At 36.1% G+C, this 64,179-nt stretch overlaps 2 protein-coding genes across 2 annotated transcripts; one reads left to right on the forward strand and one right to left on the reverse strand.

Moving 5' to 3' along the window:
* Positions 1–14,006: 14,006 nt before the first annotated feature.
* Positions 14,007–29,056, reverse strand: rasa1b (RAS p21 protein activator (GTPase activating protein) 1b). The gene is made up of 26 exons (XM_079407433.1): positions 28,965–29,056; positions 27,918–28,582; positions 26,891–27,043; positions 26,576–26,711; positions 26,409–26,479; positions 24,491–24,608; positions 24,344–24,375; positions 23,745–23,797; positions 23,515–23,665; positions 23,339–23,417; positions 23,135–23,252; positions 22,892–23,048; positions 22,718–22,805; positions 20,153–20,233; positions 19,923–20,080; positions 19,768–19,844; positions 19,517–19,689; positions 17,936–18,095; positions 17,717–17,859; positions 16,887–17,002; positions 16,693–16,779; positions 16,481–16,548; positions 16,286–16,374; positions 16,109–16,186; positions 14,974–15,108; positions 14,007–14,886 (listed from the first exon to the last, which is right to left on the reverse strand). The coding sequence occupies exons 2-26, from the start codon at positions 28,409–28,411 to the stop codon at positions 14,803–14,805; spliced, it is 3,099 nt and encodes a 1,032-aa protein (XP_079263559.1). The 5' UTR covers positions 28,412–28,582; positions 28,965–29,056; the 3' UTR covers positions 14,007–14,802.
* Positions 29,057–29,067: 11 nt separating this feature from the next.
* edil3b (EGF-like repeats and discoidin I-like domains 3b) lies at positions 29,068–59,716 on the forward strand. Its single transcript, XM_079407434.1, has 11 exons — positions 29,068–30,213; positions 32,148–32,222; positions 33,743–33,772; positions 34,216–34,344; positions 45,131–45,244; positions 50,181–50,362; positions 51,166–51,321; positions 52,534–52,678; positions 52,763–52,947; positions 57,073–57,228; positions 59,220–59,716. Exons 1-11 carry the CDS (start codon positions 30,147–30,149, stop codon positions 59,367–59,369), a joined length of 1,389 nt encoding a protein of 462 aa, XP_079263560.1. The 5' UTR covers positions 29,068–30,146; the 3' UTR covers positions 59,370–59,716.
* Positions 59,717–64,179: the final 4,463 nt, after the last annotated feature.

Consider the following 64,179-nt stretch of genomic DNA (forward strand, 5'->3'; position numbering starts at 1 on the left):
GTTCCGAGAGAAAGGACCTGATCTTCTTAATATTGTATAATGCAAATCTGCAGGACCGGGCAGTTTTAGCAATGTGGTCTGAGAAATTCAGCTTATCATCAATCACAACTCCAAGGTTTCTGGCTGTTTTTGAAGGAGTTATGGTAGATGAGCCTAACTGGAAGGTGAGATTGTGATGAAGCGATGGGTTAGCTGAAACCACAAGCAGTTCTGTCTTAGCTAGGTTGAGTTGAAGGTGATGGTCCATCATCCAGCAAGAAATGTCTGTTAGACACGCTGAGATGCGAGCAGCTATCGTAGGATCATCAGGATGGAATGAGAGGTAGAGTTGAGTGTCATCAGCATAGCAGTGATATGAAAAGCCATGTTTCTGAATGACAGAACCTAGTGATGCCATGTAGACAGAAAAGAGAATTGGTCCAAGAACTGAGCCCTGAGGCACCCCAGTAGTTAGATGTTGCGGCTTGGATACCTCACCTCTCCAAAATACTTTGAAGGACCTATCAGAGAGGTAAGACTCAAACCACTGGAGTGCGGTTCCTGAGATGCCCTTTCTCAATAGGGTTGACAAGAGGATCTGATGGTTGACCGTATCAAATGCAGCAATAATATGTTTTAATATGTAAAACAATTTCAGAAAGAAAAAAAAAGATAAACAATTCAGAAATTATATCTCACAATTCTGAGTTTAAATTTCAGAAAAACAGGTTTCCATGTCTTGTCCATAAAGTCTTTAACTTCTGATATTTTTGATTCAAACTAACAGATTTCACTGTTTCCTCTTTGTTATATTAGGTCACATTAAAACTGTTTAGGAAACTTTTTGCCTTCATCTTTTAATTTTGCTACTTTTCAAGTACATTTTATAGAGAGATTTTATTGTTTTACTCTTGTCACAAACCAAGTTTGTTTGAAGATTCAGAAAATCCATCATAAACATTTTAAAATGATTTATGCTTTCACTTCATTTTGATGGTCCCTTTAACACATTCTTTTTTGTTAGTAGAGTATTTGCAGACTGCTAGGCTTAGATTAAGTTGACATGTGCTTGCAAAGTTGCTTAGTCAGGAGAATATCTGTAGAGAGATCATCACGATAAAGAGTTAGCAGATATTAAGATATAATCTTTACAAAGAGTGATATTATCATAAATCATTCCATCAATGTCAACAGTTTTACTGCTTAACAAGTAAACAACATAAGTGAACAGCATGCTTGAGATCAAAATCAAGGTAAATATCGCTTGTCATATTCTATTCAAGCTGAGGTTTTGTCAAATTATGCAAAAATCATTAACGTATTGTTCAATTGTGTGTATTTAGGATGCACAAAATGCAAGCCATGAAATTAGCCTTAGCAAGGAAAAGGTGTTTTATCTAATTTCTACCACAGAATGCTATTAAACACAACCCATAATAGAGATATGGTGAAAATGTTTAAGACAAAATTACAAAAATTTGATTTTTCTCCTGTGGGGCATGTATAGCCCACAAATACACACAGTTGGACATTGTTAGTAGACAAAATAAGCTATGAAGAGTATGAAAATTGTGTTTTAAAAGAGGCCCAGAGTGCCCATAGTTGAAGAAACACCCACAAATTATGGTTATAATTTGATTTAAGAGCATACAGATGTCATTTTAATGCTGAATGTCCACTGGGAGCTGCTTCGTGTCCTTAGGGAGCAATAGAGCCGCTCCACACTACAAGTAACTGATGGGTCAACCATTGTTTAAATCCAGGTCAACATGACTCGCCCTCATAGGTCACATTCAGTGATAATCAATGACCCTCTATGATGTGCAGTGGATTATGTCTCTTGGGTCTCATTTGTGAGACATTCATTGATAGCACAAGGTGAATGTCAGTGTCAGTTATGGATCATGGAGATGGACATCTACTATATTCTGATATTTCAGAAGTCAGTCTGAAAACTGAATCATTTTTAGAATAGGTCTTGTAAATGCTATTTTAGAATAGTGCTTTTAAGATTAGGATTTAATCACATGATTAAAGGAATAGCTCAACTCAATATGAACATTTACTCTTTATCAGGCTGTCCAAGAGGTAGATGAGTTTGTTTCTTCATCAGAACAGATTTGGAAAAATTTAGCACTTGCTCACCATGGATGCTCTGCAGTGAATGGGTGCCGTCAGAATGAGAGTCCAAACAGCTGATAAAAACATCACAATAATCCACAAGTAATCCACACCACTCCAGTCCATCAGTTAATGTCTTGTGAAGCAAAAAAACTGCATGATTGAAAGAAACGAATCCATCATTAGGATGTTTTTAATATTAAATGAGTCCTGTATCCATAATATTATTCCTCCAGTGAAAAAGTCATCTCGTCTGAATCAGGAGAGAAATATGCACAGATCATTCACAGTTTACAAGCTAAATTGTATAAAACAGTTCAAAACAAATATGTGGGGAAGGGACAGGCAATGGATGCTTTCACCAGAGGAAAAGTTATTATGGACTCATATTTTATAGATTTAAAGTTAAAATGTCTTGATGATGGATTTGCTTTAACAAACATGCAGCTTTTTACTTCTCAAGACATTAACTGATGGACTGGAGTAGTGTGGATTACTTGTGTATTATTGTGATGTTTTTATCAGCTGTTTGGACTCTCATTCTGACGGCACCCATTCACTGCAGAGCATTCATTGATGAGACACTGATGTAATGCTAAATTTCTCCAAATCTGTTCTGATGAAGAAACAAACTCATCCACATCTTGGATAGCCTGATAGTGAGTAAATGTTCAAAAGACTTTCATATTTAGCTGAGCTATTCCTTTAGTGATGTGATTAAGTTGTTGCACTTTGCTAAAATAGCACTTATTGTCCATTGATGAACAAAATGCAAAATATCTCCAAATCTGTTCTAACGAAGAAACAAACTCATCTACATCTTGGATGGCCCGAGGATGGGTACAATGTCATTTTTGGGTAAACTATTCCTATATTTGTTTAGAAAAATGATTTAAATCAGCAGGTTAGTGACATTTTGATGTAACTGGCAATTGTCATTTTAAAATATACTAAACTTAAAATATACAGAATATACTAAACTCTTAATAACAGGAATGTCTTAGTTTGTACTATTCGCTCGCTCTCAGTGTAGACAGGGTTTTATAGTTACCCCCCTATTTCTTTTTACTTTCTCCTCTCTCTCTCTTTTTTGGGATAATTGCCAGAGAAAATTGCGCAGCAATTTCAGATTTATGTAGCACTTTGAATACATCCTCCCCCTCTCAAGTCTGATTGGTATCCAACCGCCTGTTACCATGGTAATGACAAGATCATTTTCCTGTGGCTCTTTGTGAGGTGGCCTTTCTCAGATGACAGGTTAAGCAGACGTGCTTGACCTGTGGGGGCAGATCTATTGCCACCCTTACATTATTTTATCTCGCCAAGGAGACGAAATAAGGAGAACAAAATTACATCAAAAGTTCAAGAATTTCCTCATGATTCTGATGAAATTAAACAAGCAGCGAGGCGTCCTCTTACATGTACAGTACCAGTACCATGGTGCAGTAATGGCCTGAAATACCGTGGTATATATTCTGATATGTATACACTGCTATTGTACTCCAAGGCACTTCAAAAATACCATGGTACATGCCTAAAAACATGGTACTACCATAAGCCCATGGTACATTTGTGGTATTATTTTTTGTTAGTGTTGTGTGCAATTTATTTTAATATTATTTCTATGCTATTATATTATTTATTCATATTATTAATTACCTATTTATTTATTTTAATTTTAGTTTCAATTTGAGCAATTTTAGTACCTCAGCGTAAACTTTTTTTATTTATTTATTTAGATGATGTTTTGGTTTTAGTTAAAAATATCATCTCTGGTTTTGAGTGATACATTTACCATGGTAATTTCTGTAATGGAGAATAGAATTCTGCATAAATAATAAAATTCTACACTTACTGTTACCGCATAGTAAATTAAATAATTTTTAATGGCTAATCTCAAGACAGTTTTACTGTGGTATTTTAATGGAAACTAGGAGTATCATGGATGTACACTAACAATTGATCCTGGCTTTTTGCAATCTATTGGTTGTTTACTTTGTAAATTATGTTTTTATTGGTTTTCATGTTACATAACAAAGCGGGTAATGATGGTTACCATGGTAAAATGGTTTTCAATAGTACATTACCATAAATAAACAACATCATAAATAAGGATGATCTTGCTTTAATAAGACGTGTGTTCGGTTTAGCCATGCATAAGGAAAGTCACAGCCGTACATCGTTTACAATCTCCGTAGCAACAACTGGATCTCTTACTGTTTAAAAGGGGCCCTTGGGCCCCCGCTGACTTAAACCCAAGCCTGGGGCCAACATAATGAGCCTGTGATCGGCTTGTCAAACAAGAGCTTCATACCCCATGAGCTCAAGAACACTGCAGCGACTCTACAGCCGCAACACAATTAGAGCACATGCACCAGAGGTTTTACACGGCTTGGTTTAGCTGAAGCCGAACCAGTTGGTGACACATTAAAGAAAGAAAAAGCAGCCTATTTGTACTTGTGTTTAGTGTGATTTCAGTGAAGAATAACTTTCATGGAAGTCCACTGTATTCCTGCCAACAGTGCTGATTACATGTAATCTGGACTGCGTAAACAGATTCAGATTTAGTACTTGTAATTATAATACATTATAAGATTAGAATATATTACTAAACACTGCTGATGTATCACTGCTAAGAATATTTCAAACTTGGTAGGTGTTTGTTCATGTTATTGCTATTTTTATGTTTATTGTTTGTTCATGTGATGCAGGGATTCCCAAATCTTTAACCCCTTTGACCTAAAATAGTTATCTAAGATTTAATATTTCAATAATTTAGCAACACATTTGCATGTTCTCTGATGTCGGGTAATGGTCAAATTGACATGCAGGTAAACAAATAAAAGAATCCCATTTCACAAACATGTTGAGTCAAAAGTAATCTAAAAGTAATCCAAAAATAGTCAGAATGCATTTCCTAAAATTAGATAACATTTAACAAAGATAACAACTACTACTGAGATAACAAATCTAGATAACATTAATGTAATTTGTAATCAGTAACAGACAGTTTGTAGGTAATCTATGCAGCACTAGCTGGTTTGGAACAAAGTAATCACTTAATATCGGCACTCTTGTTATGTCTCTAGTCCTGTCAAAGATAGATCTACATGGTATGTTGGCACAGGTCCTGTCGCGAGCGCTCGAAGAGGTGAGAGGTGACGTGTCTAAGAAATTTGCAGCCTTCAATTAGCCGTGAGTAGAGTCAAGTCACTTAACTCCCCTGATGTATCGAGACGTGGCCATTACCTCTGCGATCTAGATCACATCTAATGGACACTCAAGCATCTGAGGGTGCTTGACCCCCGGCGGAAGTGACATGAGAGATGACGGCCTATTTTGGAGGAGAATGTGAAGACCAAGAGATTTGGGTGGGGAAAATTAGCTAAAATTTATGTCGTCTGCTCTAGCACTCAAATCTCATTTGCATATTAAAATCTGGTGTTTCTCAAGCCAATTAGTAAATTAGATTGTGCCTACAGTGGAAGTTTTTTCTAAGCAAATAATGGCTTAAGCTTCTTTCATTTTTGGGTGAACTATCCCTTTAAAGGGGTCATCGGATGCCCATTTTACACAAGTTGATATGATTCTTTGGTAGTGTTCTTCAATGGTAGTGTAAAATACACCTTCTTTACCCTGTCAAAATCAGCTGTTTTCAGCACGCTGATCTACATTTACATTTATTCATTTAGCTAACGCTTTTATCTAAAGTGACTTACAATTGCTATATATGTCAGAGGTCGCACGCCTCTGGAGCAACTAGGGGTTAAGTGTCTTGCTCAGGGACACATTGGTGTCTCACAGTGGATTCGAACGTGGGTCTCTCACACCAAAGGCATGTGTCTTATCCACTGCGCCATCACCACCCCATCTAGTTCATGTTTCTTTAAATCCTAGTGAGCTCTGCTGACTCCGCCCCTCTCTTCCGTGGAGTGACGAGCAGACCATAGATATGTGTAGATTCCCTATTCGACCGCTCCAGATACGAATTCACCATAATAATCAATGAATATTCAAAGATGTACAAGTGTTTAACTTGCTGTTGTAGATGCACACAGTCAATACACTCAAAGATTTGCAGACCATTCTAAAAATGGCGGATGACTTAAGTATTGCGGCCCATAGAAAATATATAATAATGAGGAATCTAGGTATATATATCTATGGAGCATACTAAACTACAGCCACGAAACTGGCTTACTAGCACATTAATAGGAAAGGTGATTTGCAAAGATTCATAAAAACCCTTTCACTTCTTCTGTAGATGAAGCTGGATCACGAATGATAGATAGATAGATGCAGTTATGCAGATTGGGGATCGGCACATTCCCTTCAAAGTGAACGTTAATCCTCTGTATCTTCAGCGGCTCAGATGTCTTGAGTAAATGACGACTGCTATATTCATTATTACATCCAACAACTAAAGACATTCTTGTCTTCCCCTGCACCGGAGTCAGCACAATGGCGGACAGCTCTCAGCTCACTCAGGGCGGGTCTAAAGTAAGACAGGCTTGTCAATCAACTCTCGTGGGAGTGGTCTGTGCAGAACTACATCATTCTGACAGGAACCTCAGAACAGCCTGATTTGAGAAAGGGGGATTTTAAAATAGGGATTTAAAAAAAACACTGGGTGGATTTTTATCCTTATAGGATGGATGTGTACACACACTTCCAACACACATTTATGTTCAAACAACTTGTAAAGTGAATTTTGCATCCGATGACTCCTTTAAAATAAAGTGTTACTGACACAACTTTCACAAACGTAAATCCAACCAGTTTGAAACAACAACTGCATTTAAAGCATGGCTAAACAACTATTCTGTATTTTACCAATGGATAAATGCATCTACACACTGCAACCCTTACCAAAAAGTAGTATACTTCAGTATACTTCAGTAAAGTTCAAGTATATTTTTAAGTATGTAGTAAGTATACAAATATCAGTGTACTAGTAGTCTACTTTTAAGTGTACTATTTCATTACTCCTTGGGACTAAATTGGTCCACTTTCCAGTGTATAAATGTATACTTTTAAGTATACTTTGTGTATAACAGTAGTAAACTTTGAGTACACAACTAGTTTACATCAGTGTTTTTAGCTTATACTACAATTATACTAAAAGTCAACTTATAGGTATACTGATACTAATTAAATACTTGTAGTAGCATTTTTAGTTCACTTTGAAGTATAGTCTCAGTAAACTACTAGTTTAGTAGTTTTTTACTGAAAATATACTCGTAAATTTAAATAAAGTGAACTTTACATCATACTTTAAGTATACTACCATGTCCGTATTTAGGTATTCACTTGACACTTGAATGTGGGTAAGTTTCTTAATTAAAAAACATAAAGAAATAAACAACATTTTGAACAAAAAGCTGAAAAAGACTATGAATTGGATTCAGAATGATAATCAAAATGTAGATGGAGTATTACCTCTTCATTGGTCGACATTATATTCCATAACGTTACACAGTTTTGATGCTGTTTTATGTCTGATGATCGTGTTCGATTACACGTGGAAGCATCTGTTGTTTCGGTTTTTTCTTCACTTGTGTTTTTTGGAAATTCTGTAAGGAAGATGTGTACTAGCGCCTCCTACCATATAACAATAAAATCACGGATTCTAGGAGCACAAGTATAGCTCAAATATATTTAGATTTTTTCTAAGTATGTCAAGTATACTTAAATGTCATTTTAAGTATATTTCTGAGAAGTACATAAAAGTAGACTACAAGTATACTGTACTTTCCTATTTTTAGTTTAAAAGAAGTATACTAATAGCACACTTGAATAAACTTCTTTGTCGTAAGGGAAGTTATTCTTTATTTTGCTAACTTTGATTTCAGGTATGAATTTGGAGCCCTATCCCAGAAATCTGTGTGCCACTGATCTCCCCGCGGGAGGTAATAGGCCAGGATCTGAAGGGAGGTTTCTGACAGCTTGTGCACATTCACTCAAAGTGCTGCTTCACAAAAGACATCCGCAGCAGCTCTACAGACCTAATTGTTCAGAGCAGCCAGTCCTGAGAGTCGAGCCAACCCTCTCCGGCACCCAGTAATCACTTCTGTAGATTTTGCTGCAGTGATTACTGGGTGCCGGAGAGGGTCGGCTCGACTCTGTACAAAAGTGTGCAAATGTCATTCAAGTCAAATATTGGCATTTATTAATATTAGTATGAAATCTACAGGCCTGATTAATAGTTTCATGCTCTGAGTGGTCGATAACTCACTTCACGATTCACAATGTTTGGAGTGTTGCATGTGAACCCATGTTTAACGCAGTCTGTGTTGAAATTTCTTTTGCTTTGCGTACTTTTCTTCTTTGTTTTTGTACCAAGTGACTGCTGCAAAATGTTGGAGAGTTTATATGAACACAAAGCCTGTGGTGAGAGGTGTCGACAACAAAAGATGTAGAAAGCATTCTCTTCTCCCTTTTAAAAGGAATAAACATACCACTACTACTATTTTGATAGTATAGTTAGTTAGTACTTTCCAAATTTTTTCTGCTGTCCAGTTGAGAACCATTCTTTGAAATCATATACACATTCAAAAGTTTGGAGTCTTTTAAATGCTTTTAGAAGTCTACTGAGGATGCATTTATTGTATTTATTCATAATTTTTATTTATTATTTATTTTATCATTAATATATTATATAAATAATACTGTAAAATTGTAAAATATTTTTTTATTTAATCAGCTGTTTTCTATTTGAATATAGTTTAAAATGTAATTTATTCTTGTGATGAAATGCAGAATTTTCAGCATCATTACTCCAGTCTTCAGTGTCATATGATCCTTCAGAAATCATTCCAATATGCTGATTTAAAGTAAAGTAAAGTAAAGTCGTGACGTATTGTCAAGTATGGTGACCCATACTCGAAATTGGTGCTCTGCGTTTAACCCATCCAAGTGCACACACACAGCAGTGAGTAGTGAACAAATGCACACACACACACACACACACACACCGTGAACACACACACCGTGAACACACACCCGGAGCAGTGGGCAGCCATGCTGCAGCGCCCGGGGAGCAGTTGGGGGTTCGGTGCCTTGCTCAAGGGCACCTCAGTCGTGGTATTGAGGGTGGAGAGAGCGCTGGACATTCACTCCCCCCACCTACAATCCCTGCCGGCCGGGGACTCGAACCCGCAACCTTTCGATTACGAGTCCGACTCTCTAACCATTAGGCCACGACTTCTTATAATAAAAGAAACATTTATTATATCATCAAGGTTGAAATTTGTGCTGTTTAATTTTTTTTTTTTTTTAATAAGTCTTTGATAAGTATATAAAGTTTAAAAAAACAGCATTTATTTGAAATATAAATATTTTGTAACAATTTTAAAGTCTTGACTGTCTTTAAAGTCTTTACTGTTTTGGTCAGTTTGCATCCTTGCTGAATAACAGTATTAATTTCTTTCTTTCAAAATAAATAAATAAATTAATTAATAAATTACTGACCCCAAACTTTTGAATGGTTGTGTAACATGACTCATGTGCAAAAAAAAAAATCCCAACATAAATCCATAGAATCTGCTGATCTTACTGCATTAGTATTTAAAAAAAGCTGAAGAAAAAATGACCTCACATCCATCCAGCTGTGCAAAACCTAAAAGTTTTTAGTGTGTTCGAGACGGCATTTATAATACTTCAGCCTGAGTGTTTTTCATCGAACACAATGCATGATTGTAAATTATGACGTCAGCAGCCATGCTGCTACATGGTGCAACTGTCATGATATATAACGGCAGAGACAGATGAAAACCAGGCTGGGCCTTTGCTAGAAAAGCCTGTCAGATTTATTTCAAACATCAAGGGCCTGCTTATTTCAGCCAGGCCTCATTCATCAGAGGCCCGTCTGGGCTCCAGCATGGCCTCGGCCCGGGAAAGGAGAGTCTGTAGCCGTCGACCCGCTGTCTCTGAGGACAGTTGCCAGGGTACGAGGGCCAAAACTATCTTTTCCCGTCTGGCATCCCACAGCATGACTCCTGGCATGATCTAGACAAGGTACGGTTGGAGGTATAAAGACTGTCTTTGGAAATGAATGTGGCCGGCGAGGAGGACAAAGAGGCAGGAAAAAGCTCGCACGGCGGTATAACTGTACTAATGTGTGTACAAGAGCAGACGTTACGCAGATCTCTAATGCATTAGCCAAATGTAAAGAGGCTTTAAAAAGGCTGAGGCTTTGCACATTACACATTCACATCACACCGTGATTCACAGCCCCCGCCCCGGCGCGCTTGCTAATTAGCACTCGGCTAACGAGCTAGGTCCTCCATTAGCACCTTGAGTCTGAGGGTGATTAGCATTATGGGGGTTTGTATGGCAGCGTCCGGCTTTCTCTCGCTCAGTCGCTGATTAAAAGGCAGTGTGTTTCCTGTCTGAGCGACTCGACTTCCGCCATTATGTTCTGCTATCTATCTATCTATCTATCTATCTATCTATCTATCTATCTATCTATCTATCTATCTATCTATCTATCTATCTATCCCTCGTTTTCCCCCCAAACTCTCGCTCTGAACTCCGTTTGTCATTCCCTCTCACACAAACACTCCATTGAAAACTCCTCGGCTCCAGTCGTGTGTTCCAGAAAAACCCCTTACAGACTCAGCAGGCCGGAAAATTGGCCCACGCTGTCTCAGTTAGCTTAGCTGATCCTTATTATCCACGTTTCCAAGGGAGCTATTGGTGGGTTGGTATCTAACGTACCGGGGAGACGCCCTGCGACCCAGTGGCCGACTGCAGCAGCCCAAAAGGGAAGGTTCAAACGTTAATGGCAGCTCTCTGCATGGGACAAAGAGCTTTATAACGCGTGGGAAAAAGTGGTCCGTCAGCTTCCTGGTACTGGGAGAGTTCACACTGACCCAAAAGGTCAGCCAGCGACAATGCTTCATCCCAACAGGGCCGGTTTGAGACAAAGCCTTTCTTTTACAACTATATTCATCACTCAGGGGCAGTTTCTGTTGCTGTCTGGTGCACAGTCGCTAACACACAAACATACACACACATACACACTCTATGAGCATTTTTAGAATTACTTATTTTTTTGTGATGAACATTTAAATGGACTTGTAATGTTTTAAAGACATTTAAAAATGTCTTTGAGTCGCAGTTCAATGTTCAAATCCAAGTAAATTCACGTCACCCTTTTAGAGTTCAAATACCAATCATTTAATGTCATATAAGTCTACAGGGGCCTATAAATATGTGTCGTCCACTTCCCCTCTGACCCCAGGACAACATGCTTTTGGCATGTCCATATGGACAGACAATGAAGCAGGTCAAGTGAGGTCTGGTGAGTGTCTTCATTTTACAGGTCCAGGGCACCAGTGGACCACAAAATTGAAGTGACCACAGCTCACAGAGAGTCATTGAAGTCTACTTGGTCAAATATTGGTTTGACCTGCTGACCAGCTGGCCTTGTTCATGACCACGACACACGTCAGTGACAATGACAATGGTAAAATAAACATTTTGCGACTAGTTTTATATATTAGTCAAAGATATATTCTGTAATAATCTAAAAGTTTAATCCATTCCAAATCTGACATAAAAAAAGTTGTGCACATTTATTTTCAAATATTTTCAATGCTTAGTTTTTTTCAAAGTCCAGTTAACAAAATAAAAAATAAATAGGCGATATAAACAAACAAATAAATAATTTACTTTGCCAAATAGTATTTGTTAAATAAAAAAATATTATTTTTAAAATAATAATTCAAAATATGAGCTTTTTTTTTAATAAATACATTTTTCATGCAGAATTGAATGCATGATTGATTAATCGAAAAATTAAGCTAAGATTACAAATTTTTAATTTAATGATTTTCTAAATAATATAAAAAATTGTTTAATGTCAGGAAGAATTAGAGACAATAAATGAGTGACTCTGTGAGAAACGAGTGTCCCCCATGGCTGTCTCCCTAAAATGCTAATTTTAACATATTGTTAAAACCATCTGTGAGCAATAATTATGTATTGAATGGCAATTGAATGGCTGACCACAGTGTCACCATTATGTTCCCAGAGTCCTAAAATCCTGCTTGTTCTAATTCCAGCTCTTGTGGGAAGTGTGCTCTCAAAATTAACCACAATGCACTGCTTTACCTAGAATCCATCCATTTTGCAGTGTTAAATTGCCCACACCAAATATTAGGCTACTTAAAAATAGTTTGCATGTATTCACCAATCTGAAGTGTCAATATACTATAATAAAATTGTATGTGTTTTCCGTAATAGAACAAACAGTTCATTAATAAGTCAGTTCTGCATAGCCAGCGGGACGTTGTAAACTCAGAAAGGGTTCAATAACTAGTCCCCTGAAGTGGAGGGCAGGTCTGTTGGTTTTGACTTCAATGGATTAGGCAGGTTGTTAGTGCGTGGAGTGAGAGGGCAGCTGCTCGCGGTACTTTGGTCATTCAGAGCGTATGCATTACAAGGTGCCAGTAACGCTCGGCCCAGCGGTAGGCAGTCCGGCTGCCCTAAGGGAGGTCAGGGGTTAAATGGTTTGTGTCAGAGGGGCTGAAACCCATAATTGAAAATAGACCTTGTCCTCCTTTAGTTCACAAAACCAGTAGAGTGGTTAAGGGCACGGGGTCTGACATATGAAGTCCACTGGGCACGAGGTCATGGGCTAAAGATATTTATAGACGTTGCATTTCCACATTCCATCAATCATTAGAGTTATTGATCACATTTTCTTCGCTGCAGTTTTCATACTCTGCATCTACATTTATCATCTACATTATCAACTTGCATATCCACTGGAAATGTAAGATTTTCCATTTTGAAATGGATAACGTCTTCTCAATTGTGCTTTATATTGGCAGTATCATTTTCTGCTCTTTTCATTTGATCTTGTGTGGATTTTAGTTGTGCTGACATTGATTTAATCATTGCTTGGAAAAAATTTTAATAGTCTGTTCCCTGGCTGAAATATTAGGCCTAGTAGGACGACGTTCATTCAGGTCTCTTTACTCGAACCTGCTGGGCTCTGTTTGGGCCCTTTGAAGAGGAACATAAAGAGAAAACTGAGGCAGGAATACGAAGCATATAGAGTCCCTTCTGCTGACCAACTGTGCTGTCGGTGGGTGCTTGTAATCTCGTCACAGGACAATTAAATCACTCCGCCGGGGTCAGGGCCTGTGGGGCTGAGAAAAATAAGGTCATAGAAGTGTGTGTGAATAAACGCGCTTATCTACAGCTAACAATGTTTTTCAAACAGATAGTTACAGTTCAGTCACGTTAAAACACCTAGTCGAAAAAAAACCTTTCGTATAGTTATATAACGTATATAGTATATTAACGTTAATGTCCGAGACTATATCTTCTAGCGGAAGGATTGAACAATTTGCGTTTTTTAAAAGATGTTTGTATTTCAATGATGCAATTATGTTTTATTGTGAACGCTTGATAAAACCAGAATTAACAGCACTTGTTAGGCACAGAGGACTCGTTTTCTGGTCATTGATTCGGTGAATGAAGTACAATGATGCCATCTAGAGGTAAAAATCTGAACATTATTATTATTTTTAATACATTAAAGAGAATTCTGTTTCTTATATGTAATCTAAAAATATATATTAATTTTGTGATCTTAAGGCTGGAGTACACTACTCAAGTTTTGCCAAAATTCGAGGGACAGTCTGCAGATTAAAAAAATAAATAAAAATTGTCTGTTTTAACCATTTATGTTGTGCATCTTATATATATGTGTGTGTATGTATGTAACTATATATATATATATATATATATATATATATATATATATATATATATATATAAAAATAAAGATGTACTTTAATCTGAATATTCAGATTTATTCCTGGATCCTGCAAGATAGTCACCTTAAATACAACATATTAAAAGTTCACAGAATAAACACCAAAAATGGTAAGAAATTCATAGAAATGACAAAATTCCTTTTATTTGCATATATATTAGAAAACATAATCACTGTATTTTTACAAGAACATTAAATGAGTGCATGCATACCTGATAGTGTAATCTCACTCACATCTTTATGCATATTGTCCGGAAATCATTTTAGAAAAATTCAAAAGCAAAAAGCATTATTTTCAATTTCATGATTCCAAATATGAAAATAGTTTTGATACAAAATACCTTGTTCTGTATTTCTGGGTAGCTCCTATATCGGACATATATATATATATATATAAAATCAGATATGATGTTTTCTCTTGATCGCCTGCTCAAGCACAACATTTATAAAGAAAACAAACCAGTCAGAGTGTAAATTCATAAAGCATATTTGGTCTTCTAAGGCATGATTTTCGCAGCATCAGTTAGTTTACATGCGTTTTTCCTTCTCCACTTGTCAAGCATTACAGATTTTTAGGTAAAATGTGGTTTTAGTTTGTTTTCAGAGGAAAAACTGTAATAGTGTTCGACACTGCAGAATGCAAACAGTAGTTATGAATCTGGACAACATCACTTCTGTCACCTGGAAAACATCAGCGTCCTTTTCATGACAACTGTGGAACGTTTCTTCTGCTTCATATTTTTTTTCTCTCTTTATGAAAACATCCTGTAAATATGGGAGTGCAGGTAAACAAACATTCACTCACTGCCTTGTCTGTCTAATGTGACGTCTATGATCAAAAGTGGTTTATAATGTCATAGAACAGACACATGAAAGCTTTTAAAGTGTGCAGCACAATGAAACCCTGCAGTCTATCGGCTGCTGTTGGTCACTGCATACTGAGTTTGGGTCTGCTGCAGAAGTTCAGTGACTGCCAAGAGTTTTTTCAAGATGTGCTGTGAGAAAAACAGAACAATTTTACTCAACATGAGACCACAAGTACTGGTTATTATCATAAAAGATTTCAGAAGTTATAATGGTACCTGCTGCGCGCCCCTCTCATTACTGAGTATCCTCAGCTCATCTAAGTGTGTGACACAGAGCTGGTGGAGGGCAGCGAGGTCACGGGCCAGGTCAGTGTTAAAGTGCTCTGTGGGTTCAGGCAGCTCTGGGACATTCTGAAAAGAGCAAATGCATGCAAATAGTAAAAACACACTAGATATATGGCACAGGGCATATGAATATGACTTAATCATTGCAGTTATCTGGAAAATAAATAAATACATGTTTCACATGTTTTTTATAAAGGTAATGAGTGTTTCGTGTGTTTTAGAGATATGCAAGTATGTATATGTGACCCTGGAGCACGGGTATATTTGTAGCAATAGCCAAAAATACACTGTATGGGTCAAATTTATCGATTTTTCTTTTATGGCAAAAATCATTAGGATATTAAGTAAAGATCATGTTCCATGAAGATGTTTATTGAATTTCCTCCCGTAAATATATCAAAACTTCATTTTTGATTAGTAATATGCATTGCTAAGAACTTCATTTGAACAACTTTAAAGGAGATTTTCTCAATATTTTGATTTTTTTTGCACCCTCAGATTCCAGATTTTCAAATAGTTGCATCTCAGACAAATATTGTCCTTTCATAACAAACCATACATCAATGGAAAGCGCATTTATTCAGCTTTCAGATGATGTAGAAATCTCAATTTTAAAAAATTGACACTTAAGACTGGTTTTGTGGTCCAGGGTCACATACTGTTTATTGTATGTTTTATGCCAGTGTCAAATATGAATTTATGTCCAGAACCTCTGCACAGACAATAAAGTAAAGTACATTTGACGATAATTCCATTTTAACTCATAGCTGAGTATTTCTGTGTTGAAAAATGTGGATAATAAAGCATTTGCGCCCCCTGGAGGATGTGTAATTTCTTTCTTATAAGAATGAGTTGCACTATAAAAATAATTTTTTGAAGTTGTAAAAAAAAAAAAAATGTATTATTCAAAAGAAGAAAATACCATTTGATTCTTTCGACTTGTTTAAAATAAATAAATAAAACTTGTTTATTTCAATGTGTTACTAGCTGTTTCTTTGTAATTATTACTACACCACATTTTTCAGCTATATTTGCAGTAAAACGAGTTTTAGAGAAGTTGACAAACCCCAAGCTCATCCAAAAATTTGATCATTCTGTGTTTGTTGCTCTTGATGAATGGATTTACTCCTTCCATGTATGGCTCCTGAGAGGGGACAAAATGAAATATTTAAAGAAAGCAACAATTATAGAACCAGAGAAGTCTTTAAAACCTATTAAAATCCATTTAAAGTGTTTATTTTACTTTGGCACCAAATTCCACCAGGTTGGCCAGATTTTGGACTGCTTTGGCCACTAAGGTGAGAGTCCGGGATGCGATAGGGCAAGGTGGATCTGCAGAAATAGACCAAGTATTTGATGTATACATTTCTATATTTAAATGTTGCTGATGCCTGTATAATAAAAACTGAACAAATTGAATTACCCAATCACAGCTCACCTGCAATGATGTTAAAAATTCTGGGGTTGACTATAGCAGGACAGATCAATCTGAGGAAGACAAATCCACTGGAAAAGAAAAAAATACTTTTGTAAAACATTTTATTACATAGCTGTCGATACATTTATACTAATTAATATAATGTTTTATTTTAATTGTATTAAATCTATTATAAATCAAATTTTGTCCTCCGACAAAACATATTTCCATACCTTATAACTCTAGTTCTCATGGTTGTGTTTCTGGGCCACTTCTGCTGTACAGCTTTCTGTAAACATCCATATATGAACCTGAGAGTCCTGCAAAAAAGGCATCAACATGTATAAACCTCCATACTCTCACATTATATCCTTGTTGGGTCACAGAGTATATTTGCAGAAGTATATTTATATATAAAGTGACTCACGGAGGGAGGATTTCAGCAGCCATGAATATTTTCTCCACCAGCTCAGACACAATACTCAGGAGATGAGCGAGATTCACGTTCACATCCTCATTCTTCTCCAGTTTAGATGGATTGAGCTAATTTACAGTGGAAACAACATATGTTTAGCAGGCAAATGATTGATCTACAAGATTGAACTAAGATGCATCAGCTTCAAAGGGTTCATTCATTTTTGAAGCTTTTTGATAACATAATTTGACATGCAAACATGTTAGCCAGTCATAAATCATAATAGCTAATTTAGATTTTTAAATATTAAAGATTCTGTTTAGTTCGAAGTGTTAAAGAGAGGATGTTAATATCTAATTAATAATTAAATGTAATATTGTAATATAACATGCTAATCAATGATGATAATTACATTTTTAGTTATAATTTATTTATAAGTTTTTTAAATTTTTTTATGGAAGACTGTTTCCACCACAGAATTTTAAAAAAATGAAATAGGTTTTTTTTTTTTATCTCACAGTTCAGACTTTTTAACCCCTGAGTTCACAGTATAAACTATTATTTTTATTTCAGTATTTTTTTTTATCTCACAATTCAGATTTTTTTCCTTGCAATTCAGAATTCTGACTTCCTTTCTCTTAATTCCGAGTTTCCATATCATCTTTTTTCTCTTATTTCTGACTTTATGTCTCAATTCTGTTTTTGCTTCTGCCACGAAATAAAAAATAAAGGTAATTGAGACAATTGAGATCAGAGGAAAAAAATAAAGTGCTACAAAAGGAGGATATGGATATTTAAGCATGATGATCTCTATGCGATTTTGGTTAACATATAAGCAATACCTCACAGGACTGTCTAGACTCCATGATCTTGAGGATGGTGTCTTTAAGAGCGTGATGAACAAATGGAGTGGCCGTGGCTTTCATGTACTGCTCCATCAGAGTACTGGCCAGAGTGGTAGCACGAAAGAGAGTCGTCGCTTCATCTGGAAAAACAAGCAACTCTGTGAATAATTCTGATTAATTCAGTCATGCAGCATAAGAAGAGGAATAAAAAAGTACCTTCAGCGCTGATCTCACGGTCATTGAGCTCTCTGAGCAGCTGGGCCTCCAGGTTCTCGTGTCTGAATATCCTGAGCAGAACGCTGGCCAGGAGAGTGCGGTTCTGTCCACACACGTGGGCCAGAGCACTGATCACATGCAACTCTTTCAGCAGAACCAGCTGAAAAACATCAAATATTAATTGCTGGAATGAGTTGCCAGTTCTAAAATAAACCAATTACTAATTATTATTTGTCTCTACCAGGGTTATTACGGTTTAAAACTATTAAAAACTGTAAAAATTACAGCAGAAATGAAATGAAATACTTAAACACAATTTAAAAATGTTACCTTCACAACTAACAGAAATATGTTTAAGCACTAAAATCAGTAACTGGAAATAAACAAAAACTTAAACTAAACTAAAACTAACCTAAATAGTATTTAGCGATTAATCGCATCCAAAATAAAAGTTTTTGTTTATTTAATATATGTGTGTACTGTGTATATTTATTATGTATATATATAAAGACACACACAAAGTATATATTTAGAAAAATTTTACATGTATATATTTATATTAATATAATTTATATTAATATAACTTAATATATAAACATAAAATATTTTTCTTAAATATATACATGCATGGGTGCGTATTCATATATACATAATAATTATACACAGTACACACATACATATTATGTACACAAAAACTTATTTTGTATGCGATTAATCGTGATTAAATGTTGCCCAGCACTACTAAATAGTAATATAAAAAAAATATATAAAACAATAAAAATTCACAAACAGAATTATAAATATAACTACAATTCAAAAGGAAATCTAAAAATATGAAAAAAATGTTTAATAAAATACTTTAACAATATATAAATAAAAAGCAATGAACTAAAATAACAATGGTCTCAACAGCCAAAAATATTTCTCACTGGCCATTACTCTGTATTTTCATAAATACAATTTCATCAGAATTCTGAGTTTACATTTTTCAAGTAAAAATAAAAACGGTAATTGTGGCTCTTTTTCCCTAAAAATAAATCAAATGACCTTTTTTTCTTGCATATACAAGTTGATATGTAATGCCATGATGTTAACAGTGTCTTGCAAGTCTGTTTTTATTTGTTAGAATTGCTTGAGAAAAGTCAGAATTGTAAGTCACCTTTTTCTTTTTTATTCCATGGCAGAAATAGGCTTTCATAATAATGTGACATATTTATAAGGGAAATTCTGTGGGAAATTGTAAAGCGCATTACTTGACTTCAGGACATGACAGGATGATCAATGATACCTTAAATAATGTGGCTGTTTTTCTTTTTCTTTTAAATGGCGGACAATAAAATATTTTATTATAAATAAAATATACAGATTTTTTGGTCGCAACATTGCATTGATTCCTCTGTTACTTGTATCAGCATTTTTTATTTTTCTTTGAACAAAATTAATTGCACTTTCATCAGCAGGGGTCAGACTCATGTTCTTATATTGTGACTGAAATGCATTGTAAATTCTAGGACAATCCAGTCACTGAATTTTAGTTAAATGTTGACCCTGTTTATATATAAGCTCATGTATGTAGCCAACCTCTTTTAACTCATTGTACACCTCCACAGGCATGATCTTCTCCACAGAGTAGCGCACTCTCAGGCGGAGTGAGCTGGGCGCCACGTTCTTCAGAGGCACGTAGGAACTCAGAGGAAACCACTCGTCAATCATCTGACCCCTTTGTAGCCGACAAAGAGGGCAGCACATGAACACTGCGGGAGAAGAGCACATGTTATTTCTAATACGAAAGTTTTGAAAGTCTGAGCATGAAGTAATAAGAAGGAACGTACAAATATCGTTCTCTTTGCTTTTTTTCATCTTGTTGCTCAGGCTGATCTCAAACCTGTTGATGTCGCTGGATAAGTTACTGCAGGAGTATTGAGAAACATTAATAAAAACGTTTGATTGTATAGAAATACTATCAATATCTGAGGAAGTGTCTTACTCGAAAATGAACTCCTCTGTCCACACAGGGTTTTGGCCCTCCCGCGGATGGGTTTTTGCAACCTGAATGCTGTTCAGGTAAATGTTGCAGTAGGCGTTCGTGAAATGTTTACTAGGAAGGTGGTGAGACTCCTCAACATTTAGAAATAAGCTACTGACCTGTAAAGATACATGTGAGTAACAGCTGGAATTCATATGACATTAAACAACAGGAAGCAACTGAGAGTTTACCTGACGCATGCGTTTGTTTGAGCAGGGTTGGCTGGGTTTCCTAAGGTTACTACAGAAAGTTTGCAGACATTTCATCCAGTCCTACGCAATTGAAGGGTGTAAGAAATGAACAAGAATAAATTGAACAGAATTATATTTACAGTGTTCAACAAAAGCTGTTTTTCTATCCTCACTGCTGCAAGATGACAATATTACAGCCAAACAGATCTAATTTTAATATATACACACGCCGTCTGTTCAAAAGTTTGGGTTTCAGGAAGATATTGTAATATTTTTGAAAGAAGTCCTTTATGCTCCCCAAAGCTCCAATTATTTGATAAAAATACAGTAATAAAGTAATATTCTGAAATATTAGTACAATTCGAAAGAGCAGTTTTCTATGTTAATATTTCAAAATATAACAAAAACAAATAAAAAAAATGTAATGTAAAAGTCTTTACTGTCATTTTGATCAATTTAATGCTTCTTAGCTGAATACAATATGTGACCCTGGAGCGCAAAACCAGTCAAGTGTCAATTTTGCATAATCTGAAAGCTGAATAAATAATCTTTCCATTGATGTATAGTTTGTTATGATTGGACAATATTTGGCTGATACACAACTATTTGAAAATCTGGATCTTGAGAAAATCGCCTTTAAACTTGTCCAAATGAAGTCCTTAGAAATGCATATTACTAATCAAATATTAAGATTTGATATATTTATTAGGGCTGCCACTAACGACTATTTTTATTTCGATTAATCTAACCGATTGATTTCCCGCAAAAAAAATCAACAATTTTACTTAATATTTTATTAAACCAAATTTCTATGAAATCCTTTTTTAAAGCAAAAGTGAAGTGCAACATAGAGTTAAAGTAGCAAGTGTCCATCTCATATCCCAATCACTGAAATCAGTTCAGTATTATAGTGTGAGAATGACAACACATCCACGCGTTCTAGTCTAATAATAATACAATTATAATCAAAAAACACTTTTTAAAGAAGTATTTACCAGAAATATTATTTACCAGAATTCAGTTAGGAGAAAAATGTAAATGTGCAGTATTTCTAAAAAAATACTTTTTTTAATATAAAATCAATTAATTGGAGATGCTTTATATCATTAAAATTTAATGGAACAATTAAAATGGAATCCAGAAAATAATGGAAAACAGAATTTGGTACAGATAAAACTGTAAAACTCAATTAATTAGACAGGCTTTTTGATTAATCAAATTTAAAAAAACTGAATTTGGAAATAAAACGGATTTCATAGGGCCCTATAATTATATATATATATATATATATATATATATATATATTGTGTTAATAAAAATGGATTTAAGTGAACAATAGCTTTTAAAATGACTTAAAGTTCATATATAATAGCAATGATGCAATAATAATTAGTTCAAATAAAGTATCAAAAGCAAGAAATCACATGGTTTTATTGAACAAAACTGTTAAAATGCATAATGTATTATAAACAATAGAGTTAATGTAGATTACGCATCACAACAAAGGCCTGCAGGGGCGCCGGCGGCCTGATGATTATTTTTACACATTACTGTTTAATATTGACCAAGCACCATTTAATTCAAACGTACACTTAATCTTTAATATTTGGCCATTTCTTTAGGACAGAAATGCTATAGCCGCTGTAATTACATGAATATGTGGAGATCAAACCGTGTAAACAGAGTGTGGGTTTGTGCTTTTATTTTGAAATCGTGATGTATTCTCCTGTGTTTGTGTAGATTTATAAATGATTTACCTCCCAAATCTGATGAAATGCGCACGTTGCGTTCCCAGATGAAGGTTATAATAAACCCAGACTCACAACAGCATGCAGAGATGAGTTTGAGTCGCTCCACTCATGTAAATGATAACAGTTTCTGTGTAACTACTGTGAACGGAGCCGCTGTGTGACGCACGTGCTTAATCTACACACATGGAAATAATTAAACTGCATCGCATATAATTATTTAATTAAATCATAGCGTTTGTGAATTCACAATTATGCTTAATTATGATTTTTAAATGGGTTTAATATATCTTGCAGCCTTGGAAAATCGTCTAAAAATGTGTTTTATGGATTCTCGCCAGTGAAATGCGCCACTTCCGGTATTTTGCCGGTTAGTCGACGCGAGCAAAATTAAGTCGACGATTTTTTAATAATCGACTATTCGCGACAGCCCTAATATTTATGGTAGGAAATTTACAAAATATATTTTTGGAACATGATCTTTATTTAATATCCTAATGATTTTTGGCATAAAAGAAAAATCTATAATTTTGACCCATACTATGTATTTTTGGCTGTTGCTACAAATATACCCCAGCGACTTAAGCTCCAGGGTCACATATAATAATAAAAATCTGACTGACCCAAACACTTTTAAAAAGTAGTGAATGTGGAGCTGGATTTGGGATGTATGAAATTTCACTTTGGGACTGAAACCCAATGACTGACAAATGCAGTATTTCATATGTTAAACTCAAAACAGAAAATCTATCATTTGGACACCGTGTTACTCTGATGAAAGTGTATTAGCCAGCATTGCTAATGAAGGCTTCAGTACCTGAGCTTGTTCCGGGGTCTCTCCAGCAAAGTAAAAGATGCACTGCTCCTCGCTAAAGTGCTGCACAACTATCTGGAAACAGTTTGGCCTGCAGAAAAATAAAAATAGCTAAATGTATTTCACTCGAACCTAAAGTTGAACTATTATCAGTGCATAATACAGTGGGAAACAAACCTGCCAAACATGCTGTCATGGACCTCGTACACAGAACACACACTCAAGTCAATTAAACCCTTTGGTTTGGTTGCTCGTTTCTCACTCTCAAAGTAGATCAGCTGGGAATCGTTTCCCTCAAGGATAAAATATAGGTTTTTCCATCTTTTTCCTTTTCCTATAAAAGACACAAGACTAAATACCTTAGTAAAATGATTTTGATAATGTCTTCAATGTAAAACTACACTAAAATGTAAGCAATACCTTTATTGAGCAGGATATATCCTTTCTTCACAATGTTTTTATAGAAAGCATCCTTGGTCTTTCTGCGGATGGTGTTGTAGATTTCTTTGCCTTCGACGGTGTCAGTAAGCACCTGCTCCTGATGAAATCCCACATTTCAAATCATTCACACAATAACATCAATAAAATGAATCAGAGATTTCGAAAAATGGTTGTTGCACATACTTGGACAGATAAAGCATCTTTAAGGTTGTGGCCCTCAACTATCTGTTCCTTTCTGTAGTGTTCAATGATGTCATCAATACTGTACAAACAAAACCAAGAAAACACAAGCAATGTGAGTCATGAAACTCGATTTGATACATTCCAAAAGCCATACAATGCTCACAAATTGCATTTACCTGTTGTAGTAACGGCCTCCCATCATAAACTGGTTGCTGGGTGTGGGGCTGATTTTGAAGCGCTGGATGGTCTCAGTGGTGCGGAAGTACAGCGAATAGTCCCCAGGTGTGCTGTCAGACGGGCGCACTAAAAAACTGCCCACCTGCCCAACTGGGGAGAGCGATTACAAGGAGTTAAGCAGGTGTAACCCTACGTGGTTTAATGTTTTTTTTTTAATTTTCAGACTGACCTGTCATCAGTAGGTTGTAAGCCTCTTGTTTGTTGATCTTGCCATGAAACCAGCTGGAAAAGACAGATGATGTTGAGCAAATCATAAGAGATAAGGCATGAATATAATCATAGTCTTAAGTCGCTGGGATATATTTGTAGCAATAGCCAAAAATACATTGTATGGGTCAAGATTATAGATTTTTCTTTTATGCCAAAAATCATTAGGATATTAAGTAAAGATAATGTTCCATGAAGATATTCTGTACATTTCCTCCCGTAAATATATAAAAACTTCATTTTTGATTAGTAATATGCATTGCTAAGAACTTAATTTGGACAACTTTAAAGGTGATTTTCTCTATTTTGATTTTTTTGCACCCTCAGGATCCAGATTTTCAAATAGTTGTATCTCGGCCAAATATTGTCCTATCCTAACAAACCATACATCAATGGAAAGCTTATTTATTCAGATCTCAGATGATGACACAAAAATGGACACTTAAGACTGGTTTTGTGGTCCAGGGTCACATATTTATATTAATTTTATGCAGTGCATAGTTTGGAAACTGGAAACTTACACCACTCAACCAGAAATCAAAACAAAATAATCAAACTCACGCTTTCCCCTCATGTGGGTCTTCTTCACGTCCCTGTGAATGTGTCAATATAGGACACACGGTCATAATTTTGTATATATACATATTCATCCAGTTATGGAAGTGTGTTTATTTAGATTTTTTTATTCTAAACAATATTTCTACTCACCACTTCCTTCACCAGGTCTTGGACTATAAGACCCTGCTCATCTGTTCGGACATTCGTCACCCACAACCAGCCGTCCTCCAGTTCATTATGAACTATAAATGTGTCGCCTTTGAAGAAACTGTGAGCACAAGAAGTCTAATTAAGTAAACTTTCTGAACATACATTAAAAAGTTATTTATTCCTCTGATGACAAAGCTGAATTTTCAGCATCATTGCTCCAGTCTTCAGTGTAACATGGTCCTTCAGAAATCATTCTAATATACTAAAGAAACCTTTCTTATTATCAATAAAAAAAAAACAACAGTTGTGCTGCTTAATATTTTTGTGGAAACCATGATACATTTTTTGTTCTTTTATGATACATAAATCTTTTATTACATTATAATTGTCTATACTGTCACTTATGATCAATATGAAGTAGAGGTCGACCGATATGGGTTTTTCTCTGGCCGATGCCGATATTTAGAAATCAGGGCAGCCGATGGTCGATATATGATGCCAAACATTATAATAAACACTGTAAACATAGCTAGGCTATTTTAGTTCCCCTCACTCCACAACAAATGCTTTCAATTAACAGTATTTAGAAAAGAGCAAGAATGAAAAATAAAAGAAGCTAGCTATAAACGACAAGCCAAAACGAATTAATTTAGGCTAAAACAAAACTGAAACCAACGTTGGGTCTCTCATTCGACACAAAATCAAATGTTTCCGTATTCACAATGTATTTGAATGCCAAAATATTATTTATTATGTACAGGTGCATCTCAATAAATTAGAAAGTGGTGAAAAAGTTAATTTTTTTCTTGTAAGTCATATATTTTAGATTCATTGCCTGACCTGAACCCCATAGAGAATATATGGGGTATTGTCAAGAGGAATATGAGAGACACCAGACCCAACAATGCAGATGACCTGAAGGCCGCTATTAAAGCAACCTGAGCTTCCATACCACCTCAGCAGTGCCACAAACTGATCACCTCCATGCCACGCCGCATTGAGGCAGTAATTAAAGCAAAAGGAGCCTCTACCAAGTATTGAGTACATATACAGTAAATTAACATACTTTCCAGAAGGCCAACAATTCACTAAAAATGTTTTTTTTATTGGTCTTATGAAGTATTCTAATTTGTTGAGATAGTGAATTGGTGGGTTTTTGTTAAATGTGAGCCTAAATCATCACAATTAAAAGAACCAAAGACTTAAACTACTTCAGTCTGTGTGCACTGAATTTATTTAATACACGAGTTTCATAATTTGAGTTGAATTACTGAAATAAATGAACTTTTCCACGACATTCTCATTTATTGAGATGCACCTGTACTTCACAGAATTACTGAATTTCACAGGAAAGATTTGTTTATTTTTTTATAAATAAAGAACTGTATTTCTTTAGTCAATTATTAGAGTATTACATGTTACACGGGCTGGTTTATTCATTTTTAAGTATTTTTGAGATTTTAAGAACAAGTGGAAAATGTGCTGAATGTTTCATTTCATCCAAGTTAAATTAACAAGCAGTTAGACTTCATTTACATTCGTTTTAAACGCGGAGCCAGGCGCGAATGGACACAGGTTGCGTGCGTGCGTCAGGCCTCGTCCATATTGCCAGATGGAGCAGAGCAGTGCTGATCGGTGAGAACGGAGGTGCGCTCCCTCTGTTGGTTAGTAAGACTGTCACTCAAGGCTGGCAGTTGTGCATATGCTCTGGAACAGAGTAATATCGCGTCCACATCGCAGGTTTTGCGATTAGCAAATCGCAACGTCTCAAATCGTGATTGCGATTCGATCTATCGGTCGACCTCTAATATGACGTGTCCTTGCTGAATAAAAGTAATACTTTCCTTAAAAAAAACTGTCTGACCCCAAACTTTATATATGTTATATGTTTGAAAATAACATAATAAAATCAAATGACCTGATCTCATCAGTTTCAGGCACTTTGGTGTATGGGAGAATTGCTCGCACCCTCCTGCGGTCTTCAACAGGCTTACAAAACAAAACAAAAATGTTCAATATATTGTGAAAATGACTGTAAATTTTTCTGTGTATAAATACTACAAAATGTTTACACTTTATGTCTACCTCTGGAGGAGCGACTGGTGATAACAACTTCTCTCCTTTCAGCAGACAGGACACGTAACTGTAATAACCAATCAGATCCGACAGAGAGGAGAAACGACGGCCTCCAATGTAGTAGTCTCCACACATGGCGATGATCCTGCAAACATCCATTACTCAGATCACAGACACCATCTCATTATCTAAACACAAAACCTTTCAGATTAAAATGTAAGCACATTGCAAATAAAGATGTGCCATGATCATTAGCGATTAGTTCAATTTAAAGACGTAATTTGATTCTGAAGCTGGAGACAAAGATAACAGATAAACAAACACCTGAAATGACTGACTGTGTTGGTCATGCTAAGGAAAGACAGCACAAATGAGCCGGGTCTGCGGTCACTCTCCCTGATAAGGTAGCTGCCAGCCGTCCTGGCCTGAAGCAAACGCTCCTCTGCGATCATCCGGTCCAGCTTCCCATGATACCACCTGTCGAGTTACAAACTCCATTACAAATCTTTTATTATTTTTTTATCACAGATCAAAGTAATAGGAATACTTCAACCAAAAATGAAAATTTACTAAAAATGGACTCACATTCGGGCCATTCAAGATGTAGATGAGTTTCATTATTAAAACAGATTTGGAGAAATTTTGCATTACATCACTTGCTCCCCAATAGATCCTATACAGTGAATGGGTGCCGTCAGAATGATAGTCCAAACAGCTGATAAAAACATCACAATAATCCACACTACTCTACTCCATCAATTAACATCTTGTGAAGAGAAAAACTGTGTGTATGTGAGAAACAAATCCATCATTCTATGGATCTGTTTATCCATAATATTGCTTTCTCCAGTGAAAAAGTCATCTAATCTGAATCAGGAGAGAAATACGCACAGATCAAGCAATAGTTCTAAACAAATATGTGGGTGGATTTTGGTGTGAGAAGACCAAATGAGATGAACTTTTCCAATGGAGGAAGCGTTATTATGGATTACGGATTTATATTTTGGAGAGAAGCAACAGTTAAAAATTAAAACAGTATAATGATGGGTTTGTTTCTTACAAACACTCAGCTTTTCACTTCATGAGATGATAATTGATGGACTGAAGTGGTGTGGATTACTTGTGATGTTTTTATCAGCTGTTTGGACTCTCATTCTGACGGCACCCATTCACTGCAGAGGATCTTTTGGTGAGCAAGTGATGTAAAGCTCAACTTCTCCAAATCTGTTCTGATGAAGTCATCTACATCTTAGATTGCCTGAGGCTAATATTTCAGCTATTGCTTTAATTATTGTGTGAACTATCCCTTTAAACATTCTTGGGATGCATAATATCATATTACATGACTCACTGATTAGGAGGCGGCGCAGTGAGGGTTAAAACAACTTCCTCATCCTCCCCAACTTCCTGCACATCCAGAGCATCACCTTCTTCAACGATGCCCAGTGGAAGAAATGAAGGGGACGTCAGGCACACCTCAGGACTCAGCGACGCGGATGCTATCCGACCGACAGCACCTTCATGTGGAGGATCTGACATCCCCCTCCCAACTCCTGAAAAAGACCCCAGTATAACATGTCCAGCACTAACACCACCTGCCTTTGAGGCAAACATGACTGTTCCAGGTCTCGGATCCTTTCCAAATACAGAATATGTGACCCCAGGAGGCTGTTTAGGTGGTAAAACCGTGGTATGGATGGACAAAGCTGAGCCCAGGTCCGAGATCTGTATACCCTGACCACGACAGGCTGGTAAATGTGTGGTCCCATCTCCCCCTGCCCCAGCCATCCGGGTCACCACCGAAAAAGGATCAGGCTCCTCGCTGCTACCATGGGTTGCCATCATTGTCACCCTGGGATGTTGACAATGAAAGCTGACAATGTTCAGGAGGGTTTCCCCTCCTTAAACCTACACCTTTATTCCCTTTTAGGAGAGTTTTCTCTAATTCACTGTGGTGGTTTGGGTCTAACACGAGACAAACAGCTTCAGGTCTTCATTGTTTGCTTTTCTCCTAATCTGAAAATAAGGACGAACACGGTCAGAAAAACTCAAATATTGATAGAAGTATCGTTTACACATGATGCTAGTGCATTTTTGCCTTTCTAATCACAACACGATCTTTTTATATGAGAATAAACATCAGATCTATTATGAGGAACTGCACTAGAATAACACTAATAAAAACAGAATAAAGTTAAATCTGCATACAACTGACGGCTATGTGCGTTAGCTCGTTAGCTTAGTTTGGTCCTGTCCAAGTTTGACACCACAAAATTTCAGCGTTTAAGGTTAGTTGAGCGCTAAGGCTTATTTACAGTGAGGCAGGAGTGTTAAAAAGTTGGGAAGAGATGTTAAAGATGATGTTAAGGAAACTTTGCGTTACTTTTGTCTCACTCACTTTGGCTAGTTTCATGTTGAGAGTTGTGTTGTGAAGTCTCGCGCAGCCCCTCAAACACTCCCACCTCGCGTGAGCCCGCCCGCCACGCTCCTGACTGCCTTGAGGCGCGCGCCCGTTTTGTGCCGCGTCACAAAAAACTACCATGGTAACAAGTTTCTGACAAAAGTTATTGTTGCTACAGTCAAATCATCATAATAAATGATGGATATGAAGGTTTCTTTTAAATTTAATTTGTATTTAAATGTAATTAATTTATTTTTAAAGGCAGCGGTGGCCATCTACAGTACTGAGGTAAAACAATAACAATAGAAACTATTTTCTTGGTTTTATAATCATTAAAGATGAGTATAATTATGCACGGATAATCAAAATATGCAAAATAGCACAGATTTACAGTAGCCTACTGAGGTAACAGCCTGTTAAAATATGATATTCTAGAAAATATTTTCTCGGTTTGATAACAAGTCATAGTATTAGAAGCAATATATGCGAAATAAGCACATTAATCGGGTTAAAATGATAAATTAATTTTTAGGAGGAATGAATATCATTGTGTAATACTGTTACTTACTCCTTTGGGCTACAGAGGGCGACAGACACACAACTTTTAAATATTTATGGTTAAATATATGAATAATACGCTAGGCTATATGAAGTAGTAGCTATAATATGTGTAATAAATAAACCTTTTTGTAATAATTAAGAGCACACCGGTGGAAAAACATGATTATCTACGATTTAAGACGTGATTTTTTTTCAGGTAAGTTAGCCTAATACAATAATTGTGCGAATTAACAATATTATCTTGTGTTTATGGGATATTAAAACAGTTTACATTTGCACGTGACAGTCAGGGATATTGGAAGTCAGATCAAATAAGGGCCCCCATTTCTATTATAATTTTTTTATTATTATTTCTTTTTGTTGGTCTTGTAAAGTAGACTGCATCAAGTATGAAAGTTGTGTTTTTCTGAGAATGAATGGGTCAGTGGGAGCGTCTACAGAGAGTGCTGCCAGTGTCGAGTCTCCATCATCATCTTCATCACTGCAGTAAGAAGCAGCATCAGCATCAGCATCACTGCTCAGAGTCACAGCATCTGCGAGTGTCTCTGCCATTAGATCTGCATCACAGCTGAAACACGGGACGCATCGAGGCTGCACAGGAGAACCAGTTTCCCTGCGATGGTGCCTTTATTTTTGTTCCTGGTCGTCTGCATTGGCGCATCCATCCCACATCCGACATCCGCGGGTGAGTTCACGGAACACAACTCTGTGTGTTCAACATACACCTCACAATTGCACAGAACCAAGTTTCTAACACACATCTGAACTTCCAGACAACGTTTGGTGCGTTTATTCACAGCTCGGACATCAGCGTTTTATTCAAATGTCCTCAGATATAATTCATGAGGGAGATGATAATGAGATGTTGGGTTATTTTATCAGCGCCCTCTAACAGACGCTCAATTAAACATGACATTAATGCAAGCACAGCTGCTTGACACATTAAAGATGGCAATGAATAGTAAAGCGCCTGCTTGTGCATGTTACAGTGCTGCTATTTGTTTGATGTTACTTTAAGGTGATCCAGAGGTCATCTGCACAATAAATAGTCATCTAAACACTGTTATCATCTGCGAGCCTGAAACATTTCCTTGTGTTTTTAATAGCTGAGCCCAATGTGACTGTGTTAAATGTCATACTGTGCATCTCTGGCTGACCTTTACATAGAATGACTCAGTTTGGACTGGAGTTTTCATTAGAAATCACCTGCATGGGTTAGTGTTGTTCTAGTAATATTACAGAGCTGTTTTTAGCCTGTTGTTTTTGCATGCCAATAATTTATTACAATGATTATAATGCTTACAAAAACTGTACTTATAAATCATAGTTCTTCCAACCAAAATATCTTATTACAGTTTTTACAGTAAAATATGTAATGCATTATGGGATCTCATTCAAACTGTATATACCATGGTACTTGGTACTTCATTTACCATGGTATTTACATTGTTTTCTGAGTAGTACATTGCCGTTCAAAAGTTTGGGGTCAGTATGATTTTTTTAATGTTTTTGAAAGTCTCTTATGCTTACCAAGGATGCATTTGTATCAAAAACTATTAAAAACAGCTATTTTGTGAAATATTATTACTGTTTTCTATTTAATATATTTGAAAATGTAATTTATTCCATGTGATCAAAGCTGTATTTTCAGCATCATTACTCCAGTCTTCAGTGTCACATGATCTTCAGAAATCATTCTAATATACTGCTCAAGAAACATTTCTTATTATTGTCAATGTGAGTTGTGCTGCTTAATATTTTGTGGGAACTGATATATTTGATACATTTTTAAAAACTTTGATGAATAGAATGAACAGCATTTATTTGAAATTATAAATGCCTTTACTGTCACTTTTGATTAATTTAATGAGTCCTTAACAGAAAAATCTTACTGACCCCAACCTTTTGAATGGTAGTCCACTTCAAACCGTGGTACTTTACTCAACAACTATGGTATATGACTTTTTTCTTTTTGAAGTTACAGTACCACAGTTTTATCCCAGCAGCAATAAGTAAGTTTTTAGTGTGAACTGAATTACCATGGTACATTAAAACTGTAAGCTTTGAGGAGTCATTCATTTCCGTCCCGATTCACTGTTATTCATAATCAAATTGGCACAAGTTTCCAGTGCTAGTGTTTTTGTATCAATGCACGTAACTCAACAAATATCATGGCAGTGTGAAATTCATTGTACTGGAAAGCACAAGGCAGTGTGTAGGGCGCTACTATAATCCACTGTGAGTTTCATGCCCTCAGGTTGTGTCGGATCACTGTGAAACAAGACAGCTCCGTCAGCCGTGTTTCTTTCCTAACACAAAAGATTTTCTCTAATCTTCCACCTCACTTAACCTTACGCACTTCTGAAGCACTGGCATTCTGTCATCAGTAAGTGTATTCCGAAGTTTGGCCGACATGGACACCTGTGTAAACACTCAAAGTTACTCTCCAGATTCCTGTGGCTGAATAATTCAGGCCAAAACGACAGCGTGGCTGTGTATATAGCATCACAAACTCTCGTGCATCACTCCGCAACACACTCTTTCCAAGCTGTAGAGGTGACTTGTCTTTGGAAAAGAAGATCTGCTCATTTCCTGTTTATATCTCTTCATGTTTTGTAGGTGAAGTATGCGAACCGGTTCCGTGCGAGAACGGTGCTGACTGTCCCAGTACACCAGCTGATGAAAATGTTGCTTGTGAGTTTTTGTCCTTTTGGATTTGAGAGCCCTAAAGGCCCATGAGATTTAATTTCTTGCAATTTAAAAACGCATTTTAAAATTTATGGAGTGATACTGTACAGTATGTGTCTCTGAGTTGAGCTTTATTAAGAGTTTGCTTACACTCTTAAAAATAAAAGTTCTTTATTGGCATCCATGGTTCCATGAAGAACATCCACAGAACCTTTCCGCTGGACAAAAGGTTCCTTAGTAAATTGAAATATTCTTCACACTAAGAAAAAAGTTGTTTTTCAGGAACTGTTCACAGAAAGGTTCATTGGGGAACCAAAAATGGTTCTTCTGTTGCACTATGAGTATTCTTCATTATCTGACAACATATCATTCGTGAGTTCACATGATTTAGATGTTTTAACTCTCCACACTCTTACATGTAAAGCTTCTCCAAAGATTCTTAGATTCAGCAAAGAATCTTTATCAAGAATCATATTTTGAGTTATGGGTTTTTGGAGATTAAGTTTAGCATTTCACACACTCTTAAAAATAAAGGTTCCAAATGTAGGTTTTTGTATGCAATAGAAATAACTATGTTATTTCCCCAAAGAACCTTTCTGTGAACAGTTCTTAAAAGCCATAAAACCTTTTTTCTTAGTGTGTAGAATATTGTAATAATCGGAAGCATTTTTTCTACTAAAGAACTTTTTGTGGACTGGAAAGGTTTCAGGGAGATTCTTCATAGAGCTATAGATGGCAATAAAGAACCTTAATTTTTTAAAAGTACATTCTAATTTAAATTTAGTGTAAATTCTTCAGATTAGAGTTTTGACTTATAAATATAGAACATTTAACACAAACACTTAATGTGTATTATATAACAAAAATGAGATAAAACAAAATTATTTATAGGCTATAAAATATAATCATATGTAATGAGTGAAATGTGACTGAATGTCTTTTTAGAGTTTTTCACCATAAATGATATAGTAATTCATAGTTTTTACTTGCAAAATCTATATTTTAGAGTATTTTACATACAGTATAATGCAACATATAAAACATATAAGTTAACTTCACACGTTCACACCAAGAATGCTCAATTTAAAGATAACTAAAGCAATAAAGATATTATCATAACGCACGATAACACTCTGTTGTGCTTTAAATGCTTGAGTACTTTAAAGGTTGATTCTGATTGGCTGTCAGTGATTTTATCGTTCATCAGCTGGAAAAAAATATCATTCTGAAAGTGATTCTAGTGATAATGTTCCTCTGTGTTGTTAGCGAATTGTATAAAACTTTATATTTTTCATTATAGTTTTCATCTTTGGAGTGAATATCATGCTTTTATTCTAGCATTTTTAAGTTTTTTTATCCCCTGTAAAAATTAGTGCAGGAAATTATATTTTTAAAGAAATAATAAAAAGTTTGTAGTGGAGCTTTAGAAGATTCTACGGTTTCCATCTAATTGGAATCTTTATTTTTAATAGTGTAGATAGAATATGTCAGAATCTCACAAATTATGCGTTCTGCTTTTTCAACAGCATCAGGCTGGGAAGAGCAATCTGTAATTGGTGAGTTTGTTTATTTGTAGCCTGTTTTAATGGCCTGTTTTAAAAAAAGGTTCAAGAGCGCTTTGCTCATTGAGACTCCAGATATGAATGGCATATTAAACAGATGGCTCATGTTCGGCTTATGAGCCGTGAACATAAATGATGTCAGCCTCGATTTCCATTCACTAGTTAATTCATATTTAAACATCTGCTTAGCGTTCATTAGAAACTCACACTTTCTGGAGTCTTCTTTTATAGCTAATGCAGTATTTAGTGTGATGTTCAGACTGAACTGAAAAAACATGAAATAATAATGACCTTGTGGGGAAAGTGCATGTCATCATCAAGCGCACTGAGCATCAAGTTCACTTACAAAACAACCTGCAATAAACTCTAGTAGAATTTTAAATAGCACTTCAAATGAACCCTGCGGATTTCAGATACTGTGTGTTTCTGTCATTCAGGGCCCTGCCGCCCAAACCCCTGTCACAACGGAGGGGTGTGTGAACCCAGTGAGACCTACCGCGGTGACACTTTTGTCGGGTATTTGTGCAGGTGTCCGCTTGGCTTTGATGGTGTCCACTGCCAACACAGTAAGAAACTTTGTCATTTTTAGAGACATTTATTTAAATATATTTCAATCATTAGAAAACTTGTGTGTATATGAAATAAAACTTTTTTATTTTCTATCATTAAATTTTGTGTACACACCGGGTGTGTCTCACTCATGCTTAAAAGTGAAGCTACGGGCTCTTTGATCGCCCCCTGGTGGCTGGCTGCAGTACAGGTCATAAACCCCGCCTTCTGCATGTAAACGAATGGGGCTTCAGTCAAAATAAAAAAATAAATTACACTTCCAATACAATATTCCGAAATATGGTTTTGGTCATTTAAGGTAGTTGTTATCACGCTGATATATGTTCAATTGTTCGTTTTTGTGATAAGTTTGATTTTAGCTAGTAATTTGATGCTATAAAAACAGGACGTGTCGTTATGGTTGATTGGGTCTGCAGGAGTTTGGGCTGGAGTTTGATTCCGCGGCTCTATCTCATGACACTACAGCTGAGACTCTGCCTCCAAACGAATCTCTACCGCTCAGACTCGGGCTCCAAATGACCTCATTTACTCAAGATGGCAGCGGCCATACTGGGATGTATTCGCTTCACTTTTCTATAGTGGAAGGAAGCGGAGACGCGTCGTCCATCTTTTTTTACAGTCTATGGTACACACTCACACACACACTTTAAAGTGGAATAAATTGTAAAAAAAATTTATTAAATTTAAAATATTTTTCTTTAGACTTTTTAATTTATAAATATATATTATTCTATAATTGCACAAAAAAACATTACTTTTAATGTTTATTATTATTTTTTTATTATTCACATATGCACTCACACTTTAAAATTAAATACATTAAAAATTATATAAAAATATATACACACACACACACACACACACACACACAGTGTATATGTATATATACTTTTTTATTTCTAATAATATAATATAATAAATATAATAGCTTTTTTGTTCCCGTTTATAAGTTTAAAAAGGGTAAAATTAGGAAATATGTTTAAAAAATATCTAAAAATATACATAAAAATATACAATATACAAAATATACATGGGGGGGAAGTCGTGGCCTAATGGTTAGAGAGTCGGACTTGTAATCCGAAGGTTGCAGGTTCGAGTCTCGGGCCGGCAGGGATTGTAGGTGGGAGGAGTGAATGTCCAGCGCTCTCTCCACCCTCAATACCACGACTGAGGTGCCCTTGAGCAAGGCACCGAACCCCCAACTGCTCCCCGGGCGCTGCAGCATAAATGGCTGCCCACTGCTCCGGGTGTGTGTTCACGGTGTGTGTGTGTTCACTGCTGTGTGTGTGTGCACGTTGGATGGGTTAAATGCAGAGCACGAATTCCGAGTATGGGTCACCATACTTGGCTGAATGTCACTTCACATCTGAATTTTTTATAAAAATAAAAAATATATATTTATAAAAATATATACATATAAAAACTATTCATATACATATAAAACAGTGGGTTGAAATATATGTATTGTGAATACAGTGCGCCTTAAAACGATGCAAATGCATGTATGTTGAATTTTCATTGTTGCCACAACTCAACAGTCAGCATGCTTATATCTACACCAGAATAATAACACATCTAGTTTAATTATACAGATTGAATGAAACTATCGTCCACACGAGCAGTGACTTCTGCCACAGTAATGGGAGAACATATGCCAAGATAGCTCACTTCCTGTAGTGTATTTTATGGCTTTAGCGTCACTAGTGTAGAAGCACAATGCACATTAATATGAAAATCAATGTTTTTCTGCCTCAGTTCGTCTCAAAAAAACTCCTACAGCATATTGTGCCAGAACACTTAGCAAAGTGACAGGAACGTAATTAACAAAGAGCTATTTTTTATCTGTTTGCTGTCAGAGCTTATTTTTATTTGTTTTGTTTTTGTCCTGACTCTCATGTTTCTGTGGTTACCTCACACCGCCTGCATTATTCATGGATTGGGAGAAAGAATATTCAGCTCTGTTCTGCACTGCTTAATACACATCACACATGTGCATCTGTGACCTTAATTTGCACTGTCTCCTGAAATGACTTCCAAGCGTAGTCTATAATTAATGCCGGAGTACAGCTAAGATAAGACACTGAGGCTCGGTTATAGCAGGGGGCTGGAAAACAGACTGAGCAGCGGCCTTCGAAATATAAGACTATTTTTTTGGTCGGATTTTTGGAGAATGACATCCAGTCTCATTATCTGCTCCTGGCCCCATGACCTGCTCAGTTTTTGTCATAATAATTAGACTTCGCAGCATATTGACCTCATGTAGAATGTTTAGCTGAGTGTGACATTTATAAAAAAACTAAAAAAAACTACCTACAAGCGTGAAGAGTTTCAGAAAGATTTATTAGAAAAGACCCCACAGAGAATTAAATAAAGCTAAAATAAGTTGGTAGTATATTAAATTAAACTAAACTGATATTATATTAAATGTAAACTATAAATGAAAATAATATGTGATGTCAAATGACTAGAGCTCCACCAAGAAAATGAAAAAAGCTTTGAAATAAAATGAAATAAAAGTTTTTAATAAAATAAAAATCTATGAAAAAAGATATAATCATATAACTTATTAAATTCAATTTCAATTCAGTTTAATCAGATTCAGTAATATACATAATAAAATAAACAGAGTGTCTCAGTGCAAATAGCCCGTCTTGTTGGCAAAGACTATTTACACTAACGTGTGATTGAGTTAGTCAACACTAAAAAATGACACTAATTCAGCATCGGTTTCACTGGTGGAGATGGTAAGGCACATACCTTTTGACACGATCGACCCGAGTTCAAGCCCGCCTTTTGCCGAACTTTTTTTCTCCCTTTTCAAATCAAATCTCATATCGCATCAGAAAGGTATTTATTTTAAATAAAAATGAAGGAAATAATCAAAAAGTTGAAAATAAAAGTATCGGGTAGGGTTAGGGAGGGCTTTATTGTCCCAATAAGGTGGCATCCATTTAATAATTGGATGGAGTCCATGAGATGGAGTCTTTTTTAATGATATGATGTTATTATGTTGCTGTCTTGCCGCCAGCCAATCACTGCATTGCTGATCGTGGTTTCGAGTATCGATACATCGATACAGGGAACACGAGAACGCGGAGTAATCCTAGACAACTTAATCCAGATATTTTAATCTAAATGTGTATGACTCCACATTTGTGTATTACTCACATGACTCCATTTCCTAAAGGAAATATATATATATAAAAGTAAGTTTTTTTTGTTGCAGCCTAATGTTAAATTGCTTTAAATTACTTTTTTCCCACATCATTCTACAGTCCATACACCATAATGGCAAAGCAAAAACTTTGCAAATGTATTAAAAATAAAAAACTTAAATGATTCCATTGCATAAGTATTCTGTTCTGGGACAGTTGAAATTTCACTCAGGAGCATTCATATTGCTTGTAGATGTTACTACACTTCAAGTGAAGTTAACCTGTGGCAAATTCAATTGAATGGGTATGTCTAACAGCTGAAAATGCATATCAGAGCAAAAACCAAGCCCTGAGGTCAAAAGAACTGTCCGTAGAGCTCAGAAACAGGTTTGCTTCAAGCCACACATCTGGGGAAGAGTTCAGAAAACAATTCTGCTTCATTGAAGGTTCACAGAAACATGCAGCCTTCATTATCCATAATGAAAGACGTTTGGAACAACTAGAACCCTTCCTAGAGCTGGCCTCCTGGCCAAACTGAGCAACTGATAGAGAAGGACCTTGTCTAGACTGGTGACCAAGCTGATGGTCACTCTAGTTGAGCTCCATGATCATATATGCAGATCGGAGAAACTTACAGAAGGACAAACATCACTGCAACACTCCACCGATCTGTGCTTTACGTTGGTGTGGCCAAACTCAATCCTCTCCTCAGTGAAGACACACAAAAACCCATTTGGAATTTGCAAAAAGCACCTAAAGGACCCTCAGACTCTGAAAAACAAGATTATCTGGTCTGATGAACCTCAACTCTAAGCATCATGTTTGAAGGAATCCAACTCTGCTCATCTCCTGCAGAGTACCATCCCAAAAGTAAAGTGTGCTGGTAGCAGCCTCATGCTGTTGGGCTGTTTTTCAGTGGCAGGGACTGAGGGACTCGTCAGAGTAGAAGAAAAGCTCAATGCACCAAAATATTGAGATAGTCTTAATGAAAACCTGTTCCAGAGTGCTCAGGACCTCAGACTGGGCAGAAGGTTCACCTTCCAACAGGACAATGACCCTAAGCACACAGCAAGAGTGGCTTATAGACAACTCTGTGAATGTTCTTGAGTGGCCCAGCCACAGCCTGGGATTGAACCCAATCAATATTTCTGGAGAAACCTGAAAATGTGCATCTGCCCCCATCCAACCTGACAGACCTTGAGAAGTGAAGAGGTGAGGAGAAGAATGGTAGATAATTGCCAAATGATGATGTGCAAAGCTTGTCGCATCATACCTAAAAATACTTGAGGCTGTAAAGGTGCTTCAGGTAAGTACTGAGTTAAGGGTTTGAATACTTATGCAATGTACTTATTTCAGTTTTTTATTTTTAATACATTTACAAAGTTGTGATAGTTCTGTTTTTGCTTTGCCAGTATGGTGTATGGAGTGTAGATTGATGTGGAAAAAAAGTCATTTAAAGCAGTTTAACATAAGACTGCAATATAAGAAAACGTGAAATAAATGAAGGGGCGTGAATACTTTCACAAGGCACTGTATACACTAGTCACCATTTGAAGTGAATCAAAACCTTTAATCAAATCCTATAACTAAAATGTGATTTTGTATTAGGACAATTTTGATTAACTTTTTTTGATCCACTTCAAATGTTGACTACTGTTTGTGTGTGTGTGTGTGTGTGTGTGTATGTGTATATATATAATTATTATTTTATTTTTATTTTTATTTTTTATGCACCAAGAAAAAATTCAACTGTATGTCAGTTGTATGTATTTACCGTGAATAGACAGATAGCAGTTGAAGTAATTACAAGTTGAAGTAATTTGTTAGAAAGGGGAAAAAGGAAATTACATGTGTAATCAATTTAAATCATTTAAATTAAAAAATAAAGAATCAGACAGAGAATTATTAAATTTAATAATAAAAATGTATTATGTATGTCAGTGGCTTTTACCATGAAAAGACAGACAGAAAGAAGCAGAAGTGATTTGTTAGAGAAGGAAACAATTAATACACATTTGTAATTACAATTATTAAAATTATTAAATAAAAAAAATAACTAAATTAAAACAAAATTCGAAGTGAACAAAAATGCCTCCAGTTAAAATAAAAAAATATATATTTTCCTTTTACTTATTCATTTATTTTTTTTTATAGACCAAGAAAAACTGCACATGTATGTTGGTGACTTTTACCACGAGCAGACAGACAGACAGACAGACAGAGCAGCAGCAGAAGAGGGAATGAAAATTATAGCACAGGGAGCTGCTCTGAAAAAGTTACCCGCTAGATCACAATTCATTTTCAATAAGAGGTTCACAGGAGAGCTGGTGCAATCTGGTGAAAGTGTTGTGGAAGAGCCATAAAGAAGTGAAGTACGTGCCACCACAGGGAGCGCTGCCATCCTCATCTATATCAACTATGCCAGGATCCGCCGCTGGTTCTGACTGTGTGAAGCACCACTGACTTCATTAACCTAGTTGTCTCGGCACATTGAATTTGCGTTTCTTTAACAAACAAAATGCTGAAATCAGCATGCGTTCAATAATGGTATTTCTCTGTTTTTGAAAAAGTCTCTTCTACTCACCAAGGCTGCATTTATTTTTTATCAAAAATAAAGTAAATTTTTAAAAATATTATTACAAGCAAAAATAACTGCTTTCTATTTGATTAATTTTTAAAATGCAATTTGTTTCTGGTAATGTACAATCCAGTACAGTATGAGCAAATTAACTTATGACCACTCACATCAATGCTTTTCATAACAGAGGACATTAATAACATACTTAAAGGGATAGTTCACCCAAAAAATGAAAATTGTGTCATCATTTACTCACCCTCAAGTAATTCCGAATCTGTATGAATTTCTTTGTTCTGCCAAACATAAAGGAAGATATTTTGAAGAAAGTTTGTAACCAGGCTGTTTTGGGGCACCATTGACTTCCATAGTAGGAAAATAAAAAATACTATGGAAGTCAATTGTGCCCCAGAACTGCTCTGTTTCCCACATTCTTCAGAATATCTTCCTTTGTGTTCAGCAGAACAAAGACATTCATACAGGTTTGGAACTACTTGACCCTCCAAAAAAAAAAAAAAAAAAAAAATTTGGGGGTGAACTATCCCTTTAAGGCCTTAAAGGTGCAGTATTAAAAACTTGAATAATTCATCTAGATTTACACTTGCTGACCTCAAATTTACTGGATTCAAATTTCTTCTGATTAAAATAGAGCAGGGGTTGGGGTAAAATACTTTTTAGTGAAAGAAAGGTCCCTGAAATGCAAGAAAAGTCTAGAATGTGGCACCTGTAATGTTCCAGGACTAAACTGAAATACATTTGTGGTGTGATTGTGTCACCATTACCACTATTCCTCATGTTTAAAAAAACGTGAAAATCCTGTAGATTTACTCTGAAAGGGGACCTGAGGCTTGCTAAATTGTAAAAAAAAAAAAAAAAAATCCAAAGATTATTGGAGTAAGATTTACAAGAAAATACTATTTCAGTTTTTAGACTTAAAATTTCATGTTTAATTCAATTTGCTCAATAGTTTGTGAAAACTGTTTCTACATCAAATGTTTTTGAGTGTAGAGAACAGAATATCAGACCGATTTAGTTTGGCAACTGCATAGCAACATGTTAAAACTACTCAGAAAGCCTTTGCAGTAAAGCGCTGGACTCTCCTCATCGTGACAACAGTTTTTACACGTGCAAGACCCACTCACATTTACCTCAGAAAAATTTAAGTCTGGTTTTGAAATTGCAAATCCAGCTCTTTTGCATATAATTTCTGTCAGACAATAAACTCTTGTTCCTTTAGCTTTTCTTTTTATTTGACACCACCCCATGAGAGGATCAGTGCAATCTCTCATCAGATCCTTAAATCCCATATTTGTTGTGTTCATCCATGCTTTCAGTGCTCATGAGGTGACCCTGTTTAAGCTGTGGATTTGGTTGTTGCCCTCCAGTACTCTTCTGTTGTGGTAAACCCAAAGGTGTTGGTTTATCTCTGCCAGATACCTGATAGAATTGAGCCTGTGCTCCACCTTGCAGATCCCTGAATTTCTGCTCGGGTGACCCCACGGCTTGCTGTCTGTAACAAGTCTCTTGAGTTCCTTTCATTCTCCTTAAAAATCAAAGCGAGAGGTAGAACTCTGAGCTCTGTGAGCTCTGCTACCACAACGCCTGCTTATAACATACTCTCATCACAATTACGCTTTGGCATATTGGTGGTGAAATCATATGAATTTGTATGATCTCATGTTTACGTTTGATCTGCTTGCGTTCCACTGAGCGTTCGGTTTATGCTTAATTTCTTTTTAAAATCTGTTTCCATATGGCTCAAATCATACCAATTCACCAAAATGAAAAATAATTACACTTTTTCCAAGAGATTTGAGTTGGAAATGAAAAATGACTAAACATCAACCCACTAGTGGACAATAAAGAAAATCAAGGGTGTTCTTTACGTTTAATATGTTAACATGCAAATGAGGTCTCTTTAATATCTCAGTTGTTTCACCTGGAGAATTTGGGTTCAAGATTTATACTTTTCACAGATTACAAAGAAAAGGCAAGCAACACACTGAATTAAATGTGAAATCGTACTGTAGAAAGGCTGAAGTAGTATTTTCTTGTAAAACGTACTCAAGTAATGCTTAATTTACAACTTAGAAAACTCATTTTTATTGATTCCTAAAGAAGTGATCTTTCATAAGAGAGCTCAACAACGCCTCAAACTGTGCTCAGATTTGTCAAGATAATTCTGCAGTCAAAAGTCTCAATTTGAGCTCAAAGATTTCTCATATTTTTCCAAGAAGAAATTGTCAGAACCGCTTTGTATCACCATCTAAAGGAAACGTCTGAGATGAAGTTGATACTTCAATATTGAAGTCTTCAGTGAGCAGCATTATTTAATATCTGAAAAAAAATAGGGTTTAGGATGTAAATTTTTCACTTAGTAATTGCTATATTTCACATATGATTACAAAGAAAGTTGAAACATGAAATTTTGAATTTGAAAGACCGAAATTGTATTTTACTCTACAATGTACGTCAAATTATTTTTTACACTGTTGTAATCTCACGATTCCTAAAGAAGAGATTTTTCAGAAGAGATCTTATCCAAGTAAGATCTCTTCTTAAGATCTCTATAAGTCCAAGATCTCAGTATGAACTCTTCCATGAACAAATAGGCTGAGCTGTTATGTACATTCATTTTATATCTTTACACTCTTTCTGTTCTTTCAACATTTGTGTCAATATCTGAAGCAATTTAGCAAGAAACATCCGAGACAGAATTATTGATACTTAAAACAAAGAATAATCAAAGTCTAATGTGAGCAACACTTAAGCAATAATATATTCCCTGTCGGTATTCAATATATAAATAAGCACCTTCCATGTAAACCGGCAGAGGCTTCATGCCCATTCAAAGTGATTTTTGAGCCAAGTGGACAAAAGACAAAAAATAGGCGAATAATATTTTCTATATTTGATACAATCACACCAGCCTGATTAAATCGTTCAGCGCTTCATATCATAATCTGCGTTCACTGATCCAGAGACAGACGCGTTTGTACAGCACTGCGCATTATAACCAATCACACACGATGCTGTTGAGCTTATGAATGTTTTCTTCACTTGCTGGCTGACTGAATACCTCTTTCTGGCGAATTCTCCCGTCAGAAACAACAAAGAGCAGATGTGTGTGTGAGTCTGTATAAGTAAGCTATTCATTTCACAGTGTAAACAGCTTCAGTGATTTTAATGGAGATTAAAATGGTTTTGAAAGTGCTTGAACTCTAGACTGTCAGTGAAAATGTTCTTTCAGTCATTCTTGAAACATGGGACAAAACATGTCCAGCAATTGTAACTGCTATCAGGTTTAAAAAATTAAAATATTTTCAATTGTAAATGTTATGGGGATTGATAATCGAATGTATTTAACACAATTATCCCCTTCAATTTAATTTGATCATTATTATGTGAAATCTATGACACTTATATTGTCTTCTCACTGCATCTAAAACAGTGTGTCCACAGAGAAGGGTTCAATCATTCATATGCTATAAAATGGAAAAAAAAATGTTTTAATGATTGTTTTATCAAAAGCAGCAATTAATAATATCTCATATCAAAGCAAGGTTGTTTTTCAGTGACACATGCATGTTTTATAAGGTTTCGTAGTTGTGACCCCACTTTTTGTCAACACCGTCAGACATTCATTAAAATGTAATAAAATCAGGGAATATTAGGGGCAGCTGTCACTCTAAAGGACCCCCTTGCCACAGTCCTCCTCTGCAGACTACATCACTGTCAGACAGGCTCTGGTCAGTTTTATAGTTTTAGAATATTTTAAATCCTAATGTTAATATTTCCTGTCACAACCATGATGTGCCAACACCATCTTCCAATTTCTGAGGACATTATTTGAAATATTTAGATCATTTTATTCTCCTGAAGCAGGTTCCATTAGCGTCTAGTATCAACAGAAAAAAATAAAATGGCTACTACATGAACTTTGTGAAAGAAATGCCAAATTTATCAATCAGATTTTGTGTTCCAATAATATATAAAAATACTTAAATGTGACTCTTGAATAAAAGCTTTATAAACAAAAACATGCTCACCGTTTGTTGTGTTTGTTTTAATACAGTAATTTATTGATTCAATGTATTTGATAGTTAAAAAGACTACAAATTCAGGTTTTCGTCAACTCCGTCAGAGGAATATTTTGATAATATTGCATTATGATATTTTATATTTGTTGAGGAATTGTTGGTCACTTGTGAAAGTGTAATCTCTCTGCTAACATGAGAATGTGTTTTGAAATGTTAAAAACATCTTGATAAAGTTGAAATTATATTACACAGTCCAAGGTAAAAAACACATTTTGTTAAAAAAAAAGAGAAAAATTGGGAGGTTATATCAAAGCACAGCTCAGTACATATAAGATACATAAATGTAGTTTCATTTGTCTGAGTACAAGGTTTTATTTTTTCAATTTTGCACCCTGTATTGTCCTAATTCTCAAGAGTGACTGCTTTGATAATGTAAATGTTCTTTTCTTTCTTTCTGTACAATGAAAGTGTAATGACAAGTTGCCTAACTTGCAATGTTTTTATTCACACGAACTTTCAATGTTAAATTCACATTAAATATAAAGGCAGTCTTATATGTTATGGCATGACACCCATATTTGTTACTTGTAACAAATATGGGTGTCATGCCATTACATATTTTTATGTTTTTATATATTTTTATATGAACAGACAGGTTTGTATGCATAGTTAATAGACTACATTATTAGGCTACTTTGACCATCGCCCACCATAGAACAACTAACAATCTATAAATGTGAGAATCGAGATATTTTGTGATATAGTTAATGCGTTTGGGAATGTTTCAAATAAAATGGAAAAAATAAATCAAACATAAGTGCCCCCCCCCACTCGTACCCCCTCAAAAATAATGAGTGTATGACGCCCCTGTAAACTGGTATGATGGTAGAGAGGTTTTTCATCACTGTATCAACCATAATGAGAAACAATATTTGACCTTTTGTAGCTTTTTCCAGGTTGTCGCTTTTAATAATTTCCCGATGTGTCTGTGAATGTCTGCTTGTCTTTTCAGATGTTAACGAGTGTGAGAAAAATCCATGCAAAAATGGAGGCAGCTGCACAGATCTGCGAGCAAACTACACCTGCCAGTGTCCCGGCGAATACATGGGGCAGAACTGTCAGTACAGTAAGTGTGAATCGACTTCATCACCTCATTTAATTAAACCCATGTGTTTATCTCTTGAGGAGCAAACTCAAACTAAAACTGGATTCAGCGTGTGTTGGCTTGGGAATGGGAGCCATCTGCCTTCAACAGCTCTTTTGGGAGAATGTGAATGAGGCCAATATGACATTGACTGAGTAGGGAACCACATCGCTTCTGAATTTCCATAAATTCAGGCAGGGACTGATTCTGTTTTGCTTATTTTTGTCCATGCAATATTTCCTGGACGTTCGGTCTCCAGAAAGTGTGCCAGAAACCGAGGGATACCAATACTCAGGGCCGCGTTATCCTAATGGGTAACATGGGCTGCAGCCCAGGGCCCCGAACATTAGGGGGCCCCCCGAGTCAATTCTCTTTTGCATTTTATACAGGGTTGCCATCCGTTCCGTATAATACGGAATCATCTCATATTTAAGGCATAAGTTTGTCCCGTATTTGCAGGCATACACCGAATGACAACCTAGACCATAAAATAACAAATACATTTTTCTTTTTAAAAATCATTGTTTGAATTGCGAATGTAGCTGCTCAAGGAAGGCTTTAAGACCAAGCGGAAACCTCTGCCGCCCATCGCTCCCGCTTCACAGCGAGTGGGACTCGTGTTCTGCAAATCCTTTTGGTCGAATGCAAAGACGTGATTATTGATCATAAGCACAACATCCAGCTAGAAAACATACTATGGCTACCTTTTACTGTTTGCAATAGTTGGACCGAGGCTATGGAATAACCTTCCTTTATCTGTGAAAGCTTCAAATTCTGTCTATGAGTTTAAAGCTAAATTGAAATCTTATTTTCATACCATGGCTTTTTAAACTTTGTTAAATTATCTTTTGAGTTTACTGATGTTATTCTTTTTACTGGTTTTATTTTATTTGTACAGCACTATGGTCAACTGCTATTGTGTTTATCGGTGCTTAATAAATACAAATCCCTGAGGGAATGTCTTTCACTATTGTAGTAAGTTAATGTTGTTAAATAGAGAAACTAAATTATACATTTTTAAAATGTCATTATGAGAAGAGGAGGAAGAAGCCCTTTAGTGGCCCCGCAAAGGCTTAACTGCCAATACTTGTGAAACTATGACTTGTTTGCTGGTATGTTTTGTGCTGACTCAAAACAAGAAGGTCCCAGCTGTAGCTTAACACATCTATGAACATTTAATTGAATTAGTTGAAGATTACTGTCATGCTTTGTTACTTACACGCCTCTGAGGAGCATATATAAAGTTACACCCCTCGAGAAGGTTTGATTTGCAATCATGCTGTCCAAACACAGCAGCAGAAGCTCCCTACGGGCAAGTCTGAGCAGCCTGCGGCTCCTCTTTGAATCTCCCCAGTCTGTGCGATCGTTCTGCAGAGATGGTTCAAGTACTCCGTTAATGTTCTCCCCGGAGCACCAGAGAGCGGGCGCCATCTCCGCAGGTGGACGAACTGACGACAGCAATGACTCTAGAGAGGACATCTTAGGCTTCGAGAGTGAAGACAGCATCTCTGTGTGTGAGAGCAAGGACACGATATCCATCGACGAATCCAAGGACATTGCATCCAAAACTTCAGACCTGCCGGATGTTTTTGAGGACAAAACAGAGAAAGATGGCATTTCAGGGGTCGATACGGAGTCTGTGGCGAGAACCAGCGAGAGCAAGAATAATGTTATTATATTATCACTCCAGACCAAAGAACACTGCGTTTGTGGTATTCCTTTGAATTGCTTAATTAACTATATTTGTTAAATTTGTTTAATAATTAACCTTATGAACTATATTATATAAGAATGACTATATTATATAATTATGTAAGAAATAATAAAAAAAAATTGTCTTTTATAGTTCAGAAGACTTTTGTAAATTATATGATTTTGATGATAATTTGATTTAAATCAATTACTGCATAATTTTTCTGTTTACTTTTTAAAATTTTTCATTCTTTTAAATATCTTTTTAATCTTTTAGAGGTGGTATATGCAATCCAATGGGGTTTTTATACTGTAATTACCTAAAACTAAAATCATAAAAAAGCATTTTTGTTACTTGAAATAAAGAATAAAATATACTAAAAACTTAAGCTTATTTTATTTCTACTTGTTGCCAAGAAAACATTTCAAATTTTTGAATAGTTTCAGTCGATTTGCTAAAATAACAAAATAATTTAATAAAAACTATATAGACTTAATTAAATTAATAAGCTTTAATTTGTAAGCTGTACATGACTGATTCACTAAAACGAACCAGCTCATGAGAGTCATTTGTGCTAGAATCATACTAAATTGGTAGAGCTTTTTGATTTACTAAAAAGAACCGACGCATAAGACTCATTCCTTTAGAAATCGAATTGCACGGGTGGCGCTGTAGGGTTTTGATTCAGTAAGAACCGATTCATAATAATCATTCGTTCAGAACTCGAACTACACGGTGCACTGCAAAAAAAGTGCACTGCAATTGTGCACAACACAATGGAAACAAGCCTCAACACAACGAAATCTGCACGGGTGTGTCTCACTCATCCTGAAAAGTCAAGCTGCGGGCTCTTTGATCGCCCCCTGGTGGCTGGTTGCAGTACAGGTCATAAACTCCGCCCTCTCCATGTAAACAAATGGGTCGCAACCATAGACTGTAAAAAAAAGATGGACGACACGTCTCCACTTCCTTCCATTATAGAAAAGTGAAGCGAATACATCTCAGTATGGCCGCTGCCATTGTGAGTAAATGACGTCATTTGGAGCCAGAGTCTGCGCAGTAGAGCTTCATTTGGAGCCAGAGTCTGCGCAGTAGAGCTTCGTTTGGAGCCAGAGTCTGCGGAGTAGAGCTTCGTTTGGAGCCAGAGTCTGCGCAGTAGAGCTTCGTTTGGAGCCAGAGTCTGCGCAGTAGAGCTTCATTTGGAGCCAGAGTCTGCGCAGTAGAGCTTCATTTGGAGCCAGAGTCTGCGCAGTAGAGCTTCATTTGGAGCCAGAGTCTGCGCAGTAGAGCTTCCTTTGGAGCCAGAGTCTGCGCAGTAGAGCTTCATTTGGAGCCAGAGTCTGCGCAGTAGAGCTTCATTTGGAGCCAGAGTCTGCGCAGTAGAGCTTCGTTTGGAGCCAGAGTCTGCGCAGTAGAGCTTCGTTTGGAGCCAGAGTCTGCGCAGTAGAGCTTCATTTGGAGCCAGAGTCTGCGCAGTAGAGCTTCGTTTGGAGCCAGAGTCTGCGCAGTAGAGCTTCGTTTGGAGCCAGAGTCTGCGCAGTAGAGCTTCATTTGGAGCCAGAGTCTGCGCAGTAGAGCTTCGTTTGGAGCCAGAGTCTGCGCAGTAGAGCTTCTTTGGAGCCAGAGTCTGCGCAGTAGAGCTTCATTTGGAGCCAGAGTCTGCGCAGTAGAGCTTCATTTGGAGCCAGAGTCTGCGCAGTAGAGCTTCGTTTGGAGCCAGAGTCTGCGCAGTAGAGCTTCATTTGGAGCCAGAGTCTGCGCAGTAGAGCTTCATTTGGAGCCAGAGTCTGCGCAGTAGAGCTTCATTTGGAGCCAGAGTCTGCGCAGTAGAGATTCGTGTGGAGCCAGAGTCTGCGCAGTAGAGCTTCGTTTGGAGCCAGAGTCTGCGCAGTAGAGCTTCATTTGGAGCCAGAGTCTGCGCAGTAGAGATTCGTGTGGAGCCAGAGTCTGCGCAGTAGAGATTCGTGTGGAGCCAGAGTCTGCGCAGTAGAGCTTCGTTTGGAGCCAGAGTCTGCGCAGTAGAGCTTCATTTGGAGCCAGAGTCTGCGCAGTAGAGCTTCATTTGGAGCCAGAGTCTGCGCAGTAGAGATTCGTGTGGAGCCAGAGTCTGCGCAGTAGAGATTCGTGTGGAGCCAGAGTCTGCGCAGTAGAGCTTCGTTTGGAGCCAGAGTCTGCGCAGTAGAGCTTCATTTGGAGCCAGAGTCTGCGCAGTAGAGCTTCATTTGGAGCCAGAGTCTGCGCAGTAGAGCTTCATTTGGAGCCAGAGTCTGCGCAGTAGAGCTTCGTTTGGAGCCAGAGTCTGCGCAGTAGAGCTTCATTTGGAGCCAGAGTCTGCGCAGTAGAGTCGTGAGGCAGAGCCGCAGAACCGCAGAACCAAACTCCCGCCCAAACTCCCACAGACCCAATCAACCATAACGACACGCCCCATTTTTATAGCATTAAATTACTAGCTAAAATCAAACTTACCACAAAAACAAACAATTGAACATATATCAGCGTGATAACAACTACCTTAAATGACCAAAATCATATTTTGGAAAATTGTATTGGAAGTGTAATAAATTTTTTTGTTATGACTCAAGTCCCATTCGTTTACATGGAGAGGGCGGGGTTTATGACCTGTACTGCAGCCAGCCACCAGGGGGCGATCAAAGAGCCGTAGCTTCAGTTTCCAGTACGAGTGAGAAACACCCGGTCGCAACACAGCATAATCGCCACAACACAACGAAATTAGCACAACACAATGGAAACAAATCGCAACACAACGAAATTAGCACAACACAATGAAATTAGTCATATGCATTGAGCCTACACTAGCCTTCTGGAGCGCTGTTGAATAAATATTGCAGGAAACTCCATCAGAATAGTTACCGATATTTGTTTTAAAAATGTAAACGGTCCTACAAATGAGACAACTGTTGTAAAATTATGGAGTTATAAAATGAAGGTGAACATTTAGTTTTAATATGAAACGTTTGTTTATATAGAACTATTCAACATTTGACAGTATACTTTGGAATATGAGACATTGTTTAGATATTTCCAGAAACTCTCTTTAGAGAATACAGGGCTTTTTCTGAGGACAAGCATATAAGAAGGTTACTTGAGCAAAATCTCTCCATTTAATTGTCTATGAGAATTAAACAAATGTGTATTTTAAAATGAGAATATTTGAGATGTTACATGTGATTTTTCTTACATCTTTTTCTCTGTCTGTCCTCTCAGAATGTTCTGGGCCTTTAGGGATGGAAGGGGGGATCGTTTCGAACCAGCAGGTAACAGCTTCCTCCACACATCGAGCTCTGTTCGGCCTGCAGAAGTGGTTTCCGTACTTCGCCCGACTCAACAAGAAGGGTCTCGTCAATGCCTGGAGCGCAGCCGAAGGTGATCGATACCCATGGATTCAGGTAATCCTGCCAGATTCTGACTGCATTAATGGAAAAATAAACGTTTGTATTTTTTATAATTGAACATCAGTTCATGAGTAGAATACAAGCAACAGTAATAGCAATGCTTGCTAACAACTAACAAATAACTAGCATCACTTCAGAGCTGTGTGCCAGCCATCCAACACAGCTACAACTTTCAAGGAAAAGCATAAACACCCCACAGTAATTAGTTTATACCAGGAGGCAAATCTCATTAGAGATTTTAGGAGTTCTAAAGGCATGTCCGTGTGAGATTTCATTAGGAGACACACAGAAAGAAGAGTGTGGGTGTACAAAAAATGTTCACAGCCGCTGTAATGACTTAAGTGGTAACCGCACACTGCCATCAGTTATGCCCACATAACACCAGCGTCCTGGCCTTGTTCTGTGTGCGCCTGACTCTAGTTTTGTGCCTTTGAGATTAAAGATGGCTTTGATGTCCATATGCTTTTAAATAAGACCTCAATTTGTCGCTGGAAAACTGTGCTACCTGTTTGCCTAGTCCTCAGATGTTCTTACTGCTGCTTTAGAGCTGCTTTTGTGTTTGCATTGGACATCAGGTGGTGTTTGGATCATGGATTTCCAAATGATTAGATAGCAAAGATCCCCTAATAATATACACATACACATGACCTCCACAAAACCCCTCTCCAGATGCATGGCCGTCATTGTCTCTACCACAGCAATTTCTGATAGGGACAAATTATGACTCCACAGCCCACAAGGCTTCACTCGTTCATCTTGTGAGCTAAGGCCATCGATTTTGTGCTGTCCCCTCACAGATAAATCTGCAGCGGAGGATGAGGGTGACCGGGCTGATAACACAGGGTGCCAAGCGAATCGGAAGCCCAGAGTACGTGAAATCATATAAAGTGGCGTACAGCGACAATGGGAAGGCCTGGAGCATGTTTAAAGTCAAGGACACAGACGAGGACATGGTAAGACGGGGCACGCTGTTCGTTCCAGATGAGATGAGAGAGCCTGAGGGGGATTTTTTTAAATTAAGAAACTGTCCGCTTAAGAAGTACTCCTGCCCTTTTTTTCAGTTTTTTTTTAATCAGTCAGACTCTTCTTGTTTTAGATATCTGTGAGAAATCTTCCTTTAATGTGGATGAGAACTACTTTATTACTTTTACATAGCATTTATTATAACTTCTTGAAGTCTTTGACAGCTAGTTCATGTTTTACAATAATGATAAATAAATGTACATAATGATTTGAGTTTAAATTATATCATTAAAATGATAATATAATATTAAATAATTAAGATGCGTGTTCAAACTTTTGTGGGTCGTTACAGTTTTTTATGTTTTTAAAGAAAGAAGTCTCTTATGCTCACCAAGGCATACAGGAAAAAATACAGGAAAAACAGTATTATTTTGAATTATTATTACAATTTAAAATAACTGTTTTCTATTTGAATACATTTTAAACCACAATTTATTCCTTTGATGAAATGCTGAATTTTTAGTATTATTACTCAAGTCTTTAGTGTCACATGATACTTCAGAAATCTTTCTAATATGCTGATTTGCTGCTCAAGAAACATTTCTTATTATCAATGTTCAAAAAACAGTCATGCCGCCTAATATTTATGTGTAAACCATCATATAATGAATAGAAAGTTACAAAGAGAGCATTTATATGAAATGGAAATCTTTTGTAACACTACTAATGTCTTAAATGTCACATTTGATATTATACTCTTATACCTTTTGTTCTTTAGTATTTTGAATTGTTTTAGCTTTATTTTTTATATTGTTATAATGTTTTTCATTTACATGTTAAGTTTAGAAATTTTGTTGTATGCATTTGTAATTTTTATTTAATTTCTTTATTTTTAAAATGTGTATAGGTAGTATTTATAAAGTTTTAGCTTTTAGGTTTGGATCTGTTTTTAGGTGTTTTAATACTACAATTGATTGCTTCTGCTGTCCTCATTTGTAAGTCGCTTTGGATAAAAACGTCTGCTAAATGACTAAATAATAATAATAATAATAATTTGATCAATTTAATGCATCCTTGTTGAATAAAAGTATTAATAAAAAAATTAAAAATACACTTAGTGGATGAAAGGTAGTGTACAGGTATATATTTTTAAGCATTTTTGCAATTTTCGTAATAGCAAGTTTTATGTTACTTTACTGCAGATATTCACTGGAAATACTGATAATAATGCCCCCTCGGCCAACTCCTTCAGTCCACCAATCGAAGCGCAGTACATCCGCATTTACCCACAAGTCTGTAGGAAGCACTGCACACTGCGAATGGAGCTCCTGGGCTGTGAGCTCACAGGTCTGTGTTTTGAAGCGTACTGTATTCGTCTCCAACACAGTCCTGAGTTACAATTATGTTTACTCTTGCGATTGTATTTTTCAGGATGCTCAGAGCCCATGGGGATGAAGACCGGACATATCCAGGACTATCAGGTCACCTCCTCCAGTGTGTTTCAGACCCTGAACATGGACATGTTCTCCTGGGAACCATCCAAGGCCAGACTGGACAAACAGGGCAAGGTCAATGCATGGACATCAGCCCTTAATGACCAATCCCAGTGGCTGCAGGTGAGACAGATATGAAAAGTGTGGTTCAAAGGTTGGTGGGTGAGTTTTTTTTTTAAAGCGATTAATACTTATATTCAGGAAGGACATTAAATTGTTCAGAAGTCGCAGTGTTTATGCTATCAGACATTTATAATGGTATAAAGATTTCTATTTCAAATAAATGCTGTTCTTTTGAACTTCCTATTCATCAAAACATGCATCACGGTTTCCACCAAAATATTAAGCAGCATAAATGTTTTCAACATTGATAAGAAATGTTTCTTAAGCATCAAATCAGCATATCAGAATGATTTCTGAAGGATCATGTGACACTGAAGACTTGAGTAATAATGCCAAAAAAAAAATCCCCTTTGCATCACAGGAATAAATTACATTTTTAAATATATTCAAATAGAAAACAGTTATTTTAACTTATGATAATATTTTTACTGTAATTTTCATAAAATAAATGCAGCCTTGGTGAGCAAAAGTTACACCAAACCCAAACTTTTGAACAGCAATATATATATATATATATATACACACACATAAATTATTATTGTTATATATCAGCCCAACCAACTAGTGCCTAAATCTCCTCTAAAGCACATTAGCTAGACCAGGCTGGAAGACCAGCAAACCAGCTCAGAGCGGTTTCAGGTATTTTTCAACTATTTAAAAACTAATAATTGATTGATTGTGCTCCAAAAGACTAAATAGATCAGGCTTTCTCGCTGTGTTTAATTCTGGGTTATCATCATTTTTAACCCAGAGTTAAGAACACTATTAATCCTGATTTTTGAAGCTCTGCTCTGGAAATGTGATTCCAAAGGTGCTTGAATACTATGCCGAGTTATTTTATCGTGAATTAAACAATGCTTGCCTCATTAAATATTCATAACTTAGTACAGCTGTAGAAACTTTCCTGTTCAGGTTCAGCCTCTGAGTGAGTTAAAAATGTCAAATAGTGATGGTGTTCAGAGTGATAAACAGACAGTATTATTGTTAAGACAACCAGAGAATATTTACGTGGTGATTTTGGGATTTCTAATTGGGCACCAAATAGGTTATACCATTTCACAAAAGTTATTTCAGCCAATGGGATCATTTAGGGCTCCAAGTGGGCTGAATTTAACCCAGGGTGGTGACATATGGTATCAACCTTGCTCAGTATACAATTTTCCATGCCACATAAATACATTCATCCTCATACATTCAATACACTGCAGGATACTCTTTCATTTCTACATATACACCCGCACAGGTCAGCTACTGTACCACCAAACATCACTAATCTAATTAAACCGGTGGGCTGCGCATTGTTTGCCATTATAACGGACTGTAAATCTGAGCTTATTCTCAGACCCGAGAGCCGTGATCATTAAATGGCTGAGTCTGCTGCCATTGAACTGAGATCGGGAAATTGGATCCGAGAGAACAGGCTAATGTATATATTATATTACACCTGCACGCTTGCAGAGCCGAGCCCGGCCGCTCAAACGCTCCTCTGAGATTGCAGAGCTGCTGTGAATGCCGATCACGTCGGCCTAGGTCAGAAAGCAGAACCTGAGTCCTCATGAAAGAATAATACAGCGAGAGAGAGAGAGAGGCCGTACTGACTGCACAGTTGTGTCCTATTCACAATATAGGAAACTAAATAAAAATATTCATAAAACAGCTGTAGATTTTAATAATATGCCTAAATGTTATTGTTTAATATGAATTATCTATGCTGTAAAAAGTGATTTTTCAAAGTTGTAAATAAAAACAAAAATTGCTGGAGTAAGTTTAACAAGAAAATACTATTTTAGTCTTTCTACTTCTAAATTTCATATTTAATTCAATGCGTTATTTGCCATTTCTGTCTAATTATTTGTGGCATTTACTAACAATTCCTGAGTAAAAATTATTTTTACATCAATTGTTTTTTCAGTGCATAAATGTTATCAAATAAGGTACTTCCAGAAACATTCAATTATATATTTAAAGTTTAATATTTATTCAAACTAATGTTTTTCCCAACTAGTAGACATAATTCTGTAAACTAATTTCAATACTGTAAAAACAATTAACAATACAATAATAATATTTTTAAATAAAATATATAAAAATAATAAAAATTTTAAAAAAGTTTTTTTTAATGAGAATTTATTAAAAAAATAATGTACAAATGTGCTTATTGCACTTTTAAGTATGTTTCATCATATTTAATCATTTTAATTCACTCAATGATGTATTAAATAATGAGAATTATGATGTCATCATTTTTAGAGTTCTGAAAACAATATAGTGTGCTGTGTAATTAAATTCTGCTTGGGTTATGTTAACTACTTTTAGTACTTTAGTTTAAAATAATTAGAATTATTATTATTATAATTAGTCACATGATCAAATAATTTGAGTAATTATGCCTAATTAAGCATAAATAGTCTAAATTACTGTATTTTTTATTGTTTTAAGTACATAAGTATTTACATAAACACGCCCTGTGGGTGTGGCCAATTCAATTCATGAATAGAAAAAAAAAAAGACAAATTCAGAATTTTGCCAACCCTAACCATGCAGAAATGCATTTCGCGAACTTAGAGAAGCATACTGTAGTTTCAAGCCTTGAGGCATCATGCCATCTTATTTTCATGAGGCACGGATTATTTTAATAAAAGCCAAGTTCATTAATCAGGACTGGCTGTTTTAGCAAAAACAAGAAGCTCCAGAGCAGTTAATTACAGCAGCCTTGAAATCCTGTAATACCACTAAAGTAATAGACTTTCAAAATTCAGTGGCCTGAAGATGTTCCTGCAGTGCCAGTGGCGCTGATTAACTCCGGTCCTCCGAGGGGAAGGGTTGTGATTTAGTCTGAAGTCCATCATTCCATGAAGGGCAGTGAATTCCAGCTGTATAACAGGTTGAGAGACAGTGCCACCAAAGCAGGTGTAAGATTTGTTTTACCTTCAGACACCTTTCTCATCATTTGCAGAGGCATAACCTACTTTACAATGACACTTTTAGGCATGAGCAGAGCTGTCTACACTGCAAGCGCCTGATGTCGGATGCCCCGTTTCTATTTTTGCACAGCTACTCCTGCGGTTTTCCTTTTTCCTTTTTGACACTCTTTACGATGGAAGTCCATTTCCACCATGGGATATATGTATATTATTATTATCTTGCAATTCTGAGAAACATTAAATAAATAAAATTGTGCAAAAAAAGTCAGTTCTGAGAAAAGAAATACGAATTTCATGACGTTAATGTGCAATTCTGAGAAAAAAATAGGAACTGTGAGATATAAACACAACTGAGTTTTTGTCCGACAAACAAACCAGACAGTTGAGTAGATTAACGTCGGTGGACTTGAACTTGAAAATGTGAATTGATGTCTTTCTGCGGTTGAAACAAGATACCTTCTGATGTTCATTCATGTTTATTTCATGATATAACTAGTAAAGAGGAAGAGATAATCGTTCATGTGCCACTTGAACTGAGGCACTACAGAGATCTGTCACGACACATTATGGTAATTATTGTTTGAATTTCTTTAAAAAATGACATTGACAAGAGAAATGACATTTTGTTTCATATCTAACGTAACCTGCTCTGTCTTGTCTGTCAGCATGTTGTCAGTCTGCTCTTTGCTCTGCGATGTATTTTTCACTGCGTGAGAACATGAAAGCACCATGGCTTGTTGGACATAGCAAAAGTGACGAAGGGGGTGTCAATTGTGAGAAAAAGTCAGAATTGTGAGATGAAAAAGTCACATTATTATTTTTTACATTTTTAAATAAATAATTGTGAGATATAAACACAAAATTGCAAGATGTAAACTCAGAATTCTGAGAAATATAATATAAACGCAGATTAGCAAGATATAAACTTGAATTGCGAGAAAGTCAGAATTCTACGTTTATGTCTTGCAATACAGAACTGTGATATAAACACAGAATTGCGAGGAAAAAAAAGGTCACAATTACCTTTTTATTTTTTTTATTCTGTGGGAGCTTCCATAATCTTTTCCATGAACTGCCATGTTTTGTTTTTGTGGAGGGCTCTTAAAGATGTAAAATGTACTTCTACAGTAATATATGTGGGCTTGAATGCATTGTCTGCTGTTTTCTTCACAAAACTCTCTCTCTCTCTCTTTATCACCAGGTGGATTTGCTGATTACCACCAAAATCACAGGAATTATCACCCAAGGAGCCAAAGATTTCGGGCATGTGCAGTTTGTTGGTTCCTATAAAGTGGCGTTCAGTAATGATGGAGAGAAATGGCTCATATATCAGGATGAGAAACAACAGAAGGATAAGGTAGGACACTTGCTGTGTAGAGGGAGATGCCATCATTTTTTATGAAAGTATTTAGTATTTATGAAGTATTCTAAAGTATATATTTAAATGTCCATCTATTCCTACTGATTATAAGGAATAGATGGAGCTTCTCACACAGACTCTGTGAAGGACATGACATCAGCATTAGCCGTGAGAAAAATTTCAACGTCTCAGCATTTTTATGACAATCTCCCTCCTTCAGCTGAAGAATCACCTTCATGCTTTCCATCCGGAGCGGCAGCAGCTTTTCTCAGACACAAAACTCCAGCAAGGAGTCCTTCTGTTATTTCTATTTAAAATTCAACATTCATTAGACAGATACAACTAGACTGTGGTACATTTTCATTTATATGCATCAATATACAATACATAATAGATACATTACTACTCAAAAGTTTGGGATCAGTAAGATTTTTTTTTAAGAAATCAATTATTTTATTCAGCAAGGATGAATTACATTGATCAAAAGTGACAGTAAAGACATTTATAATGTCAAAAAAATATTTCTATTTCATATAAACAATCCTAAAAATAAGTATCATGGTTTTCACAAAAATATGAAGCAGCACAACTGCTTTCAACGTTGATAATAATAAAAGTTTCTTTCAGCAAATCAGCATATTAGAATGATTTCTGAAGGATCATGTGACACTGAAGACTGGAAAATTCAGCTTTGCATCACAGGAATAAATGATTACGATATACAACAATTATTTTAAATTGTAATAATAGTTTACATCATTACTGTTTTTACTTTAGTATTTAGTTATGTCTTCAATCAAATACATACAGCCTTGGTGAGCATGAGAGACATTTAAAAACATTAAGAAATCATGCCCACTCAATTTTAAATGGTAGCGTAGGCAAGTCATACAGATTTACTCATGTGGGTGAATTTTTGGTGGATTTTTCAGAATTGTCATTTGTTTGTGAATAATCCCTTTCGCTTTTTTCAGTCATATGAAGTGACGTGATCTTTTCCTCTCATAGCCCTTTCCCTGCTCCCTCAACACACACACACACACACACGTTGGTTTTTGTGGTTTATGGGGACTCTCCATAAGCGTAATGGTTTTTATACTGAACAAACTGTGTGTGCTATTGCCCTACACCAACCCTACACCTAAACTTAGCCCTCACAGGAGACTTTGTGCATTTTTAGATTTTCAAAAAAACACCATTTAGTATGTTTTTTAAGCCTTTTGAATTACGGGGACATAGGCAGTGTCCTCATAAACCAGTGAAGTGACATTCAGCCAAGTATGGTGACCCATACTCGGAATTCGTGATCTGCATTTAACCCATCCAACGTGCACACACACAGCAGTGAACACACACACACACACACACACACAGCAGTGAACACACACACACCGTGAACACACACCCGGAGCAGTGGGCAGCCATTTATGCTGCGGCGCCCGGGGAGCAGTTGGGGGTTCGGTGCCTTGCTCAAGGGCACCTAAGTCGTGGTATTGAGGGTGGAGAGAGCGCTGGACATTCACTCCCCCCACCTACAATTCCTGCCGGCCGGTGACTCGAACCCGCAACCTTTGGATTACAAGTCCGACTCTCTAACCATTAGGCCACGACTTCCCCACCTTCACCTTCATATTGTAATACCTCTGTCATACCCATGTCATTATACAATAAACCACATAAACATGCACACACACACACACACACACACACACAGTAAGGTCATGAGTGTGGTGGTTGGGGGTGGTTAGTGGTGTTGGCTGGGTAATCTACTCTGACAGCGCTGATAAGAAACAGTCTTCTGGAATAGATTCTCTCAGAGGACTAGTCTGTGAATGACGTGCTATTATAAGAGCTCAGGTTAAGGGTGTATGAAAGCCAAACGTCTGCTTTATATTTTACCGCCACATTATTGTGCACTTTTAAATGACATCAGAACACCTGATTCATTATTTTTTAAATTGCACATTGTCCTTCTGTGTCATTGACAGATCTTCCAAGGAAACTTTGACAATGAAACACACAGAAAGAATGTGTTAGATCCGCCGATCTACGCCCGATTCATCCGGATTCTTCCGTGGTCGTGGTACGGACGCATCACTATGAGGGCGGAGCTTCTGGGGTGTCCGGAGGAACAGTGAAACCGCGGCACACTCTATGACGGACTGTGTAAAAATAACATTTCTAATGGTGATCTTGTTTGGCCTGATTTGAAAATGAAAGATCTTTTGATTACAGTCGGTGATAGTGATGACTTTGAATGGATTTTTTTTTTTTTGCTCTGGAAATTGCTACAACTTACGATGCTTTTCAAATGTTACTGTCACAACTGACTACTTTATTTTAGAATATTATCAGAAATAGGTCAATTGAATTCACTCAGGTCAAAGGTCACATGCTAGAATAGTTCAAGTACATGATTTATGAATATAAGGAGGAGCTGAGAACTGTTGTTGCTATTCTTATAAATTTATGTATATTAACTTCTAAATGGTGTCAATTGTAATTTATTAAAATTCAATCATGCAAAATAGATGAATGAGAAGTATAGGAGAGTGGGGTAAACTGTGCCGCATATCAAGATTGACTTCACATGGATTGGCTTGTTCTCACCAGGAAAGATAACTATAACGAAAACAATAATGTTAACTACATTAGCCTCCACACAATGCATGATATCATTCTGTTTATTAGAAGCGCGCACTGCAGTTTGTTGTCAGATCTACGGTTGTTTAGCCATTTTTTTGTGGGTGAAATCCACGATTGGGAATTTTTGCATGAAGGTCAAAGATTTTCCCACATTGGCCACACTACTAAACTACATTTGTATTGATTTATGTATTCTATATCAAATTTCCAACCAGTTTTAACATAAAAAAACTTAAAATGATTCATATTTAAATACAGAATAACCAGGTTTATATTTGATTTATTTCAGGTTTATTATGTATCGTCAGTGAAACCAATTTGTTTAAATCTCATCATTTTAAATTGCTTGTTCTAATTTTTTTATTTATTCATGTACATACTTTTTAAGTGAATAAATTCACTTGATTTCATAATGAATGAATTAAAACTGATTCTAAGCATGATTATTTAAATGAAATCAAATAGGTGCAATAGTTAATAAAAAACCATGCCATAATTTGACCCGTTTCATTTATGTATAACTGACAAATATGCATCAAAGGACCTTTATTAGTATGGAAATTTTATATGCAACTCAAATTCAGAAATATAAAATTTAGGCTTATATTTTTTGACTGTATTGATGATGGACAACTGACCTTTTTTGCTGCAAAACATTGCTAATGACTGAACCTTAATACGTATATTTCACTGAAATAAGGAATAAGTGTCTAATAATAGTGGTTCAGTATCACAGCTGGCCTCATGTTAGGGGTAACCTGTGTTATATCAAAGATGCTATTTTAACATGATTTTCACAAACCAGCCCCAAAACAGGGTTAATATTCAAAATATTTTTACAGCTTATCACTATTCTACAAAAACGATGCAGTTTGCTATATTAGGGGTGGCACATCTTACCCCACTCTCTCCTGCATACATCTGCAGGTAGACTTACTTCAACACAATTCAGTATTTCATATATATCCACAGTCAACGAAAACTACTTAAAGTTAACATGAAATCAAAATTAAATCAGTTCCTGATCATTTTTGGTTCATTTCGCTCAAAAATGCGTCACAATGCAGACATCAAATGGGTTTTACGCTGAGTTTCATGTTGACTTTAACTTGAAGAATAAGCCAACAATCTTTTTCTTTCTTTCCTTCTTTTGTAGTGTTTTTGAAAACCTGTAAATACAAGACAATATAACGCAAGAGCTGTTTGGTATAATGGTATCTATACTAGCTTTCTATTTCTTCATTGCTGTATTCACTGGACAGTTATTGAACAGACCTGATTATACCGTACTATAACATTACTGAACTCTTCTGGTCATTTTAACAATAAAAATCTAACTGTGAGACTGTTCTGGCAAGTTACACTTCTTTATCCACCGAGTCTGAATATGTATAAGGACATTAGGTTTCTGCTTTATTCCGTTTCCGCTGATGTTTTCACACTTCAATAACCACAAGCACACCGCCTGACCTTGAGCGCACAATCCCTCAAATTTCAAAACATATGCATGGGAAAGTTATTGGGTGAGGACAGTATATTCTGAAAAACTTCAGATTTTTCAAAGACTTTGCACGGCAAAAAATGCTTTTCTTACTTAGATACTTAAAAATTCTTAAATCAAGAAGGGTTTTCTAGACAAGTAAAAATGATTGTCTTGTTTTCAGAAAACTGCTTGAAACAATCTGCCAATGGGGTAAGAAAAATTATCTTGTTTTCTGTTTGATATAAGATTATTTTGCTTGTTCTAAGGACAAACTCACTTAATTTTGACTTGTTTATACTTTTTACTTGTCTAGAAAATCCTTCTTGATTTAAGACATTTTAGACATTTTGGCTGGAAACAAGACAAAAAATCTAAGTAAGAAAAGCATTTTTTGCAGTGTGTATGTTGCTGTGTATTATTTTCTGAAATGGCCAAACTGCTTTATGGAAACTGGCATGGGGTTTGTTGCTGGTCTAAAGTGGTCTACCAGGTCGAAATCCAGGCCACATGCTTCTAGTCCACCTGACAGACCATCTAAACCAGCACAGACCAGCTAATGACCATAAATGAGCAGCTGCTTTAATTTGATTAGTTTTAGTTAACAATAACAACACTGATCATAATTATAGATTGTCTCAAAATATTTATATTCTAAAAGATTAGAGAAACTATCACCATACTGTATGTGATCTATAATATTAGTTTTCATTTACTTTTTCTATTTAGCTTTAATATATTTTTACTTTAAACATATTCATTTTAGTTAATTGCCAAGGCAACATTTCTATTTTTGAAGGTTTTCATTTTATTTTATTTCAGCTTTATTTGAATTAACAAACGTCACTGCTAATCATTTTAGACTGTCTAAATAAACCGCTTTATTCTACATGAGCCATTTATGCAAAAACTTAATGCATAACCTCATGTGATCTATAAAATTATGAAAAAACAAAGTTGAAAATGATGTCAGTGAATGTAAAATCACAGAGTTGAGGTAACTTTAGAGAGCCGCAGTGTGCTTTCTTACTGTTGATATTATCACGAGATGCAGAAGAGGATTGGCTCATGCATTTTTCATGCGCTTCGGCTCCGAGGAAGAGCCTGGGAGATAACAGTGCGCTTAATTGCTTCAGAAACCTTATGAATTCATGTTAACCTCTGTCCATTACAGCTGAGAACTGGAATGATCTCACACTCCGTGTGATCGCATTGCTCTTTTGTGTTTTATCTTTGCATTGTTGCTTTGCTCGTGTAGATGAAGTCAGTCTCTGTTTATCACGTCTGTCAGTTCTGATTGTTAGCGGGTGAATGAAGACAAGTGTAGTCTTCAGCTGTTAATGTGAGACATTTTTATTCCTTTTTAGCTTTTTAACATGCTGACAGTTGATTTGCATCTTTGCACATTTGCACTTCAGTTTCCAGCACAATAATCCAAATATTTTTATAAAACAGGTGTTAGCTAGTTTTACATAGTCTGTAGTTCTAGGTCCAAGCTGTTCACTGGTCAATAGCTGGTCTAAGCTAGTTTAGATGGTCAGTCAGGTGGACTAGAAACTGATTTCAACCTGGTAAACCACTTTAAAATAAAACCTCAAAAGAAATCTCTTCAGAATCTCAATGATCTCTCCTAGAGCTGAAATGGAGACTTTGTCCTGAGAGAGAGTTTAGTAATTAGTAAGATCTCACACCGTACTCAGATCTGCCAAAATGCCAGTCTGAAATCAATCAGATCTTACTATGAACATTTCTCATCAGACTAAATGATCTGTGTTGATCTACTTGATAAAACTGACCCCAGTGTCTGTGAAATCATGAGCGGATGCTGAGTGCTGGAGGAGCGAGGGTAAATTTGAGCCTGTAAATCATGTCGAAAGAGGCCAGTTCCTCAGAGACCAGGCCTCACTAACATCTCCGTCACTGTCTGAACCACATAAGCAGCTCTGGAAATAACTCTGCAAACATGAAAAGGAACCATGTAGCATAAAAATAATATAGCAATATAAGTTTGCTTATGTATACAGCAAATCATATGTAATGTAAGTCAAACGTAAATCATGCTTTACATTCAATCTACAGTAATTATACAATCGGCAAGGCGGAGGCTGCAGGAAAAACAGGGTTGAAGTTCGGAATGGCATGATTTAGTTATCATTAATTATTAAACTTTTCAATTCAAGAATAATTAAAACTCAATGTATAACAACTATAAATTGTGCTGCTCTATTACATTAAATGTTGTAGCAGGATTGTTAACTAAACCATAAAAAAGATTTTGGCTGAAATAAAATGAAGTAGAAAAAAACTTTCCATTTCAGCTAATTGCTAAAAGTATATATATATACATAAAAAACAAACAAACAAATCAAAAATTTAAAAAATGACAAAAACACACAACAAAATATAGAAAATGAAATAAAAATGAAAACACAAAATATAAAAACATTAACTGATAAATTATTAAAAAAAAATTTTTTTTGCAAATTTTTTTTTTTATTTCAGTTGCCAAGGCATCATTTCTTGTTTTTTTTTTATAAAGTATCTTTATTTATAAAGTATAAAGATATATATAAAAAAATAAATAAAAATACAAAACTACCTAAAATTAAAATGAAAACAAAAATATAAAAATAAAATCTAATGAAAAATACTGACAAAAACTATATGTATATCAGTGATACAGAAATTGTACACCAAGGACCAAGGCAGTTTTATTATTTACTTATTAACTACATTTTACTTATCAACTACTATATTTATTTATTAACCACATTTCGCTATCAAGATTTTATTATTATTATTATTATTATTATTTAGGCAAG

This window comes from Barbus barbus (assembly GCF_936440315.1).
Source record: "Barbus barbus genome assembly, chromosome: 45".
Classification (NCBI taxonomy): Eukaryota; Metazoa; Chordata; class Actinopteri; order Cypriniformes; family Cyprinidae; genus Barbus; species Barbus barbus.

What these genes read in the sequence shown, in the direction of transcription:
- rasa1b (XM_079407433.1), bottom strand. Translation starts at nt 28,411, where the DNA reads ATGATGGCAACCCATGGTAGCAGCGAGGAGCCTGATCCTTTTTCGGTG. An exon ending in CCTGAAACTGATGAGATCAG is followed by an intron (nt 24,609 to 26,408) that starts GTCATTTGATTT and finishes TTGTGCTCACAG; the next exon opens with TTTCTTCAAAGGCGACACAT. An exon ending in AGACCCCGGAACAAGCTCAG is followed by an intron (nt 20,234 to 22,717) that starts GTACTGAAGCCT and finishes TCAATTGCGTAG; the next exon opens with GACTGGATGAAATGTCTGCA.
- edil3b (XM_079407434.1), top strand. Translation starts at nt 30,147, where the DNA reads ATGGTGCCTTTATTTTTGTTCCTGGTCGTCTGCATTGGCGCATCCATC. An exon ending in AGCTGATGAAAATGTTGCTT is followed by an intron (nt 32,223 to 33,742) that starts GTGAGTTTTTGT and finishes CTTTTTCAACAG; the next exon opens with CATCAGGCTGGGAAGAGCAA. An exon ending in AGGACACAGACGAGGACATG is followed by an intron (nt 51,322 to 52,533) that starts GTAAGACGGGGC and finishes ACTTTACTGCAG; the next exon opens with ATATTCACTGGAAATACTGA.